This window comes from Sander vitreus, chromosome 23, assembly GCF_031162955.1.
Source record: "Sander vitreus isolate 19-12246 chromosome 23, sanVit1, whole genome shotgun sequence".
NCBI classification, from domain to species: domain Eukaryota; kingdom Metazoa; phylum Chordata; class Actinopteri; order Perciformes; family Percidae; genus Sander; species Sander vitreus.
Genome location: NC_135877.1, coordinates 5,495,357 through 5,567,445, shown reverse-complemented (window position 1 = coordinate 5,567,445; position 72,089 = coordinate 5,495,357). Strand labels below are relative to the sequence as shown.

Here is a 72,089-nt window from a genome sequence, read left to right as displayed (position 1 = left end):
TGGGCCAAACTTCCCCCTGGAGAATACTAACTCCTCCTCTATTAAACTCCGTCCTGCTGAGCCCTTTGTATCTGGACTTAATTACCCTGTCGGAGGAGAATTTCATTTAGAGCCCCGACTCCCCCTTTTCATTACAGATGGGGCCCGGCTTGCACTGTGTCGAGAGGGAAATTCATTCAGTTGCTGAGAATGAAAAAGTAAATATACGTCAACGGTCTGTTGTTGAAACGAGCACAACGTCTTCAATGAAACTTTACGTTCTAAAAGCGATTCAGTCCCCCCCCCCCCCGCGCCTGCACAAGCTTGCTCATCATGGTTTTCCATGGCAAAAGACTATCCCCCCTCTCAAGCAGGATTAAAACTTTTCTTGGCCTCCTTCCTCCTGTCCTTGTTGGAGCGGTCTTTCCTTAGGTGGGACACTGTGAGTAAAGTCCATCTTAAAGGCTTGGCTGAGTGGGAGCCACCTGCCAATCCCATTTTGATTTGTTGATGCTAATCCACAGCTCAATACACGCCACTCGGTGTTCTCCGGGACTTCAAAGCCCCTCACTGCTGACTCAGGATCAGGCTTCCTGCCCTGCCTTCTATAACCTGGACCAGCAGAGGAACCAATAGAAGCCGATTCCAGGTCGGTGAAAAGAGACCATTAGTTTGCAGCACACAAACAGAAAATACAAATTGGCCATGTATTTCAGACTTGCCTTCTTTAAAACTCTCGTTGCTTTCCAACTGTATCTTTACTGTCAGTTCTGTAGCTTTACAAAATATGTCACTCCTTGGTAAACAGAGCCAGTGGGCCTTAGTCTCTAAGTAGAAGAATATGCTCTACTGTTGAAACAAACAAGACTTAAGACTTCAGGGTTTCCCACAGTGCTCTATAAATTACAACAGTAACTGAACACAACACCTAAGATGACTTGACCAAAAGATTCCACACAACATTTCAAAACAGCAACAAGGTAAGCAATACTTGCCCGTTTTGGTGACGAAGAGAATATCTAAAACAGTGATTCCGATGTTTTACAGGAACTACAAGAGGAGACACCAAAACATCTGCTTTACGGCAAGCAAATTAAGCAGTTTTATGAAAACATATGAATGAATGGGCTGTGTGAAGCTGTCAGTGTCAAATCAAATCAATGTGCACTTTGATTTGTTTGAAACATGCAGAGGCCTTAGCTGTAGAGTGTACCATGTCCCAGTAATCCACATTTGGAGATCAGACTGTTGACTTTGCCAAAAAAATAAAAATATATATATTACTACACGGGGCAACAGCCAAACCACCACAAGCCAGTTCTCTAACAGAGTACCATCATGGCACCAACCTCTGCCAACTGCAAACCCTGAACATACACTTTCAAATTTTCCATTTTGAGTCATCTTCCACATTTTTAAATTTCCTCCCCTACATGATGTCAGCGATCAGTTGGCTGAGCCAATCAGCAGTAACCAACATGCAGGCAGGGCATCCTTTAAGCTACAGCAGGCCTGGAATGATGCCCACTCTGAGCCGTTTCCACACACACACACACAACGTCATTGCTTCAGCTGCAGGCCCCCAGTTTGAAAGACCTAAGGGCACTACCACGCCAATCTGACAGTTGATTTTCACTCAGTCAGCTGTTATTAAACGTTTTGTAACCGTTAGTCATCCCCTAATGAAGTGCTCACGAGCGCGTCACATCATGTGTTCATTAAGTGAATGCACTGGGACGTGAAGCTGTTGACAGATAGGCGCACCAGGAGGGAAATTTGCGAAAACCTTTTGATTTCAAACATGACATCTATCATGCAGCCAAAAACTGCCAGGCCATAAGGGATGTCTACTACTATAAACTTACTAGTGTAAATACTTATGTGAAGCATGCCTGCGCTGGGCTCCTCCTTTATTGTCAACATTAGTTAATCATGTGAGCTCTTCCTTTACCGATAACACGTCACATGCGAGATGTTAAATCCAGTCACACCAAATGATGTCACAGATGACAATGTCTGTGTCAGCATTCTGCCAACAATCAAGGATTAATTATCCACAAACTAGGATCTACAAACGCATAGTCTGGATCGACAACGGTTAATTTACCGGATAGTTCCGAAACGCCGGAAGTTCCACCGGATGTCCCTCACTTTCCGCTTTCTTTGGGTTAACTTTAAATTCCGGTAACATCAAGGAACATTAACTAGAATCCCCGAGCAACGCTGGCAACATGCTGAAAATGGCAAGTAAAAAAAAATGTACAAAATGGCGATACACTGGTAAAAGCAAATGTTTAACCATGTATCCAGCTAATTTAAATGGCTCACTTTACTGTATTGTGTCAACGGTTAACTTCATTTATTGTATGTGGCGATTTCTTTTTGCGGGGTGCAAATGTTCACCAAAACAAGTCAACCAAGACAACCCAGAGTGTTGCCATGCAGCAAGCTTTATCAGGGTCAGTTCAGATAAGCCCGAGTAGCTCAAAACGGCCACGTCGCCCGTTCCCAGCTCTTCACAGAAGGTCAGGCCAAGGAGACGCAAAAGGTCGGTGGGGTGGGGGGGGTTGTGGTCGTCGAGCTCAGCCTTATTAGCGATGTTTGTTTGTCACATAATTCCCCTAGTTAGTGTGCGGGGAGAGGAGGAGGGGTCTAAAAACATGGGTTACCTTTCACCTTAAGCCTTTACCAGTGCTAAGACATGGTGGGAGAACCCTGTGCACCCTTAGATCTTCTGTGAACAGAGACACTCTCACACCAGCCATAAAAAAAGAGTGATTAAAAAGGATTGCTTTTAACAAAGTGACGCCACAATGGAAACAAAGAAAATTCAAATAAAAAATGCAGCCCCTCAAACCGACAGCCTCAATGAGGATTTTAGTTCTAAAATGTCAAAAGAATACTGTGTTCACATAATGACTTGTAGCATTCAAAGAGCACACAGATGACTCCATTATCTCATGTCACGTTACTAATCCAAACCACCATCTCCTGAATGAAGAATGCATGATGTCTGCCCTTATCTGCAACTATATACACAGTATCTAAACGCATGCACCTACAGAATAACAAACCCCATTTTACACACACAAACACAAAAACAGCCCCCACCATTACCATTCCCTTCCTGTAAGCTGTACCCTAAATAAATGAGGGGTAATCCAAGATTTCATTATCATCTCCATTGTGGGTCCACACGCAGCATCGCAGCCCATATGTGCACACGTGCATTTTTAACTCATTAAGCCTTCGTGTGTGTGTGTGTGTGTGTGTGTGTGTGTGTGTGTGTGTGTCTTAACTTCCTTCAGGAGCCCTGGCAGGCCCAAACTGCGAGGCCTGATGCCAAAGATCAAGCAGATGGTGGTTATGAAGAGAAGTAGGAATTGGGGTTGCTACTTATGTGTGGGCACATTCATTGAGAGCTGGGCAGTGACAGCTTTGTCTGAAACAGAGTGCTGTACTGTATTGTCAGTGATCTGGTAGCAGATCCTAGTACAGTCTAAGGGACAACAACATAACAATGACACCTTCAGTCAGACACAGTGAGCCCTGCTCCTAAACAAAAGTCTGGGATCTTGGAACAAGCACCACATTTACCAGAGGAAGCCAAGCGGACAAGAAAGGACACAAATCAAATGCTGGTGAGTCCAAGTTTCTCTGGACAGTGTTCACTTAGTGCTTATAATTAAGTTTGACTCATGACTTTCTGTGCTTGGAGAGGGTCCAAACTGACAGCCGGATATACTTGTGCAAATTAGAATAAAAACTCAATTAGTGGGGACTGACACATTCTCTGTTGCAGCGTCAGTGTGTGTGTGTGGCTGATATAGTCTGGATCGACGAAAGTTCATTTCCTGGATAATGGCCGGAACGTCCAGCGCCATCGGATGTCCCACCGGATGTCCCTCGCCTTGCCAAACTCTGTTCGTTTCAGGAAACGAACCACAACCTTCGAGCTAGCGAGCTACACGCTGAAAATTGTTTTAAAGTTTTGAAGAAAATTTGGAACGTGCAACAAGGCAGGCCTGCTTGGTTCTTTAGGGGAATGATTTTAAAGCTTTACAAAAGTACATGTTTAACGTTATGGCATTTGCTATCTAACTGGGATGTTTTGGGACCGATTGTGGCAGGATTGCTGTGGATGAAGTAATGTTACACACGGCGATACACTGGTAAGAGCAAATGACGTTTAACCATGTATCCACCTAATTTAAAATAGCACACGTTACTGTATTGTGTGAACTAGAGATACCATTTTTTGCTTCCCGATACCGATTCTGATACCCGAACTTGCGTATCGGCCGATACCAAGTACCGATCCGATACCAGTGTGTCATATATGTTTATTATGTTTTAACAACTGTATACTACTATCCCTGTATGGATGTGATATTATTTCTGTCTTTGTTGTCGGTCTGGCTCAGGTTAAACTCTTTGTGAAACATGAATGCCACAGAACGTTCTTTTATTCTGCAGTTTGACAGTCAGTTATAACAGAAAAATAACAAATAAACTACTTTAACGTATTTTTTCTTTAGGGCTTTATTACGTGGTATCGGATTGGTGCATAAACTCCAATACTTCCCGATACCAGCGTTTTAGGCAGTATCGGAGCCGATACCGATACTGGTATCGGAACATCTCTAGTGTGAACAGTTAACTTCATTTTATACGTGGCGTTTTCTTTTAATCGGGGTGCAAATGTCCAAAACAAGTTCCTTCACGAGACCATTATGCAGAGCCACCTTCACTGTGGGCCGGAGATTAGCGCTGCCCCAAGACAATTGGGATTGGTTTCAAGAAATGCAAACAACCCAGAGCGGTTTTTCCCTCCTATCCTGGAATGTAGGTGTGAAAGAGACCGCGAGACAACGGCAGATAAGACAGGTGTGTTTTGTTATATAGATCTAGCTTAGTGTAACTTTAAGTAACGCAAGATTTTAAAACACAGGGTGCACATTTAACTGATCACTGACTCTAATCCTAATGCAATCTGATACAAGTCAGTTTCTCAACAGCAAAAGCAGAAAGCTGACCCATCAGATGATTAGTGGGTTCCGGATTAATGGTGATGTAGGAAATGATTGGAGGGTATGCTGATTACATACATACGTGTGGGACAATTACATGTTATGTTTCATGAAATGCATGTGGAGGAATTATGACGCGCCTGCGCCCGTTCACACCCTTCCTTTTGCTTGAGTCATGGGTTATAGTGACATCCAATAAGTGCATATCATTGGATGTGGGAAAATGTAGTCACAGCAATATTCATAAGTAGCCTGGTTCCAGACCTCTGAATCGACACCCACATCTCCTAGTCTTTCAGCGATTCATATTGAATGAATGAATGAATGAATGTAGATTATGCGACAGAAATCTTGTTGTTGTGAAGACAAAAATAGGCTAAACATCTCCATTAACTCATCACCAGTGTGAGTGGCCTTTCCCTGGTGTAACCCTTAGTGCAGGAAGCACCTGCAGAGCATTTACTTCATCCTTTTTCCTCAAACAGGAAACCAGGCTTGTACACAACTTGATATAAGTGTCTCCCTCGTTATTGTCCCGCACACAATAGCTACACCAGCAGGGTCAAAAATGCCTGTGTGTGTGTGTGTGTGTGTGTGTGTGTGTGTGTGTGTGTGTGTGATCTTAAAAACAGCATGAGAGAGAATTGCACCCTGCTCTTCCTAATGAACTCATCACAGACACAACATTCACTTAATCCTATAACCAACCGCTGCAACGTCACATTATTATAATGCAAACTACTGATCCTCTTACCCATTTATGCCCACCTGCCAATCAAGAATATTTAAATGCATGTGCGCATGCTCCACACTGAAAGCTGTTGTTTTATACTCAACACAAGCACGCTCAGACCTGTCAAAGTCAATTAACTGCCATTATGGAACAGTGAGATAGACTGTAAAAGTGCAGGGATGTTAACGCTAAATTAGTTTGAATTGCAGCCTTTCCGTTTGAATTTGATTGTGGCTCGTGTGAGAAGAAAAGTACATCGTTTATTTAACATTTGAGTCATAAACATAACCACAGTCTTTATGTGAAAGTCACGTCAATAAAGATAGACTTTAAGCTAGCTGCGTAGAAGACGTTTTAGGCAAAACCCTAAACTTTTATTATACTTCAATGTTGCGTCAGTTCTGCACTCCTGGCAGTATATGTATTTTACGGGAATTATTACTTGAAAAACACACTGCACTTCAGTTGTGACAAAATAACGGTATTTTCAGTATTTTTGCTAACAGCTTCCACGAGGCTCCCTCATGGATTTTGGGGAGAAACAGGAGGAAACCTCTTTCTCCTCGCAGGAGAAAACTTTCGGATAAACTTACCCCGCTTATTCTCGCTTTAATAAAAAGATGAAGTACACGTTTTAGACTTACCAGGAACACGGTAGGGTATAGAGTCTTCAAACAGAAAGTCCGGGCACTTTGAGTTGATTTTTAAAGCGTTTTTCCTTGTGGAAATCCTGACTTGGCACTCCAGTTATTTGGAGTTACTCATGTTCTCCGCTGCTGTGCTGTGTGTTTGTGGACAGTGCTGTTCGAATCAGCCAATCAGAGCACTCCGGGCGCTGGGGGCGGGGCCATACGTCTCACCTGAGTGTCATTTTACTGAATGATGAAAACCCATTCAATTAAATATAAGTGCCTAAATAAAGCTATATAAACTAGCATCCTAAATCATAGAATACGATTTGTATAGGTACTGTGAGTAAGATAAGCAATACACTTTTACATTTTCTCCCCCCTTTTCATTCAGTTTCTATGCAGTCTTTTACTCTGTCCCTCCTTCAACTACTTTCTACTATCACCCTAACATGCTTTTTCTAGTTTCACTTGTGTCCATTTTACCTGCAGTTCTCAGAGTGATGGATTTTTTTTTTTAATCCATCACAGCCTATTTATGATTCTATAAGATTTGAGTTACCACTTGGAGACGTTTCTATACATTGGTTTTGAAAAAGGTCCGAAGAAAAGACAAGAAATTGTAATTATTTTTTTGTTTTAAAGCCAATATCAACAAAACACAAGGGTTAATTTAGATGCCAGTCCACTTTCACAGGGTTGTTGTTAATGATGTATGTGCAACACATAGGTCAATGGTGACAACTACCATGGACAAGCTGAGAAGAAGGTGGGGAGTCAGAAAACTCACAACTTGCCCTACTGTACATACTGTATAGTTTATTTAAATACACATTCAATAAAAATAATTAAAAAAAATATACAAAAAGTGTTATAAGAAATAGAATACGAGTAATAAAAATAATAATATCAAGATTTAGGCTACACTGTAAACCCCTCTATTATAAACAGACAGGGTAACCAGATGGATAACCGGACCTCTCCCTTTGGCATCAAGTGTAAATTGTCTGTTGGGACACACATTCACTGTTTCTGGGAGTGTCGTTTGATTGCAAGGTTTTGGAGTAATGTAGCCCTGGAACTGAGTAAAATGTTCTCACTTAAAGTTACAAAGGATTCTGGCCTATAAGTGACAAACCTCCAACTGTCACACAGTGGTACCAAGAAACGTATAAAGTTTTACCCTTAGAAAGACTTACTGCACGAATGAAAGGGGATGATCATTTATTTGAGGGAACACGCTCAGCCTTTCTGAGGTACTTACCCCCCCGCCCCTCCGGGACACTGTAAATAAGGGAAGCTATGCTTTAGACTGGAACACTTTCGCTGGATGATTTATGTTATTATATCTGCTATTGCCAGTCTCTGGATCTCCCCTTCTCTGCTTTCGCTTTGATCTTATCTGACTACCTACTTTTATATATACATATATATATATATATATATATATATATATATATATATATATATATATATATATATATAACCTACTTTTATATATATATTATATATATACTTTTGTTGTACTGATGGTTTTATTTGATTTATTTAGGTACTTTCAATTCAATTTGATTGTTTATCTGTTTTTATTTCATTTACTTATTTATTTTTATTAACGTCATCCACCGTGTTATTGTCTTGTGTACTTGTATAATTTATATTTTAATTCCACTATACATGGATGAGAGAAGGCACAGTATGTGTATAGGGTGACTGTTGTGACAGTTGGGGGTGGCGGTAAGACTCTTTCTTTATTTTGATTTTGTTTTTTAATTTATGTGTATATATGTGTGCGTGTATGTATGTATATATGCATGCATGTGTGTATGTGTATGTATATTTATATATATATATATATATATATGTGATAAAGAAAAGAGAAAAAATTTTTTCTCTCTTCTCTTTTATGCTACTCCCCCCCCTTTTTTATTTATTTTTTTAACTTTTTGGGGTAAGGACAGTCGTGAGCTACCTGCAGTCATTTTGTTTTGGATGGTGGTTTATATTCCTTCCTGTTTTGATATTTTTGTGAACACAGAGAGCACTTGTATGTTGGTTATGTTCTATTTCGATAAAAATTAATAAAATCTATTTAAAAAAAAACATTTTTTAAATAAATAAACAGACAGGTAAAAAAAATACATATATACAGATGAGTAAGGAAATGGCATATTGCACAGTAGGAGGTGACAGAGTAATAAATAAATAAATATGCAAAGTGCAGAATATTGTCAAGTGATGGCTCATGTTGCAAAATCAGCTAGCAGTGCTACATTATAATGTGTTAAAGAGTCTGACTGCGGTATATCATCTCGTGAGGGGGGGGGGGTTGTGTTGAGTTTCAGCCGCACCCTTGCCATTGTGCAGTGAAACCATGGCAGCCCACATTTAGACATTTTTTTTGTTATATATACTTCTGGAAACAGCCAGTCTTCCAGCTGCCCAGGCTGCCTTTCTGCCAGCTGACCCTTTTAAGCTACCTGAAACTGGATCCTGTTCTGTTAGCAGTGGTGGAAGAAGTAATCGGATCCTTTACTTAAGTAAAAGTACTAATACCACACTGTTAAAAAAAAAAAAAAAAAAAAAAAAAACTCTGTTACAAGTTAAAGTCCTGCATTGAAAGTGTTACTTAAGTAAAAGTATGTAAGTATAATCAGAAAAAAATGTACTTAAAGTATTAAAACTAAATGTACTCGATGTAGAAAAATCCTCACATTTTAGAAACTGGAAACGATCCAAACAGTTCTGTCTTTAACGGTGTAATAATTTCCACTGGACTTGAAGTTTAATTTATAATAAAACGTCGTGTTTTATAGACTACGTGCGTTTCGTGTGCAAACATCTTAATTAGTAAAGTAACTGAAGCTGTCAGATGAATGTAGTGGAGTAAAAGGTACAATGTTTCCCTCTGAGATGTAGTGGAGTAGAAGTAGAAAGTGGCATGGAAAGAAAAGACTCAAGTAAAGTACAAGCACCTCAAAAATGTACTTAAGTACAGTACTTAAGTAAATGTACTAAGTTACATTACACAACTGTCTGCAAGAGAACACACACAACTATAGATGTCAGTTAACTGAATTTGTGAAGAATGTAAACTCATACTTGTTTTTCATGTAATTGCCTGGGTACTGCAGTGTAGGGTTACTGTGTTGGTGTGCAGATTAAACATTTGCCCTGTGTGCCTGAGCTTACTAAACCGCAGGTTTCTGTTCTACAAACAGTGTTCAGTCTCTAAAACATCGCTGGCCTGATGAAGCTGCTAATCAGTACCAGTATAGCACATAAATGATCCCTTTTTTTAAATACAAGAAGTATGGGTTGGATTAGTGATTAAAAAACAAACAAAAAGATTACTTTGACACACATTTCATAAGTGAATTGAACCCTCATGTTGTCCTCGGGTCAAATTTGACCCGTTTTCAAAGATTGTATGTCATAAGTAGGGGTTTCTTTTAACCCAATTTCCCAAAAATAACATGGATGGTTCCATACGCTAATTGATGATCACTACTTACCCTGGTGAAGATAAGTTAATAAGTAAGTTATGACCATAGGCTGCATAATATTAATGGACAAAGCATCCGGTTCGGCGATTACCTCAGTAAACATCTTCATAATGAGTTTATGGTCTCAATCGCTAGTTTTAAGTCTTCTGCAAGACAGAATGATGTTCATTTTTTGAATTATGGTCTCGTTGATTTTAAAATCTGCGATAAAGCAGGGGGTGTTTTAGGGCGTGGCTATGATGTGATTGCCAGTGAAAGTGTGTAACGTAACGTAGAGTGTAAGCAGCTCCTCCCTCACTCCTCCCTCTCGTCTAAAGTTGTCACTGGCAAACTCAACGGTTCATAGCAGATCTCCACAAACCAATGACGTCTGTCCATTAATATTATACAGTCTATGGATATGACGTTGACTAAGAAGCTGTAATCCAGAATTGGGTGATCGTTTATAGGCTGCTTTTATGCTTTATAAACAGGTAAACCGAACCGGAGGACAACAAGTGTTTGGTCGACGGGAAGATGATACGAGGGTAAACCCTTATGTTGTCCTTTTGTTTTCACAGCTTTTTTTTTTATATTAGAAATATGAGATGTCGAAAAAAAAAGCGCAAAAAATGTCTGAAAAAGCGACAGAAACATCTGAAAAAGCGACAAAAACGTTGAGATAGGGATAACTAAAGTGTTTTTTTCATGGTCGACGGGAAGACAACACAAGGGTTAATGAATAAAGGGTAATATATATATATTCTGTGCAGTGCAGTTTTGGACACACACACAGTGTGTGTCCAGAACTCTGAACACGGCATTACAAACTACAGATCTTTTATAGGCCTTTTCACAGCAGGTGCTGTGGCTTGTCATAGTAGGAAAAGCACAGGTGTTACTAATTACATTAACAATGGCTATGCTCTGTTCATGTGTCCCAGTACGCCGTGACAGGGTCACAGTGAGTCAGCATGCACAATACAGGGAGCCTGAAACTGGTGCAGCTAAATGGAATTCAGCCACCATTCATTTCATTATCGACACCTGTGCTTTTCCTACTACGACAAGTCAAAATGTCCTGAAACAAAGATACTTCCTGTTAAACAAGAAGGAGTTACCAGACACTGAGAACGTTTTATATAGCAGTCTCTTTATGGCTTTCAATTATGACATATAGTCAACATTTTTTAATGGCACATATTTGGACATTTCACAGGCGCATTAATGATGGATGCATTCCAGTTAGGCGCGCCAATTCCAGCTCAATGGTGTTTTAAGCCCCCAACGTCGACTTCAAGGCAGTGCTGCGACCGTCGATTTCAAGGCACCTAACCACTGCCTAATCCTAGTGCCTTCCAGGCAGCGCTGCCTGGAAGACGACATTGGGGGCTTAAAACACTGAACACCCCAATTCCAGACCCCTGCAATAGACCTTTTTCCAATGCAGACATGTTGACACGTCATAGTAGGAAAGGCACAGGTGTATTCCAAACCATTAATGATGGCTGCATTCCACTTAGGAGAGGCCCTGGTATTGTGCTGCTGACTCACTGAAATAGCTTACTGGGAACACTTGATGGAACTGAGCCATCATTAAGGTTATCAATTTCAGCTGTGCTTTTCCTACTATGACAAGTCAAAAAATGTCTGCTGTGAAAAAGGTCCATAGTGCCCTTGATTGGAACAGAGCCATTGTTAATGTCAACAGTTGCACCTGTGTGTTTCCTGTGTAAAACAAGTCAAAAGGGCTGTGGAAAAGATCCTACTGGATTTCAGGCACAGGGGTATGTTGAGTCAATAATCTGCAGTGCATGCTGAACAATACAACAATACAAACGGAAGTATTTGGGCTTTGTGTCATACAGGGGGCTGAACGTAGGCTAAGTATGGAAAACACAGCTGCAGCTGATTGAACATTAGTGATGAGTTCATGTTATTAGCTACAGCTGTGTTTACTCTTGACACTCTGTCCCACTTCCACATCATAAATCTACTAACTGTGTACTTTACACTGGAAAAATTACAAACTGTAGTACCAGGGGTTAAATTGGGATTTGTTATGTGGGGGGGGGGGGCTCTCCCTAAGGGGGTCTGGGGGTATGCCCCCATGGGAAGTTTTTTTTGAAAAATAAACCATTAAATGGCACTTTCTGGAGAGTTTTGTGCAAAGAAATGGAGAAATCGAGTCTTACATGATACATGCAAAACTGCAAGGTTAAGAGCCTATACTTTGCATTGTTGTAGTATCAACAGGTATTAGGGTATTTAGCATTTACATTACTGTTAATCAGTCGTCACTTGTTTACATATTGTATTGTTCCGATTGTTCTCATCTCATCTCTGCCGAGACAAAATAGACATGCCATTTCAAAAATCTTTCATTTATTGTCAGAAATATCATGTTTTCAAAAGCATCACTTTCATCAAATTGTGTGTGACGTATTTCCAGTAGGCAACTGACTGCAAGCAGGCACTTCCGGACACAAACGAGCAGGCTTATGTGCCGGGGCTGAGCCCCGGAGAGCCCCAGCCCAATTTAACCACTGCGTAGTACCATTACAAATGTAAGTAAACGGTATTTTAATATTTGGGTGCAGTGGAATAAAACGTTGCAGCTAATTTGCATTTTTGGTGCATGTCTTGTGTCATTTCCTGTGGCACAAACTCTAAAAGCACAGTACGTTAATTTCGTCAACATAACTTCCGTAACACAAAGATAAGTACATACTTTGTACTTTTGTAGTAGTCAGTGATGGACTGGCCATCTGGAATGTGGGCAAATGCCAGAAAGGGCCGCCCCCCTATGGACCCCTATGGGCCACTACTGATAATATGTCTTTGGTTAATTTTGATAAGTTATTTTATGCATGCAGCCACAAATATTCAAGATTGTACTGCGGCAAAGTGCGTGGAAAGATACACTCGGAAGGCAGAGTTACTAATTTCCAAAGCTAGGTTATTGACAAAAATAGGGATGGTGTGTTGCAAATGCCAGGGCCGTTTTTTGATCCCAGTCCGTCACTGGTAGTAGTGGACAATTAGGACAGCAAGTTGCGAAAAAAGTCTGTTGGAAATGTAGCTACATCGCTTCTTAATTTTTAAAAAGGTACAGTGTACATTAAATAACATTCTTTAAGAAAAGAATAATGTAAATTCACCCGCGTTAGCTAAAAAAAAAAACTAGTTTTCATCTGTAGTCCCTTTGCCTGTTGTTAATAGGCTTCCTAAGGTGAAAACAACATACAAATACATCAGATAAAAGCACATTTCATACAGCTTCCATTTAGTGATCTTTGTAAACAAAGATGGTCTAAGTTTTTAACGGTGCCATCTGGGAATTGTCTAAGCTGAATGTCAAGTGAAAGATTTTTTTTTTTTTAAAACACTGAAATTACACAAATGGCCAAAGTGTCTTGGATATAAGAGCGTTTATGATGGGTTTAAGGGCTGGATCATAGGCCTATATGGGGAAAAAAAATAAATGGAAGAGGATAGTGTAACAGCTAACAGGCCAGTGTGGTTTAGTCAATAATTACATTAAAAGTATGGGCAATCAGTAAAAGAACGACATATTTCATGAGCTGCAACACCTCTGCTCCGATGTGACGATGAGCTGCCCACCTTTAAACACAACTGCCACCTAGTGATGGAAATGGACAAACACACACGGAAGACGGAAGACATTTTGACACATCAAAGTTTAAATGATTGTTTTTAAATAACAAAAATAAATGATGGCTAAAGGGCAGGAGCACTTTATTAAAAAGGGTACATCCATACACTTACATCTTTAAACAATTTGTCATTTGTCCCATTCACCTTTTGGCTTTACCTTACCAACATACTGTTTGCAATCACAACTAACTACCTTTTAAAGATGCTATTTTAGTACTTTTTATTGATCCTGGTTCAATGATTTATTTATTTATTGGAAGCAAGGTTATACTAATATTTTTTAAAGAAAGGTTTAGTTTTAATTTTTATATATTTAGTTTGTTTTTATTTATTTATTTACTTTTGGGGGCATTTCTGCCTTTATTTGATAGGAAAGCTGAGATATGAAAGGGGAGAGACGGGGGGGGGGGAAGACATGCAGGAAAACCGTCACAGGTCGGACTCGAACCCTGGACCTTCTGCGTCAGAGGGAATAAACCTCTGCATATGTGCGCCCGCTCTACCAACTGAGCTAACCGGCCACATTTTAGTGTGTTTTTGTTAGGGGGAGAATGTCTCAAATGTATGTGTGTAAGTACGTAGCCACATGCATGCTTGATGCAATAACGGACTCTGTGCACTAATTATTCTGTGTAATAACGTTTGTCTTGTCTTGACTGTATGACTCCCCTAATAGCAAACATCATCTCACAAGTTCTTAATGGTTTTAAAATTGCCTTGTTGAGTTAATGTATGACTGTTTAGGTCCATTTTAAAATGTGTTATTTTACAAAAGACATCTGTATGTTATGGGAATAGTAGAACAAAATGTGATAATGTGTGTATATATATATTTTTTTTTTGTTTTTACTATAATCTATCAATTTGGGATAAGGAATATAATGTATATTGTCATTATTCGGTGGCATTTATTGTTTACATTTGTCTCATTGCAACAATAGCAACAATAGCAACAATTCAAAACCAACCACTTGAAAAAAGTGGTTGGTTGCCGATGCAATTTTAATTATTCAGCTCCTATAATGTTTATGAAGAGGCAACATAATGTTGCTCTCTGCACTGCTAGAGAGCAAAATACACAGTCATGAGTTGTGATTTTATTGCATCGTTTGTGTAAAGGTGCTTTTTTTTGTATAAAGGACGGGCATTGCAAACTATCTTACAAATGCTGTAATACGCGGCATTGGTCCATTGTTTAATGATCCGTACTTGTCCCTATAAAAATAAACATTAAATAGAGTCGATGTGCAACAAAATGTATTTTATTCAGTGTATTAGTGTCCAATCCACAACAATCTTAGGCAAATATTATACTGACTTAAAAATACTCAAAAAAGTCCCAATCCACAAACAACTTTTAAAATGACATTATCAAGTGAACTTTACTGCATAACTTTCTGTTCTATTATTAGGATCGCTCACTACCACCCACTGCTCCCTCCCCTAATCTCCCAGCATGCATCTTGCTCCAACTGTGACTGTATCCAGTTCAAAATCTCAACTGATCCCTTCCAAGTACAATATGTTCCTAATGCAATGAGGTGAATCCATCCCATCATTTAGACACGGTGGCAAAGGCTGCCAGAAGATGGAGCCATTTTCCACCGAATGACTCCACATCAGCCATTACTTTCAGAGACATAAACCTGAGAGGAGGAAGCTGCAGGGGTGCATGGAGGTGTAAGGATGTTACATGCAAACTGGGATCTTTTGTCTGGGTTTTTGGAGGCGGCTTCAGCTTTACTGGCCCCATTTGCACCATATGCCATGAGAGGCCTGGCTGTCACATCAGATGAAGACCTCTGTGTGATGGCATAACTGACCGTGCAGCTTGCAAGTGCACATTCACCGCACACCACTCATCACTTTTTAAATGCTGTTTAAATGGATCGCTGCAAAGATGTCAAAGTTCAAGCTGCTTTTTGTTTACAGATTTTAAGCTTACATTTGCCTTAACGTGGACCTTTATGGCATTAGTTCATAATGTAGTTTGATGACTGTCAAAATGCTTTGACAGTAAGTGCATTGTGTATATATTTGTTTCTGTATTTGTTTGTTTCATATTAATGTTCAATATGTTTGTTTATGTATGCACCAACCACCAAGGCAAATGACTTGTAAGTGTTACTAACTTGGCAATAAACCCTTTTCTGATTCTGATTGAATAATGTCTGTGAAAACATATCTGATACTTACATAATGGCAATTTGCTTAAAGTCAGTTCATAAGCCTTTTCATTTCCAATTCCCTATTCCCTATCCCCTTGTTTGGATCTATTTAAGCATTTCCACAGTCCATATGACTGGTCAGACTGCCATGAATTAAGGCATTTGAAAACACTTGAAGTCTCATAGGGGAATTGTAGCGCTCACGACATTTTGCAGCGTATGCCCTATGACGTAACTGCAATATCATGCCTGATGTACGGTATCTTCATTGTGTTAGTTGACAAAATCATATTAGTGTTACTTGATTAAGAATTTCTTTATTCGAGGACAGCCCTATTGATATTACAGTTAATCCACGCAGAACATCCTTACAATATGTCAATAATTTTGAATTTACTGGCTGGAATTAAATTAAATGTTTTGTTAGGTAATCTAGGACGCCAAAAGGTAAATAATGCACAACACTACAAATGTAATTAATATACAAATTGCATCACTGCAGATATTTCATTGTTCATTTCTACTTGCTATATATATATATATCTCATTACTACACTGAATACTTGAAATATATACAATACATATCAATCTTTATCAAGACCACCACATATTTGATGCAAAACTGAATAGCTGCTCAAATAATTTGATAATCCCCAAGTGTGTCTCATGCCTGCTATGCATCGGAATCAGTAGGCCATTTTCTAGCAAAGCATTCACGATACAGCAGTGTTTATCTTTGTTACTTACTCAACATTAATTCAATTAATGTATTCTATTTAACCACTAATGCAATAAAGTCCTAGTTAAAATAATGGAACGTTAGTGTAGAGGTATTATTTGTAATTCGTAAGTAGCCAGAGAGGAAATTAAATGAGAAACTACGTCTTTCACTAAATTATGCTAAAAATAACTCGAAATTATTAATTTACGCTCTCTGTTTGACAATATAGTGTTGTAGTAGTTGGGAACTTGTCAGTCTAAACGGTGGTCTCTGGTCCGCAAATACAAAAATGGGTTTCAAATTTACCACGCCATTTTCCAACCCATGCACTGTATACAGTAGCTATACCGATACAGAGGTAGCATAGAGACCAAAAATACAGAGTAATTAATTCGTTTTACTGACTTTCAAGAGGTCCCAGAATTATTAATAGCACGGACTGTTAAAAACTGAAAAGCTATCAAATAACTAGAAATGCAAAGCAAAGCTATGCACATACTGCGGCTAACCACCCAGGTGGCTACAACACCCGCGTGCCTTAAACTATTATAACAACCTAACGTTAAATTAGTTTGGCAGGTAGCTATCATGTGGTGAAAACTGCTCCGCGTTTAAGCTACATGTAGCTAAACGATGACAACGGCAAACTTATGTTTGCTAAGGGAGCTTCTAGCTAGGTGAGCTGCTGGCATCCGGAGGTAACCTACTTAGCAATATTAGCAGTGTTAATAAGGGACTGGAATCTGACACGCTAATGTACAGCTAGCGCTCAAACGATTCACCTAGCTAGCTAGCTAGCACACCTAGAACAAAAACGAACTCAATAGAGTGGTAACGTTATTAATAACGACACAAAGTAGTAGATACATTCTTTTTAAACGTAATATGGTAGTGGATAATTGGATTACTACAAACGGCTCAGGACAGGTTCGTGGTAATTTTGCTAAGTTAGCTAACGCTTGCTAAGCTAACAAGCTAGCGCACGACCGACTCGTTAGCGCAGAATTCGGTTGACGGGAGTCCAAACAGACGTGAGGTGAACTCGGGTGTGCCGCAGTTCGTTTGCAAAAAATATCACTTTTTTGAAAACCACACGCAAGGACACGCACTTTTCCGCTGTCTAGTGTCAATTCCTCAAAATGGGGTCTGCTAACGTACGTCTCCGCCATTTTGTGACAGGTTTTTCATTGAGCAAAGGGGTACGTGTAATGGTTGAATGTAACCCCATCAAGAAGATATTCACTTGGCAGTCACAGGGAGAAGGGATCAGGAGTAATTTCCAACCATCCTGTGAGATAAAAGTCGTTTTGAAGTGGTCAGCAAGGGATAGGGGCAGCTTCCCAGAAACGCTAACAAGTTTCCAGCAACAAATTGCACCATGAAAAAAAAAAATGTAGTGACCATATGTGAAGCACCAAAAAAAATGACAACTAACACCACTATAAATAGATGTTTTGCCAGATAGTGGTCACAATGTGTAATGGAAGTATACATTTTAACATTTTAACATGACATAATAATACACCCTATTTATTGTCCGAAATTCTCAAAATCAACAAGACTGCAACATAAGTGGCACTTTATGTCAAACTAACCCAAATCCAAAAAATATTTTCAGAAAATAGATGTACATGAATGTCAAAACATGTCAGTATAGTGGTAAAAAGTGAGTAAATGAGCCTTCATAAAAAGCACCAGTATACAATAATGATGCATGTAATTCATAGAAATATTTGTTTTTTCTCCTCTTAAATATAGGAAGGAAGTATTTCTTTGCGAAATGGAATTTGTATCCCTACACCTTATTTTGTTGTAGTGGTGAAAAAGCTCATGTTAATATACTACATGCTTCCTGCAGTGTTGGATTTAAGTGGCTGCATGGTATTTTGAAATATTGCTGTGGTACGTGTATGAAATTGTTACAGGTTGACTATAGTTTTTTCTTTCCTAATGAAAATACCACTTCTTCATTTAACTAATATCATTGAGGTAAGATATTCAGTTTGAAGACAGTTATAAATATACGTCAGGTTGGAAAAATAGTATTTTGCCATTAAAATGTAGGGTTGCCCTCTATTACACGCCTGGTTGGGATAACAAGGAAGCTATGTTAATTAGTGCTATCCCCTCCCCCCACGGGACTTTTGCAAGTACCTCCTGACCCGTTTTCCTAACAGAGAACGAGTTGTCAGACGGTCCCTAAAAAAGAAAACAGTCTCTATTGTTCCAGCACCCGCTCTGCCTGGACGGTGCACTGCCGCCTGTGGCCACAGAGGGCGCTGCACGCATGGCAGGCTGGGCTGCGCGGCCTTCACATACATCTTTTTGTCTGAGAACTGATCCTCTGCCGCTCTACAGTGTGTGCGATAGCCTCGGAGCTGCGTCCGTAACACACTGTCAAACCACTCCAAACGAATACAACCGCGACCAAAAGCATTAATTCTACACATTCTGCCATGGCGTTTCTAATCTGCCGGTAAATCGTTTGTATTTCTGACTGTTCGTTGGAACTTAGTCCGGGGTTGAAACGGGCTTGCTTTCTGTGTGCATCAGTCTTTATTAGCGAGCTGCCGCTCTTCTTGCTATCAGCTATTTCTTTAACTTTTTAAACACTCAGCTTCGCGAATGACTGAGCGCCGGCGGAGTATGGGATCCTTGGTGTCTTAAGAAGCGACTGAAGTGGGGTTTAACCGTTTTTGCATGCAAAAACAATGGCAAATTCGACGGGGAAAAATCTACTAGATCAGCGAAGGAAAGGACAGGCTTTCCTGGACGAGCTGCGGCAATTTCACCAAAGCAGAGGGTGAGATTGGGGCGTCTTTATTCACAAGAAATATAACTTTAAATCTTGATTGCATGTGACTGCGAGTTAACCAAAACTGTTATTTAAACATATATGCATTTATTTCTTGTGTTATTCCCTTAGATCGCCTTTCAGGAAGATTCCTATCGTGGGTGGGAAAGAGCTGGACCTGAATGCTCTCTATATCAGAGTCGTCTCTTTAGGTGGATTTGCTAAGGTGAGTGGGAACTAAAAGTGGATTTCTCCACACTCTGCTGTCTGTGGACTCCTCGGTGGACCACTCTACAACTCCGTGTGGGTACCCCGGGAAGTATAACCCTCTACAAAAACGTTAGTTGGTCGGTGTTGGCCTTGTGCTAGTTTGCCATGTATCTCTATGCAATGTGGTGGCTTGTGTTGTTGTGTGGTTTGAATTGAGAGTCTAACAGCTCGGAGTCAGAGTGCAGTTGGAGCGACTCAAAATTAGCGGGCACGTTTAACATCGATTATCGGTACGGAGCCCGGCCTCGGGAAACACCGCTTAGGACACAGCGTTTCGCCCGGGTTTTTACCGGTAGTTTTCACCCAGGGGAAGCTTCATTTCTCTTTCTCGCCATAGCCATCTTTCTTCGGCTTCATGGCTGATCACAAAATGTAGGCCTCACAGGCCCATGTAGTGAATACACTAAACGGTACCAAAACATACTCCACAATCAAACGGGTCGCCGCAAGCTAAATCATTTGCGTTTGGTGGAGACGGTTCGTCGGAGTTTAGCCTCGTTAGCTTTTAACGCCAAAAATTGAAAAGTCAAGTTAGCTTGTTAGCTACAGTGCTAACTAGCCTCAACATTAACGATACTATCCTAAAGGGAGTCAGTCACTTGTACTTACTGCTGTGTCAAATGTAAATATGTTCGGATAACAAACGCGTTAATAGCTAAATACATGCTAAAATACTAAATGCACTGCTGGATAATTTTAATATTTCTCAGTATTTAAAAAATATTTTCAGCAGTTTGAGAAAGTTATTGATTAATGATTGTGATATGGCCTCATTGGTGGGTGGGTGGGGGGGGGAGGCTGTAGCAGACCAGATGGTAGCAGTGTAACCGCTCTTTTTGTTTGTTGCAAGTGCTTTTTTATCTCCTAACGAACTCATTTCCTCCTTTCAGGTCTCTGACAAAAACCAATGGATTGAACTTGGAGACGAGTTTAACTTTCCAAGGAGTTGTTCCAACGCTGCATTTGCTTTAAAACAGTACTACCTTCGGTAAGTAGCATGGCTCTCTCAGGTAGCATGTGGGAAGTGTTTACAAATGTGTAGATGCAGTCAGCAGGATCTAGCCTCTCCACTCCCCTCTACTAGGAAGCAGCGCTAGTACAATATTTTGACATGCAGAGCAAGGTCTGTATTGTGTACATTTGTCACAACATAGTATATATGTACTCAATTGCTTCTTGCACACAAGAAAATAACACTGGTCTTTTATAATATATAAAAAAAAAGAGAGAATATGTTGTCCCAAATGTTTCTTCTGCATTTTGTTATGTCTGGAACATAGTTTTGGAGAACACTCCTAAGGTGCATTGTGTCTGTAATGACCCTAAACCATACACTAATGACGTTATTCCTTTCTGAAAATGGTGTAGCCACAGGGCGTTTGGGTTTGATACAGCACTAATGATTGAGCAGCTCTGGGTGCTGTGTAACGTGTCTAACATTTTAGCCTCCTAGTCTGAACACAGTCAGCTGCCAGTGATGGGAGTCTGGTGGAAATGCAGCTCTTAACAGCTGTACTCCTTTTCTTTTCTTTTCTTCTCCCCCCTTATCTCATGCAACGATTGTTTCCATCACTAGCACCTGCCTGCAGGGGATTACACCTCTGTAGCAGAGAAACGCTTGTAGCCTGTCATGGATATGTTACAGGCAACTGCAGGTCACTGGTTGGCATCAGAAGTAGCAGTCAATTATCTGTGCTTTTTTTATTATTTTTTATTATATATACTAAAGTTGGCTTTTGGATGCAAGCTAATTTGATTACCAACGGTACACATCCAATGAGACTTGTTGCTCCTCAAAAGTTCACAGATAAAAATCAGCGCTGGCTGCTAGGGGCAAAACAACTCAGGCACATTCAGGCGTGCGGTGCTGCTGAACTTGGTCGAGTATGGCCACAAACCACTATTTACCCGCCACATGTTTAAACGACGGAATACTAGACAGCTGACAAGATAGTTGTTTAGGTCTGTTCTTTGAGTGGAAGAAGTAGCTATAGAGCAAAGGCGTTGAGTTCCAGTGATTTTTGTGTGAACTTGTCTTCAGTGGCTCAGTCAAACACTCAACATTTTTTTTTTTTTTTTGAGTGTACCTGAAGTACCTTTCACAGAAAGTCAACTGATGATGTGCTCTGTTGAGCCTCTATACAACTTTATAGTGGGACACAGTTCGGGCCAGCTAACATGTCTATTATCTTATGTCAGAAAGTGGTTTATAAATATCTCTTTCTGCCGATGACAAAGAGAGCAGAAAATGATTTGGAACCATTAACATCATAACATTTTTTTTTTTTTTGTTGTTGAAGAATCCATTATTTCAAACCCCCCCCCAAACAATTTCACCCGTGTTCCTCAGAACAGCTACAAGTCACTGTAATTATTACCTGTACAAATATTTTTGAAGGTTGATGAGCTGGCAGCTGAGTCAACGGACATGCCGAATATCACCCTGGTGTCGCGACAGCCACTGGAGCTACTTGGTGGAGTTAATCTAAGGCAGTTCAGCGTAGTGCATGTCAGAGGCGGCAGGCAGCTGGACTTGTCTTGCCTCAACTTTTAAGTCTGATAAAAAGAGACCTGCCTCGCACCCCTCGTGCTGCTTTTTTTTTTTGGCTGACAAAGCATGGTAGAGAAATTCAGCTTCACGTCCAGTTTGTCTATGCATAAGCAGGCTAATAATGTGATCACTGTGGGGGGGGGAAATCTTTCATTTGGATGTAATCCAGGGAGGTCAGAGTTCATAGCCGGTTACAAGGTGGGCACATTCCCTGTGGAGCTGGTTCAAATTCAGTGTCTCGCTCAAGGAGGCGTAAGCTGGGTGGATGTTTGCTAATATCATGTGTCGGTCTTGATTATCCAGTCGACTGACAATCTATAACTGGGCGTTTTTAAGCTGTGTGTGTGCAATTTTCAAGCCTTTTTTTTTTGTACAATTGAAGTAATCTATAGATGTGTGTTTTGCAGGTGATGATGTTGAAAGCAGTATCGAGTAACATTTAAAAAGATTGTAATGCGGCTCAGTTTTTGGTATCTGGCCTTTTTAACAAGCCCGACTTCAAGTTGACAACTCCAGTGACGATTCCTGATGCGTTTTTAATTGAACCCAAGTGAATGAAATTAGGGCTGCCCGATTTGGAGAAAAGGTCATATTGTGATTTACAATACTGAGATTGCGATAATGGTATCATGAGTCTAGTTGCTTGATTATCAAGGAAAATGCATGAAATACAAAAATGATTAAATGTGTATTTCTTAACTTGAACATACAAAGTTAAATGGCTTCAGGAGAAATACATAAACCGTGCAATACTTTTTTTTTCTTTTCTCTTTTTTTATTAATATTTTACAAAATAGACATTTTTGCATTGTCAACGGTACAAATGACATAAATAGCACACATAAGAAAAATACAAATTCTTATTAAAATTATACATTTTGTATGCCCTTATAAACAATGACATGGGTGTAATATAGTCTCGCATTGCCAGACCTTCCTCCACAGCGCTGCGGAGGAGGGTCTGGCTAGTCCACACAGCATGCCGCGATGGGAGAACAACATGCTCTGATTTCTTGGCATTTCTTTAAACCAATCGCAGTTGTCTTGGGGCGGCCGGGCGGAGCCACGGTGCCTCTGCAAAATAGCCTCAGGAAGGAACTTGTTTTGGTGGAACGTGTGTACGTGTAAAAGTTGTTTTTAGTCGTGCGAGAGAGAACTCCGATTGGACGGATGGTCTAGCTAGCTGTCTGGATTTACCCTGCAGAGAGCTGAGGAGCAGCTAACCGTAGTCCTCAGAAATGCATGACTGCATGCTCTGAAACCCTCTACACTTCTGATACTCGTGTGAATCGCACACTTTGCGTTGTGAGCTGTATGAACGTGTTGGACTGCCTTCTCTATCAACATGGAGACTTCAACACTGGCATAATCTTCATATACAAGGCTATTATAGGTCTACTTCCATCTTACCTTCTGACCTATATCGGTGTAAATGGTGTCAGGACTTACACTCTTCGTTCCCAGGATCTTTTCCTTCTGTCTGTTTCAAAGGTCAGAACTGAGCTGGGGGAAAAAGGAATTTTAGGTTTGCTGCTCCCTCTACCTGCAACAAGTTACAGAAATCCATGAAACTTAATGAGCTGCTCTCATTGGTCGCTTTTAAGAGGATGTTGATTGACTCAGAGGCAGCCACATCTGGCTGTAGATGTTTTGCCTGATGTGTTTAGGATTGTGGTTGACTGAGGGATTTGCTGTTTCAGTTGTTGGTGTTTTTGTGTATTATGTGTGGTTGTACTGCTGCCTGTCTTGGCCAGCTGTGTTTTTTTTTATGGATGGATGGATGGATGGATGGATAGATCAATCAGTCATACCGCCCATATTAAAATGAGTTAGCAGGTAGGACTTAAGGATACTCCATTGCTGCAGGGATCAAACTTGTGACTTTTCTGATACAGGGCAGTCTGTCTGTTGACCAAGTTTCCCTGTCTGAATGAATTGGATGATAATGTGTGTGTGTGTGTGTGTGTGTATCTCTCTAGTCAGCACCTCCCACTCAGAGCAGAGTAATAAGCAGCACTGTAAGATCCGTGCCAGCTCCTGCTGCCGTCTATTTGATATCTGAATGTCACTCGGTAATAAGTGAGAGGCGCGTGCCAGAAACTTTTTTTTTTTTTTTTTCAACTCGTCGAAGCGCTCCTTGGACATCAGTCCTACCAATGGCGCGGGGGAAAAAAAAATGCAGCCGCGTAAAGCTAAGACCGATTCAACTTTTGGAGAGACGCATTCTGACGTCACCCTGCGGTGGCCAGTCACGTAGCCGGCGATAAGACATGTCGGTCCGTTTTCAGGCGGTGTGACGGTCCCGTACAGTAAACATCCCCGTCTCCATCGCTGCCACAGGAAAGTTTTAAAACACTATAAGGTTTAAAAAAAACAAAACAAACAACCTTAGTTTAACAGCTGACTGTTTCCTGAACAACAAAGCACAGTCTGTCCATCTTTTAAATTAAGCTGCCTTCAAGTGCGGTCTGAAATGTGGAGATCTGTAAAAGATGTGACCGAAAACTAATTGTGAAATATAAAGTCTACTTGTGCTACATTTGGGGGGGGGGGCGGGGGGGGTCGACTGCTGCGTTCCCTTGGAAACCGAGTTCACACGGGCCCCGCTAAATAGGACAGCTACAGTAGCTTTGACAACAGCGACATGGGACACGGAATCTGATGAATTTACTGTTTATCAGACTACAAATGAGACCAGAATTGGCTAGCTAGCACAAACCCTGCGGCCCCTCTGCCTCGCTCCCTGCTGCCAGGAGACTATTTTAGCCCGGGAGGAGACTGGGCAGCAGCTGTGGAGAATTTGCAGCGGGCTGGTGGGCCGCGCCGGGTCTAACCTGCGGTAGCGGCAGAAAGTTTGCTGATTCGGTGGGTAAGTCGAGGCGGTCCGGGATCAGCAAACTTTCTGTTAACGCTAACCTTCCTTGACATACATTTTATGTTCTACATCTGTGTACCCTGAGCTCTGGTTTCAGTGGATTGGGTTAGGGTTACCAGCGGCTGCTTCCAGTTTTCCTGTGGCTACGCTGATTTTTGGATGATTCTCAGTCAATGCCATTTCACATCTCCATGGTCTTCCTCTCCCATTAGTAGTGTCATATGATTGTGGTTTGCGCTAAGCGCTCAACCCTCATGGTTTTTTAAAAAAAAAATTTTATTTATATATATTTTTTTTATTCTTCTTCAGTAAAACGCCATCCAGTTCTTCCAGGCACACACTCTAATTTGAGAGTGAATGTAACGGTGTTTTTGCTCCCCCCACCCCAAACTGCAGCACACTGAACACAGAAGCCAAGTCAGGTGACAGATACCCTGGCTCAACCTTTGTTTGCCCTCTCCACTGCATCCCCGCTGGGAGGGAATCGGGCCCAGGAGGCACTGACATGGAGTTTAACCGCTGACTTAATTCTCCGTTTGCTCAAATGTTTAAATCATCTATTGTCTTGATGTGGTTTAAAGAAGGTTTTTAGAAGAAACTTGTTTTTCGGCCCTTGTTCAACCATTTCAATAGGGAGAGTGTTGCTCTGTGATATCGTTTCATGTCGCGTGACGTTCATTGGGAGGAATAACATTCATCCAGATTGAATTTTTGAAAGCCTGCCTTGATTTGAGATGTGATCTATTGACGGTGTTTTGATTCATCAGTGTTGTGTTGCAATGCTAAAGTACAGATCAGGTTTCACCTTTTTAACCCCACGCTGTAATATGAGCAAGTTCGGCCTTTGGCTCTGCTGCCAAACGCCGTGTTTACTGTCCTCGGTGATTATAGAAAAAGAAAGCATCTCTTAACTATATCTTCTTTTTTTTTTCTTTTCTGCTGAATCAACCACTGCCAAGTAATCTCTTTTTCAGAGATGAACACGCTGCTTCCTCTACAGCAAAACTATTATACCACACTGTCATCTGTTGTTAACTGTTTGTGGCGTAGAGCAGCAGGTGCAATCAGATTCACAGGTTTACTCATTTTGAACGTTTTTCACTTTTTGGATCTCAGTCCTCTGCTAACGCCAGACTAGTTGCCCCCATGTGTTTTCTTGACTCCACTTTAAGGTCCCAAAAATTCTCATGACCCACAGCAATTAGACAGCGTTTTAGTTACTACTTTCCCCTCCATTGCAGCCGGCCGCGAGGTGGATTATATTTATTCAAACCCATTAAAATACAATTATATCAATCTTAAAGGTCTCTTGTGACCCTGTCCGCATATCGCACGCAATGCCAAGTGGGTTTCTGAACCGAAGATTGAGAAACTCTTAAAGTTAATTATTGAGACTGTAGAGCAACAGCGGTTCGAATGCACAGAGAACCCACCAGGAGCACGTTTGATACAAAGGCATAGCTTTCATTTAGCCTAGTTAGATTGTATAGAGATACAAAGTTTGGATCGGGCAATCACTGAAAATGTGTTGCAGGCATTGGAAAGGTTTCCAATTTACCCACCGTATCTATTAATGTGTCTGCTCGTCTATTTTCGTACTAAAGAAGTACTTGAAGCTGATGGTGCCAAACTGCGGAGGTAACGTCTTCATTTACCGATCATACTTAAGCCAATTCACACCTGATTTTGTCATTTAATTAATTAGAAGATCACTGTTTTCTACCGAAAAAAAACAAAAACGGCATCGATGTCCTGTTGGCCAGCCTCACACCCCAGACGCATTTCACTGCCTCTTTCAGCTTGGCGGCTGTTGATTTTCGCACCTGCTTATGAGATTATTGTGAATACCGTCATTCTTGTTGGTCTGCTTCCTGTGTATGTCGGCACACTCTCCCGCTCATCTGAAACATCTGGATGAAGTGGCCTTTGATCTGGCTTGCATTAGTCGTGTTTTGTATTCCTCATCCGAGCTGCAGCTCAGCCTTTAGAGATTCTCAGGTGACGGCCTTTCTACGCAGCATAGCAAGAGACTTTTATAACAGTAAGAGCGGCGGCGCAAACTTGCTATCTCCGATATCTGAGGGGCTCTTTGAGTGACTCACTTTGTCTTTTCGGCCTGTCTGTAATTTGACCTGCCCTCCAGCAGTGTTGGCCACCACTGATAGCCTAATCTTCTTCTCTCAGTTTCCTTGCTAACTAGCAGATGGGACAGCTCTGCCTTGTACTTGACGGTGCACCTAGAATCTGGCTTTACCATTTCATTAGATAGCTGATATGGGTAAAATAGTTTGCCCTGGGTGTATTGTAGGCTACAGCTCTCCGGTGGAAGTAGGATTGCTTTATTTGCTAAGTGCATTTTACACACAACTGGAGTTTGTTCTGTGCGATTAGTCCATCCCAAATAATAGGGAAAAGTGTCTGATCCGAGTACGCCTCAGTGTTTCCTTTAGGATTTTCTTTTTTAGCTGTGGGGACAGGTCCGCACACCAAACCCCATGAAACGGAACTGACACTTCGCTGCAACACAAACTAATATATGTATTCACCTCTATTCACACACACAATGAGGCATATTTTCAGTTGTGATTGAACTGTATTTTTTTTTAGTTACTACATAGGCCAACTTTGATCTTGACATATAGGCTAAGCATTCTGTAGCAAATGACAGTAAACCCACTATTAATTACATTATCTTAATGCAGTGTAACTACTTCAGCATGTAAACAATGACCCTAAAATACAAATGTGGGCGTTCAGCAGTCGCTATCGAATCAACGGCCGCGTGCAGTTCAGCTCGCAGGTGAAGAACACAAACAACGAAAATCACCAGTTCACGTCATTTAAACTTGCCAGGCTTAAATGAACTGACAACATAAGTTATCTGTCGCTTAAAAAAACCCAGTGTAGGACTGTGTGATATAGGCCACAAAAATAAATCCCAATTTCATAGTTTTTAAAAAAAGAATACAGGTTATCACACACAGCTGTGAAATGTCAGTGCCAGGTGCCTCAACTAATTAGAGCCCGGTTTAATAATCAGTTATAGCAGATATCTGAAGACTGCTGGCTAGCTAGCGTTAGCAACCTGGTATTGTCGCTTATCTATTCTGGGATGGGGCAAAAAAAGAAAATCTTTGGTGTGTTTTTGTATTTCTATAAACCAGTTACAATCAATCGTGCAGCAACGGTGCCCGAGCAAAAACAGTTGGCGGAAGAAGAGGGACATTCGCCGGATGTCAGCTTTATCCCAGCAACGTACATCCGTGGAGCCAGACGTGCGACCTGGCTACATGGCAGGGACAGCCTGAACAAAAGTGGAATCTGAACGCGGTCCCGTCTTAACAAGAGAGAGAACCCCCTCGTCGACACAACCAGAGCGCAGATCGTGGCGTTTTTTTTTCTCAGTATGTCTTTTACGTAGATGCGATGGCGGCGGGGATCAACCGTTTAACGTCACGTGACCACACAGTCATACGCACGAGGCAAGCGGCGGTCATTTCAAACGGGCACTGAGGAACAGGATTGATATTTTGGAGAAAAGGAGGTGGATTCACTTCCAAAAAAACCCCAAAAAACCCCGGAGCTTTTGCCACAATTGCATGATAATCCAAGCTGGAATATACATTCAAGTATATATTTCCAAGCAGGTGGCTTACTTCAACACTGAAAAGCAATCCCACCAAGTCCAACTTAGTCGAAGGAAAACGTCTTGTCCCTAATGTGTATCGCCTGTGTCGGCGGCGTTCTGGAAGACACGACAAGTGCACCGGTGTGTCTTCCACTGCAAAAGGCCTAGTTTGAACCCAGGAAATGCTGCTCACCGCTGAGCTACAGTGCCATCAAGAATAACACGGCTGATAACTGAAATAGAAGTGCTTGCAGTGTTGTATTTGGTATTGCTTATCTTTTTGTGTGCTGACCTTTACATTAGCGTACATTGTGGTGGAAGTTTTTGATGCAGCAGGTGTTAGATGTTTTGGAAGAAAATGGATTTGTGAAACAAAAATAAAACAGTCGTAGACTAAACCAAGTTAGGTTTTTGTATTTCCTTATAAACTTGCCAGTTTACAAGGAAGCACACAGTTCAAAAAAGGCGCGCAGCACTGGTGTGAAAGGTCTCTTCAACGAATAAGAAAAAGCACACAGTATATATGCATCTCCAGGGAGATAGAAAGACATGCCCCCTTAAATATAATTTTGCCATTACAACATGCGTTGACGTTTTAGAATATTGTTATATAAAGAGTATAACGTGCACAAGATATCGTTTTTTTTTTTTTTTTTAATTGTCATCGCGATATCAACTTGCACAATATACACATCGCAAAAGGCTGCTAGACACAGATTTTTAAGAAATATCAGTAGAACACTGCACTTTAAAATGTAACCGTCAGTGTTTTAGTGGTGCCAGTGTTAAATTTGTTCAAAAAAATGTGTTTTGTTGGAAATTATTTCCTTTTTTATTTGTTTTTAAATTCGGCAAGCAATTTTTCTTGTATTTTAGCAGAATGCTGAAAGCAGCAGAAATGCAGAACTGAGTGCTCTTGAACATCTGTTTATTTGTCGCAAGAAATATCGCTGTCGTGATATTCAAAGTTATCGCATATTCTCCTCACATCGTGCAGCCCTGACTTGTCCACCATGTCCACTTGCTTGCTTCCTACTATGCTCTAGTGTGGCTTTAAGTCTGCTTTTAGGAAACATGTAGTCTGTTCTGTAACTGATCCAACTTTTACAGTAGTTTCTCAATTGGCTCCGCCTTCAGTAAATGGCCCTGCGATTGACTTTAAGCATACCCGCCTGAGTCTGTATCGGACAGCCGGCTCCATTAAATCCCAGCAAACATTTCTGTCCTGAAATTGGCACTGGGTGTGTGTGTGTTTGCATGTCTGCGTCCACGTCCAGCAGGGGGCAATGGACTCCCACACACCGACACACTGAGGGCATCTGGGCAGCTGAGGGTGATTGCAGCCAGGAGGATCTGCACTGGTGTGATCCAGATGACCGTAAATAACAACACTAATAGACAGCGGCTGTTTGCACATGTATGTCTATTCATCACTTCTCGACGTTCCTCATTTCCCCACCCTTCACCCTTGTTGTATTATTTTGGAGGGAAAACATGCCTCAGTATTGGCAGTGATAGTGCACATTTCCCTAAAACAAGGCTGCCCAATTTGGGACCCGCATGCCAAGTTTGGCCCATGCTCCCTTTTTGTTTTGGCCCGCTTAGTCCCCTTATTTTGAAAGTGCTGTAAAATCCTAACCGTAATGACTAGGAAATGTACATTTTGTGCAGCTAAAAATTATTTGATGCGGGTTTTACGGCAATGTCAAGCACAGGACTGTGCTGGTAAACTTCCCTATTAAATTAAATGCGCAAGTTTTATCTACGGCGAATTACAAGAATTGCGGTGTTCTTCAACATCCACATTTATTTCTTGGCCTGTGGCCTTCCACATCCAGATACATTTTGGCCCTTCAAATGAAATTATTTGGGCACATCTGCCCTAAACGGTTGCTGTAGTAAAATGACGAAAGCCCAGTGGTTTCTGTTGGAAGTTGCGTGCCACTCAAGTTGGGGAGGGATTGATGTTTTTCTCATCATGCATGTATTAATAAAAAAAAAAAAAAAAGGAAGTGCAGACATTAGCAGCTGCAGTTAAACCCCTCCTCCCTCCCCATGCCCCCACCCGTCTTTCCCCGCAGCCTTTTTCTTGCTTGTGCCCAGACAGACAGCGGTTGATGACGCTGCAGTCGGGACTGGGGCCTATCTCTCCCGCTCTCGCTCTCACTCTCACTCTCACACTCTGTACAAATGAAGGCTGAGTGTATTTATAGTCCAGCGTGTCGCTCGGCAGCCAGCGGACGGGGGATTACCTTGGCCACGATGAACAAGCGGGGCCTCATTGAGTAACAGGCGCTCGGTCGGTGACTCACGGCCGCACAGGCAGGGTTCACCACAATATCACTGCCGAGGTATTTTGCTGGCACGCGTGTGTTTTTTGTTTGTCTGGGAGATTGCTCCGCATTATAACGGGGTGTTTATCAAATCCAAGAGCCCCTGATGTGGTAGTTGGCATGCTCAATGAGAATATGTTCTCCCAAGTTAAGTGCAAACTCCTCAAGAATGCGAGAGTGATTTACAGTTTAAGAGGAATTGTATGCTTGGTGTTGGCTCCCAGCTGTTGGTGTTGCAGACAGTTCACTCGGTTCTACCACAGGCTGTAGCGCTGTTTAGATGAGAAGTGGTGTTATTCAGATCACCCCAATTTACACATTTCTATTCAAAGTAGTTTGAACTGAAGTTTAAGGTCAACTCATCCTCTAAAATATGTTGCTGTATAGAATAATCCTCACTTATACAGGGATACAAACTTAGATTTTCAGCAAGGTTTTTTTTTTTTTTTTTTACAATTGAAATGCATGACAATCTACACTGTTTTTGGGTGACGGCAGATGCATTTTCTCACGCGTCACACCTCGCACAGTCATCCCACCGACTGACTAATTTTGCTGTATGCTGCGGTGACACTCGTCAGCCCTTTGTCATTAAAAAGACCTGCATATGTTGTGCGGTGCTCATTTTTAGCTTCACTTGTCTGTGTGGATCATGCTTCACTCGACGCCGGTTGAAAAGCGCCGTGGGCTTGGTAGAAGTGATTACGCTCCTCAACTAGTAAAGCGAGGTGAAAGCTCACCGTGGAAGCTATCAAATAGCATTTTTCAAATTACACTTTTGATCGGTTTAATTTACACTGAATGTGCAGAGTAATAAAAGGATTTGTTTCACCATTGGGTACACTGAGTTCTTCTCTAGATCCAAGTAGGGCTGATTCGCGGTTTTTGATTTTGGCGCCTAACGATCACAAAAACAACATAATCAAGAAAAACGATTATTTTGCGCATTACGTTTAGCAAGAAAACTCTTATTTTGTTTTGTTCTGAATTTAAAAAAAATAAATAAATAAATAAAATAAAAAATTCAAACGTGAAAAATATTCAGGGAAATTTCACAGTTTAAGGTGTTTTCACTGTTGATTTGTTTCACTGTTTTTTAAGCTCAATAAATGCAACACCTTTCCAAAAGTCAATAAGTAATCGTTTTTAAATAATTGTGATTATTTTTTTCTATTTTTTTTTTTCTATAATCGAGCAGCCCCAGATTCATGTCTTATCTTGACTTAAAGGTGTCTGTTTCTGAGATGTACAGGAACACCACAGCAACAAGCATTTAGACGCAAAGTAGAGAGATTTAAAAAATAAAATAAATAAAATAAAATCAAGAGAGCGTCTTGCCGACTGTACGGGAGCTACTGTGAAGTCTTTTCCCTCCAAATCTCTGTTGAGGATGTTTGAGGTGTCTATAGGTGGTGCTCTTTGTCTCTCATGTTACACACACTCATTCATCGGTTTGTAGATTCTAGTTTGACTGGGTCAACGGGTGGAATCCGTCGCATTCCTTCAGCTGATAAGCCAAGAAACGCTTCCTTGACAACATGTAGCTACACATCGGGTGTAGAGCCTTTGTGATAGAACTTTTTGTATAGAAAAGGTGATTCACTTCACCCGTTATTGAAAACATCTGAAAGCTGTGCCACTGTCTGGCATCAACAGCAGGTCGTTTTCCCCCTCTAAACCCAGCTGAAACATTTCATGTTTTACATGTTAGTTGTATGGCACAACTGGTGTACTGTTGTCATAGATGTTGCCATACTGTAAGATGTTGCCATACTGTAGCTTCTCAATTGGAGTAAGAAGGATGAAGTTAGTTAGAAAACACGTTGAATTATATAACTGCCCTAAATAATTATACAACAGCTCTAAATAAATAAACCTATTTGTCTAACGTTATGCTCTCTGATTCTTTTAACATTGTAGCTACTTTTTTTGTACTGTGAAGATGTTTTATTCTTAATAAGTTATTTGAAAGTTCAAATGAAAGAGTTTTGCGTATCGATGCTGAATTTTCCAGAAAGAATAATTATTATTATAACATTCTTTGTAATTGAGACAGTTGTTTTCTGCAGAGATTTCCCAAGCACAGCACAATATTCAAGTACATATTTCTATTTAAAGCTTTAGTGCGTAACTTTCTGATGTTAATGAACGTCCGTTACATTCAAGCCATTGCCAAATGAGTTGCTACAAAGCTGATTAAGCTCCACACAACACACTCTGTATTTCTCAGTATGACTATGTTCAGAAACCAGTGTCGTCCGGTGACTTTCCCGCGCAGAAACTCAAGTGAAGATAATGAATTTTACCCTCCGTGTCCTCCTTGGCTACTAGCAACTGCGTGGAGGAGGGGTGGGGGGTGGTGCGCGGTCACGGAAGGCTTGTATCATGTGGACGTGCCGACAGTGTTGTTGTCAATGCTTAGTTATGAAAGTGAAGCAAATGCCGGTCTGACCTGTATTTATATCGTCCGTTATCAAGATTTAGGATACACTGCAATCCTTCCAGGTATGAGTGATACTACGTTTATCAGCATTTGTTTATTTCTCTTTAGCCAGCAGTACTGATATTGTTTTCAGGTTGTCGTGCTGACCTAGAGAAAGATTCCATCTCTGAGTAAACTGACTACATTTTTTTTAGTGCAGATTTTTACTGTTTAGTTGAAAGAAGCCGTTACCCGTTATTCTCTATATGGACTAGGCTGGGCATAACAACTTTTAGAGACCTGTATGTTGGTTCTATTTTTGCTTCTTTTCAGCAACTGGAAAAATAAATGTTTGCTTCCTAAAGGACATTTTTTTTAAGATGCCTTCAGGTTCGACGTTTTATCTGTAACTCGTTGCCAGAATTCCCTGCTCTTCCTAAGTCCTCAGATTTCGAAACGTTTCTGAAGCCTCTCTCTTCATTAAAGGGGGCAATTTCTTCTTTTCATTTAAATATTCATAACCTCGGTCAAGGCTCTTCTACTGTACTTAAACCAGTTTGGGAGACAGACCTTGGAGAGGTGATTCTGGATGATGTTTGGGAGGAGATTTTACGGAGAGTGCATAGGTCTTCAATCTGTGCTGGACACAGCTTTATGCAATGTCGAATTCTCCGTCGAGCTCACTACACTAAAGCTCGGCTTGCAAAAATATTTGATACCCTGTCTCCCCTATGCGAACGATGCCAACAAGCCGCAGCAAATTATTCACACGTGTTTTGGAGCTGTTCTTCTCTGACTGGATTTTGGTCTGAGATCTTTAGTACTTTTATCCAAGGTAATTGGAAGGGATGTGACTCCTAATGCCTTGTTTGGTGTATGGCCTTTCCCACTTACTCTTTCCCCAGCTAACAAGGACTTAATAGCATTCACAACTCTGCTGGCGAGGACGTTGATACTGCTGAAATGGAAATCCCCAGCCCCACCTACCTTTACAAACTGGGTTGGGGGGGGGGGTGCTTTATTTTTCTTAAATTAGAAAAAATAAGACTGACTTTGATTGGCAAGGTTGTCTCATTTGAGAAGTCCTGGAATCCCTTCCTGTCTTATGTCAATAGCACAAGATGTTTGATCTCTGTGCACTAAGTCGGATTTATTTTTAATTGGTGCGTGTGTATGTATACACGTGTGTGTGTGTGTGTATGTGTGTGTGTGTGTGTGTGTGTATATATATATATATATATATATATATATATATATATATATATATATATATATATATATATATATATATATATTTATATTTATGATCTGCCAACTTAGATGGTGTTTTTTATTTATTTTCAGTATTTTATCTATTCTTTTCTATTTTATTTACCTGTTTATTTATCCTTGTGCTCTCTTCCTCTATTAACCCATCTTTTTTTTAATGTTGGGGCTAGGGGCCTGTGGGAGAGGGGTGGGGGGTTGGTATCTGTCCTGTGATATGTTGAATTTACATCTGCAATTACTATTGTATGGAACAGTATTGTTTGCCTGTTTGTGTATGTAAAATCCAATAAACAGATTGTTTGTTTGTTTGTTTGTTTGTTGGGGGGGGGGGGAGTCAAAAGCACAAATTCACAGCAAAATGTACACTAAGCAAGTCTTGTAACTAACCATCGTATTTATTTATTTTTCCTCCCTCCACAGATACTTGGAGAAGTATGAGAAAGTGCACCACTTCGGTGAGGATGATGAAGAAGCGCAGCCGGGGAATCCCAAAGCCTCTCTTCCAATCGGTGCAATTCCCAGCTCCTATAACTACCAGCAGCACATTGTATCAGGTAAGGCAGTGACTCCTCTTCTTGTGTGCACCATACTTGGTATTCAGAAGCGTTCTTTATCTTTTCTGGGTTCACAAGTTCACTCTTTTGTTTCTGTCTGAGTCACGTCCGTATCAGGTACGTGGATTCAGCTTCTATTTGCATACTTTTCTCGTTTTCTGTCTGCGGCTCATCCTCTCCACCTCGGTCTGCTTCTCTCGGCCCCTCGGCCAACTCAAACACTCAATCCTCACACAGACACGATTACAGCAGAGCATCACTTCATCAGAGGTGTGTATGTGTGTTTCATGGGAAAACTGGTCAGCCCACAGGTCAAGCATATGCGTAGAAATGTGCCTCAACAATGGCTGTTTGTTTCAAGGATTTTTCTAGTGGGTTGAATTTATTTCACAAGAATATGAGGAGGAAGGAAATTGTGTTGATTGCAAGTTTTGATAGAAGGTTCAAGTAGCTTTAATATCTCTAATAGTGTTATAAGACGTAGAGATTGGCATGACAAATGATTCCGTTCATGAAATGTTTTTCATTTCAGCTGTTCGGGAAACCCAACGTGCTGCTGTGTTAATGAAAACAGGTTTTTAATGTGCTGAAGTCGAGCAGGCAACGTTTCTGTTGCTCTGACGTGGGCGCGGGCCGGTATATGATTCTGACGGTGTGATAACCTCATAATATCACAGGTTCACGTTATTGCGGTATTGCAATTACAGCTTTAAGATGTATTATTTTTGAAAAAACACGCACATTTTATTTTGAAGCACACAGCACGCTGGCAGGGAGAGGGATTTCTAAAGGCGGTGACACACAGAGCCGATTATCGGCCGTCGGACCGTCTGGCGAGGTCGGGGACTCGAGTTTGTTCGGCGTGTCCCGTGCCGTCGTCAGGTGAGAAAGGGCTCCGACCCAAATACGGGAAGTGAACCAAAAACGGAGCTATTTACAAGCGTGCAGTTTCAACCTTGCACACGGTTACCGGACTTATGTATGATTTAAGGGATGATAACTTTCAGATCCGTAAGCTGTTCTGAGCACACATCGCTGCTCGTGTGACAACACATCATCTTCTCTCTCCATCACTCGCTGTCTTGTCAGCTGCTCATTGTTGGCCGCCTTCTAAATTATTAGAAACACTAAAGCCGAGCCAGAAAACCCCAAGACGTTATAAATGTGGTGTTTCTCCATTTTTTTTTAATTTTTTTTTCTCTGAGACCAGAAGTGTCTAGTTTCGGATATTCTGTCCAATAGACCAGCGACCGCTTTGTTCACGTGACGTGTGTTTACAGTGTTTGGGGCGCTTGACAAAGTGCAGCGTGAAAGCAAACCGACCCAAATGTCAAATGCAACAATGTTGCAACAATTCACCCCCGAATCGCACAGAGTCTACCGAACTATAAAGCGCCCTTTAGGAGGACTTTGGTACCTTTGGACAGAGCTACGCTAACAGGCTGCTGGCTGCAGCTTCAAGTTTACTGCATAGACAGTGAGAGTGGTCAAACTATTCCTTTAAAGCTAGACCAGTGGATCCCAAAGTGGGGTCCAGGGACCCGCAGGGGTCCTTTTTTTTTTTTTTTTTTTTAAGGGTGTTCCAGGGGGTCCCAGCAAAAAGGTAAAAGTTCCGTCCATAAGTAACACAATGACTGAATGTATGGCTATTTTGGTCGTGGGGTTCATACACTTTCTGTAATAAGCAAGTCTAAAAGCAGAAATCCTATTAGATGGGGCGAAGTCTTATCCGTTGTGTAATTTGTGTCAGTTTAAGGGTCCTTCACGTGAAAAAGTTTGGGAACCACTGAGATTAGACTACCCTCAGATTGATCCCATTCATACAGTTCAAACTAGTACAAATATCTGCGTCAACTCTACACTGAGAAGTTCAGTCAGAAGTAAATGGTCTCTTATTTGGCGTTATGTCCTTGGCTATTTGAAGCTGAGCTTCCTGCCATTTGAGCAGTTCATGGGCATGCCTGCTGTACTTCACATTTATCACTTTTATTACACAGTGACTCATTTAATTCCGTTTTTTCCCTTCCTAAGCGCTGCTGTGTTTGAATCAAGGCTATGAAGCGTGCAAAACGCATTGTTGATACTTCTCCCCCCCGTTTCTTTTTGCTCTTGGAGGTTGCCTACGCGCACCTAAGCATTGACTGCTGCCCGCTAATCATTTTTTAAACCAAGCATGCTGCTGCATTCATGATGAAAGAACAGCCTTTGAGTAACCACATTTTATTTCAAACCAAATGTTTTTGTGCAACCTGCCAAGGTCTTGTGTGTATTGTCCAACCCCGCTCGCACCCACGGTGAATGGGAGCTGTCCATTAGCCTCAGCGTTGTAGTGTTGACCGCGGAACTGCTCCCTGAGGTACTTGACTGTCCTGACAGCAGTTGATAAAGGGAAGGGAGGGGGCAGCAGTTGTTGGCTTTTCCTCCACCTCAGTTTAGAGCCTCCAGCCTTTTAAGGCCCTGGCACATTTAGGCAGGCAGCGAAGAACTAGTGGCGACAAAGGCTCACTGTGGCATCTCCTCGCGTTGCCTGTGTCTTGAATAAGAAAAGTTCCACTTGAACACACCGCAAAGACTACAGGCCGCGGCCAACTACCACATGCGTTCTGTGCATTTGTGAGAGGAAATAACTTCCCATGCCAGCAGGCGGCGGTAATCTCTTCATACAGAAAACGGATAAACAAAACTGTTGCTGCTATGATGCATACAACAAAACAGCGTTTGCCCGAATCAACCAGCGGCAGCACAGAGCCTAAGGTTCCTCTGCTTCACTCCCAGATGGGACGATGGTGGACGCCGGGAGAATGGCTAGCCAGATTGTCCATCTCCCCGGGCTGTCATCCGTTCTCGGCAATGAAGTCTCACTGTGGCAGGAAAGAGAAGGGACCGAGTGGCCCACTGCGGCCCGCCACGGGCCGGTGGTCCTGCAACAAGCTCCAGCACCGTCTCTTTTCTTTCCTCTGTGAAATGAAGCCGCTTTTTAAGTGCGGTCTGAAAATGTCGATCTATGAACGATCTGACAGAAAATGCTAATTGTGAAATCTAAAGTCTACTTGGGCTACATCGGGGGCTAAATGGCACAACACCCAATTGAAGTGACCCTGATCGCCGCACGACCCTGCCATGGAGCGCCGGGTCACTTTATTTGGTCTGAATGAGCCCTTAAGTCTCACGCTCTTTCCCCTAACAATCAGCTCTCCGCCTGCTGAGCTAAGTGACTCCACAACATGACCTGGGTGAGGAAAGGCACACAAACAGTGTTGTGGCTTGTACGTGTTCATTCACTGCACAGATGAGTCAGACATCGAAGAACACAGTGGTTCCCCCCCCCTGCAGTTGACGGTGCAACTCTTTTCGATTGTTATTGTAGGTTTGAGGCTGGTTTTGAGTGATGATGCTTCACTGTAATGCTTTGCTTGTAGGGGTTGCTGGAGTGGACACAGTTGAACACACACATTGTCATACTGGGGCTGAAACCATTACTTCAGGAATTTGAGTTTAATTAAAAAAAAAAAAAAAAAAGTATGTTGCCAATGGATCACATGCCTGACTAAATGATTAAAAGTAGTAGAAAGTGATGATGATGATGATGATAATAACAATAATGTTCCAAAATGATGCGATTGATACATCTGCAGTAGGCTAATATTGGCTAAGATATCTGCCTGGCTGATTGGTCTAGCTCTGTTACGGACTTTTCATAACTGAACTCTGTCTGTACTCCAGGCTCTGCGTTTAAATGCAACTGTAATGTAGTAGGACAGCCAGGCTGAAATCGTGCGACGTTGGCTTGGCAGGCTCAGCGATGCTTAATTATTTGACAGTTGGTCTGTAAATCTCTCCCGCTGAGCTTTGGTCTTCGCTGCTTCGTATCATGTTTTGGTCGTAGGCCTGCGACAACGTGTTCTCCACTCTGCTCATGAAGCCCTCTCTGTCAAATGCGATGTTGTACATCAGCACTCTGCACCTCTGTACAGAGCCGGCTCGCCGCAGGTGTCGGGGCAACAGCAGACACAGGCAGGTTCTCGAACGGAGCCGTTACTGCTATAATAGCAACTCGGCTGAATCCCATTCGCCTGCGCAAACCTTTTCAGCATGGAAATGAAATTCGCTCAGCAGGATTCCTCTCTGCTTTGTGATTGGTTTCCAGAGGCAGCCGTCTACAAAGCTCCTGCACCAAATTGAAGTGTCCACTTTATGGAACAATGACACCTATGCACACAAATGATTGATGGCAGAAAATCAACCCATAGGGAAGGGAGGACACTTGGGTCTTTTGTTGACAACATGATTGCCCTTTGACAGACTGGATCACCTGTCATTTAGAGCTGTTCACTAACAGTCGAGTCAGGACTCCCCACACGGGGATACCCGCTGTTTAGGATTGGAAGCCTTTTTAATAATAAAAAGCCCATCATGGAGTTTGACTGAGTCAAAGACGAACGCGATTAAAAGTTAGGAAACATTCGTGTTCCTCAGTCACACCAGGCACAGCTCATCAAACTAACTTGAAGACAGCTTTCACTGAACCGCTGAATGCCCCATTTGGTTTGCTTAAACTCAGTTAAAGGATAAAAAAATAAATCTGGGTTCAACTGGCTGAAGGTGTGCAGAGGCAATGGCAGTGAGGGAACAGAGTAGGGCAACCAAAGGCTTTTACTCTGCAGCTCTAATGCAATACTCACATGATGCAATGAATTTAAAAAAAATGCTCTACAGTGTGAGTGTTGTTTGTCTTGTCTTGCTCTGTTTCTTGTCCGTATCTCCTCCAGAAGCAAGCGTGTTACGGTCGAATGCCATGACGGTGGTTTATATTTAACATCATTACTGTATGCTTTAAAGGCATTTGTGTTTACCTTTTGCTTTGGTAGGCAGTATTGTAATGCTTTTTGGAGCTTTAAATACAATGTTTTCAGACATTTATTGAGCCAGTTCAACAACAGTTTTTTTTTTTTTTAACTCTTGGCATCACTAAGGACATTTTTGGCTTTTTTTAATGCATTGGCATACATTCTGGCAAGGGTTTGAGCATTTTTTTTTGTGGAAGTTACATTGCCAGCTCTATCTCCACAGCGCTGTGGAGTAAGGTCTGGCCACACCACAGAAACACACACAAAAACGCGTTTGCATTTCTTTAAACCAATCACAATCGTCTTGGGGCGGTGCTAAGCTCCGGACGCAGCGATGGTGGCTCTGCAAAACAGTCTCTGGAAGGAACTTGTTTTGGTGGGACATTTGCACCCCGCGAATGAACATGCCACATACAATATTAAATGAAGTTACCTGTTGACACAATACAGTAACGTGAGCTATTTAAATTAGCTGGATACATTTATACATGGTTAAACGGTGACGCCATTTGCTCTTACCAGTGTATCGCTGTGGGTAATACGTCCACAGCAATCAAACCAATCGGTCCCAAAACGTCCCAGTTAGAGAGTAAATGCAATAAACATTTTCTTTGTAGATCTTTACAATCATTCCCCAAAAGAACCAAGCAGGCCTGCCTTGTTGCACGATCCAAATCTCTTTAAAAGTTGCCATTTTCAGGGTGTAGATTGCTAGCTCGTAGGTTGTTGTTGTTGTTGTTGTTGTTTCCTGAAGGTCCCGAAGGAAACGCAGTTAGACAGCGGCAACACACATCCTGGGAATGAATTGTCGTTGATCCAGACTATTGGAAGTTCAACCTCAGCTCCTATAATCATACAGTCTATAATAAACAGCCTCGTCAAAATACAGACACTCTCGGACCCTTAAGGACAAAATGCCCCTATTTAAACTCATTAAAACCCCATTTGTTGGTTCCACGCCCATTACAGCATAAATCATGCATTCTATAATATCAGGCTTTCAATGTAGAGCCCTGGCTTCAAAGTTGTAGTTTTCACTATTTTCCACCAGGTTTGCCTCATGGGGCAAATACATGCTATTTTTCTGGTGAGTGTCTGTTCATCACACATCATCTCTCACACGGCTGACGGGAGTTTGGTGAAATCCGTGCCCCTCGATTGGAAAATTGTGGCAAATGTTTCTGATTTAACCACCAAAGGTCAATGTATTGTATGTAATGTAATGTAAGTACGTGGATTTTGTCATATAAAGTACAAAATGATATTCAGCAATGTTTTGGCAACCATTTATGAGCTGCTGGAACATGTCCAGCAAATGTTTAAGTGTGTGTGCGTGTCTTTTTATATAGAGACCTGTAGTAAGGAACAAGTTAACCACATGTCTCTCACCTCCCTGACATTTAAATGCCAGATTTGATCATGGAATATGTAAAGTAACCCTGAGATATGCTGCGTTCTCTCTTTCAGACTATCTCCGCCAAAGCTATGGACTGTCTCTGGATTTCGTCCCGCCGTGTGACTACAACAAACTGGTGCTGTCTCTCCTTTCGGGGCTACCCAACGAAGTGGACTTTGCTGTTAACGTTTGCACACTGCTCTCCAACGAGAGCAAGCACGCCATGCAGCTGGACAAGGACCCCAAACTGGTCACGTTGCTGCTGGCGCACGCCGGCGTCTTCGACGACTGTACGTTGCGAAACCTCACTCATCGCCTCACTTAGAAGTAGTCTGTCACTTCATCCGTTGCACACATTGGAGCACATTAGACAAACCTTGTAATATACATACCTTTTTGGAAAGTCGATTCTCGACATGTAATTAAAGTAGAATATCTGTTGAAAGTGGTAGTTTCGTTTAAGATGTCCAAAGGGAATTGACTGGAACTAGGGATGTCCCGATCGGATCGATGCCACCCACATCACCTTCCTCCGATCATTTACGTCAGAAAAGAGTTTTACAAAAATGCTAGCTGCACTAAAAATAAATGTATTAAGGCATCTTTTAGTTACTTTGTTTTCTTTTGTAAACAAAAGACACTGTGCAGCTTTATTATCTAGGTAAATACTAAAAAAGTAATCGGATCAGGACTCGGTATTGGCGGATATTCAATTTTTATTTTATTTTTATTAAATCGCATTGGGATCGGGGGCCAAAAAAGCTGATCGGGACGTCCCCACTCCAATCCCTTGTAATACAAAGAACCCTATAAACTTTATTTCAGAAAAAAGTTTTCATTTGAATTGTGCAGCCCTACAAAAGTGCGTTATCATTCAGTCAGTTGTATTTGTCACATGGAATCGTACGAGGTACAATCCCAGTGAAATGTTACGGATACATTAATAATGTAACGTATTACAATATATTAGTAGGACTCTGCAAATGCGTTCCCGAATTGCTGCTTCCTTTCTAACCTCTCTTTTGCTCTTGGATCAGAGATCCTCTGTTCTTAGCACCTCCTAAATATAACTGATCGAGGGGGAATTGAAGAACGGGGGATAGAGACAAATAACACTGAACTGAACTCTGATGCTGTGCTCTGACCCTCCCTCTGTGTTCCTTCGCAGCGCTAGGCAGCTTCTCGGGGGTATTCGGGACGGACTGGAAGGAACACACCTCCCGGGACTTTATCAGGGTAAAGTAGTAAACGATTTTTACGTGCGTGACCCTTATGCCTTGTGCAAGTAGTCGGCTAAACATTACTACAAATATGTCTGTTGATTTGGCCATTATATATAGAAATAATATAGATCTAGTAAATATGCTTACAGAAGCCACCGAGCATCTGTTTCACCCTTTACTGTGTGACGATTGGCAGAAAACCAAGCAGTTACTCCCCAACAGAGCAATTTTTAAAGAGCAGTTTTCTCTGAATTTGAGAGGCGTGCGTACGAGTTCAGTCACGACTCAGACATGATGCAATGAAGCGTTTTAATTTATCGCCAGTCACAAGTGCATTTTCCGGTCCGAGTTCACAGTCGGAAGCCAATAGAAGTCCGGTGTCTTTCTCAACGACATTTCAATTCAAAAGATTTGATCCGTGTTCGGGGGAAGGCTGGTCTCCTACTCACGTTGTCTCGACAGCATGGTGCAGGTTTTCATGATTGTGGGTAAAAATGTGTTGAAGTTCCCAACGAATTGTTAACAATAGGTGATTTCCGACCGGATAGCGCTCACACTTTTTAGAGGAAAAGTACACTTCTAAGCAGTTCTAAGGAACTACTCTTCCCCCAAAAAATCTTTTTTTTTCCGTTTGCATTCCCACTGGCCAAGTGGCCATAGGGACTGGTAGGAGGGGTAAGGGAGTGACGCAAGCACGGCAACGGTCACTAGATGCCACATACAACCACAACAAAGCAGCATTCCGTCCATTCTCGTAGTAATTCACGTAATGTTTTTCTCAACACAGACGGGGCTTTATTATACTCGGAACAGACTGTGTGTGTGTGTGTGTGAGACGGCCGGCGAGCCGCAGGACACGCTTGTGGAGTTTAACTCCGAAAAGACAGTTAACCACAGGTTCCCGTTAATCTTAAGATGGACATGTGTTGTGATATTTAAACAAACGAACCGTCAACGGCGAAATAAAAGCCTCTTATTTACGAGAGCGGTCTGAGAGACCTCCAGCTCACCGCGAGGTGTCTGAGCATGACTGGCCGAGCGACGAGCTAGAGGCCGGGGCAGGCGCTTGCTGGCTGTCGCCTCACTTGATGGAGCTTCTGAACTCCGAAAAACTTTGAAGCAAATTGTCAATTGGGCATCAATTTCCGCAAGACTGCCTATATTCGAAATCTAAACAGTTAGTTTCTCGCCTAAAACATTGTCAGAAGTGAATTTAATGATGAATAAGATGGTGAAAATTGTTAAAAATGTCCCGTTGTTGCTCTGTCTGCAAGTTTCCGAGTTGGCAGTGGGCGTGACTTATAAGTTGGACCAATCAAGTACACCTAGGAAAAGGGAAAAGACCCTGTTCTGAAGTAGGAGCTAAAAAAGTACGCTACAGCGGCCAGAGGAACTTAAAAATCCCCAAATTTTTCCTGTCAGAACACGACGAAAAAAGTGTTCTAGGAACGTTTAGTTCTAAGAACTGCAAAAAAATCCCTCCGGTCGGAAAGCCCCTCATGTAGTGGCGCTAGTGCCAGATTAAAGGAGAACATTAAATTCAGTTTACAGGTGTTTGGGAGTACTACTGCATATGTGGGGGAAAAAAAAAAAAGTTGTGTAAAGCCTTTGGTGGCTCCAGAGGGAGCTGTGTGAAGTCTGATAAATGTCGCCAAGTGATGTCACTTGAGTCAGCTATGGTCGGAGCGGAGTTTTCAAGAAATCTGGAGATGTGGCGTTAGAAAGAAGTGAGCTTACCAGACCCCTGTAGCCCGCTCCTCATCTCTGTTTGAGCTACATTAGCCGCGACTAGCGTAGCACACCTGAATCTTGGACCAGACTGTTGGTGCTTGAGTTGCATTGTGGGTAGTCTTCCACTGCTAGGCCTAGACCTATCTCCTCAGCGCTGGGGTAAGTGCTGTGTACACCGCGTGTCTATTCTGCGATGGGGGAGAAGAAAAAAACGCTCTGGCTTTTTGTACGCGTTTCTTTAAGCCAAATCAGAATCGTCCGGGGCGGTGCTATGCTCGGGATGCAGCAACGCTGCCCTCGCAAAATGGACAGCGAAAAGGGAGGGAAGTGCTTTATCCCAGGGGAGCCAGGCTACATCGTGGGTAATGTAGGTTTTGACAAGGAAGAAGAATACCCTGAATAAAGAACACGATTTCTCTGGTTCTGCTGCATCGATTTTGATGACGTTTTTAACTGGCGATTTGGTTTTTAGTTCAGGTCTGTTATGGTCTGGTAGATCGTTGCCACAACAGTTGCAATTAACTTGCTATTGCTGAATTTGAATCATTATTATCTGGTCAACTGCACTGCTAACAAGCTGCCGTTCTTCTGCAGTTCTGGAAGGAGGTGGTGGAGGACGTGGAAGTCAGGGAGCTGATCTGGGACAAGAACAGCCCGGCACAAGGTAAACCCTACTCGCTGCTAGAAGCCACAGAAAGCAATGAAAGGGACTACACTCCTTTACGCTCCCACTCTGTATTTATTCATTGACACTTAACAAGCTGTGACGTGCACACGTGTGCTTTGCTTTGTTTACTGCGACTTCCTTTTTAGGGTTTCTTGTGTAATATCTGAGTGGGAAGTGTTGTTCTGTTGTGTTTTTAACCCCTCTTTCTCCCAACCTTCACACTCCCTTTTACCAAAGACTTTTATTTATTTATTTATTTTTTTTTATCTAAGTGAAAGCGAAGAGCACATGGAATGAAACGGTGACACCACAAAATTGATGTACCAGTTGGAGAAATGTTACACCTGCCCTTGCAGTAGAGCTCAACAGTGTGGTTCCGGAAGTAAAAATCCCATTCACCTTTCAATAAACAAAAATGGCTAAAAGCTGGTTCCGGCTCTGTTCTCGTTGCAGATGGTATGTCGTGCGAGGGCCGCTGGCAGAGCCTCTTCCACCCGCCGCGGAACCTGGGCATCAGCGACATGGAGGCCCAGCGGGTGCTGCAGATTGCCGTTATCCTGCGGAACCTCTCCTTCGAGGAGGCCAACGTCAAGCTGCTGGCGGCCAACCGAACGTGCCTGCGCTTCCTTTTGCTCTGTGCCCACTGTAACCTCATCTCACTCCGACAGCTCGGACTCGACACGTTGGGCAACGTGGCTGCCGAGGTTGGTTGGGTTGTTACTGTTTTGGGGCACGTTAGCCTACAGCTAGCTGGTAGCTGGATTAAACACGGTTAAAATGCTGACAGCTAACGCTAAACGGTGTAAAGTGTGACTGTGTTTTACTGTAGAGGATTCAACACCGGTATGTAACAATCTGCAGCTGCCGTTGGAAAAACAACACAGACGGTGCGTTCAATGAAACTGGTCAACTACAACCTCGTGGTGCATTTGAAGTTATTGTAAATGTCCTTTTCCCATCTGATGGTTCAACAGCAATTTACTACTGAAATTAGTTATTGTTATACATTATTATTAAATCATTTAATTTTGACCATATGGCCTTAGCAATAAACAAGCCGTTCTTTAATGTCACCGACTGTTGTTTAGTACCCTTTTTTTTTAGGCAGGCTGAGGGAACGCATATTAATGTTAAAACACCTCCATAAAGTGAAATTTTCATGCCGTGGTACCTTTTTTTTTTTTATAAAAACAACAAAAAAAAACTGATTTGGGTTAGTTCAGTAATGTAGGAAAAAGGTGCCAGATGAGCAGGGCCACACGGAATCTGCGGACGCAGAATGCCGCAAAATGTTTCGTGGATTTCCGCTGATTTTGAAACAAATTTAAAATAGAACTCCTAATGTGTACACATCTCCACCCCAAGCAGAAAACCAGTCAGATTTTTTTCAAAAAAATCAGCAGATTCCATTTGGGCCTGCTGATGAGGGAGCTTTGTTTCCAAAATGTAGGTTACTGTACAGTAAACCCTCTCGTCTTTGGCCAACTTTTCTGCTCCAAAACGGTCTGAATTGGAGCTTGAGAAGGGCCAGTCCAGTTCATGTATGATAGGAGTTTCATTTGAAGGACTTTCATTCATTTGTTTATCACACTATCCAGTGGTCTGGACAGATTTAATTGACCGTTCGTTAAACCCCTCCTCCGTACCGCGATTGTCCAATCCTAACATAGCAACAGTTACTAAACACTGCAGGTCTGTCGAGCTTTGGATTCCTCCACATGTTGAAGTGGTGTGCATCGGGCTGTAGCAAAAGCGATGCTCGGTATTTGAAGAGTTTGGAGGGTCTTTTCTTTTTTTTTTTCTTCAGGCTTTCCAAAACCAAAAACATAGCAGCAAAAGTCTAAAGAATGGATTTAACTGTGGGCATCTGCCCTTAGCTTCTGCTTGTGCAGATCAGATGTCTTGATGGATTTTCTAAACATGCACAGTGGTTAGTTAGCTAACAAGCTTGTATTATCCTCTTCCAAAATCAGATGAAGTAATAATCAAATGATTAGTTCCTGCTCAAAAACAAACGCGTCTGCAAGGATCATTAGGGATGGACCAGTGCTCTGTTTTTGAATCCAATCAGCTGTAATTGTAGTTACAGTTTCCTAAGAAAGGAGCTCTGCCAGATGGTGTTTTTCAGAATACGTTTTACATATTCATTTGACCAAGGTGAATTATCACATTTTCTAGCTATTATATATCAGCCCTATATATATATATATATATATATATATATATATATATATATATATATATATATATATATATATATATATATACACACACACCACATTAACGTATAAAACATAGTCCAACGTAGAATAAAAGTCTTAAATGTAGATTGTATGGCGAACGTTGAGAATACATTGCAAGGGCTCGCTTCAATTTCAACATCCCATTAATTGGTATGAGATGCATGTAGATGAGCCCACATCTATTTTTAGACAGCGAATGTATGGGCTCCCTGATACAATCAGTTAAGCCTTTGATGCCATTAATTGGATGGTTGGGTTTCGTGCAGTTAACACATTCTTCAGATATGATACGGCAAAGCCTTGTAATATCTGTCAATGTAAATCGTATAAATACTACCAGAGCACTCTTTTTGGTTGCTTATACGTTGCGACCAGTACACAAATCATTGACGTCACGATGCAATGCCGTGTTGCCCACAGGTTGAGAATTTACTTGTGGTGGTGGGTGGCGCGTGATGGCTGGGTTCAGTCATAAGCTAGTCCAACGGAATGTGAAAACAATGACCACATAACATACTTTAGAAATAAAAAAAATAAAAAAGTATTTACATATTAAACAAATTAGACTAAAACATGCAAATGAAAATATTGCGACACTATGCAGCATCTGACACAATTTCAGGGTAGTTATTAGGGCTGCACGATGTGAGGAAAATATGCGATATGCCCCCAACGTTGTTAAATAATCCCGACAATGATATTACTTGCGATAAATAAACACATTAAAATGTACTCTGTTCTGCCTTTCTGCTGCATAGTATTACAACAAATTGCTCGTTGAGTTTAAAAGAAATGAAAGGAACGTGTAGCCATGATGTGATTTTTTTTTTTTTTGGCCAAATGTTAACGGTTCAGCAGATGAAATACCTGTAGTACTATATGATCCATACAGAAAGTTCCATGTTATTATAAATCTCAACACTGTTTCCTCCTAACTCCAGTTAAATCACATAAGTCTAGGGCTATTTATCTAAAATTCAATACTACTTTAATACTGGGCGGGTCTCAGTCTACTTAGGCGGTGGGCCCAAGTAGAACCAGTGTATGGGAAACACTGCAATGACTGTGGTGTGCAATGTGGTTTGACTTGTTACTGTATTTCAGAACTTGCTGTTTTGAAATATAGTAACAAGTCACGCTTTTGGTTTGCCTTTGCCTCAGTGTAGTTATTATTAGTAAGTTAAGTCACGCCTTATTCTCATAGGTGCTTTTAAGGGCGTTTTCACACATGTAGCTTGTTTGCTTTTGTTCCGATTTAGGGGCTGAATTGTGATACAATGGTTGCGTTTGTCCCTTGGTTCGCTTCCGTTCACATGGCGACATTCAACATCGGTCCAAAGCGGTCTCAAAAGTTGTAAACATTTGCCACGCGAAAGCAAACTGTTCTCTCATTGGTCATATATCTTACTGGAAGATTTCCCCTCGGGCCAGATTTGCCTCTTCTTTTTTCGCCTGACGAAAAAAACAAACAAACGTGGAGCAGGTCAGCTGTTTGGGTTGCTGGATTGATTGCGTTCGCGCCGCAAACAAACCTCTCCAAGGACGGATTGGACGCGATCTGAGAGGGCGGTTCTGACGTGTATAAGAAATGTTGCCGTTCTTGCAAGCTGACGTGCTGGATGGTGGGATCATAGAACTAATCTTGTGTGTGACTTCTTGCAGCTCCAGCTGGATCCCGTTGACTTTCGGACAACTCATCTGATCTTTCACACCATCACCAAATGTTTAATGTCCAGGGACAGGTTTCTCAAAATGAGAGGTGAGTTTTCTGGTGGGCCATTATGTTAAACCTCTTAAAGATTACTTATGCTTCTGCGTGAAATTGTGGGTATGTATGTGGAGCTGTAACTACGCTCCGAAGCTAATCACCGTCACTCTCTCACTCGCTCTACCACACACTACACACACATGTGGCGGCCCCGCTAGTCCCTTAAAGAGATCGAAGCACACACCAACGCACAAGTACCAACTTTAGGCTACGGCGAGAGCTGTGTGTAGCGCCTCCGCAGAACCATAAATCATCCTTTAGTGTCAGTATGTGCTGTATGTTAAGCATCGTAAGTGAAATGCGTGTTCTTGTGTCCCCTTTTTTTTCATTTATTTTCAGCCATGGAAATCCTGGGCAACCTCAGCAAGGCGGAGGACAACGGCGTGCTGATCTGCGAGTACGTGGACCAGGACTCGTACAGGGAGGTAATAATGCTGCTCACCCTGCCGGACCTCATGCTCCTCATGGCCTCTCTGGAGGTGCTGTACCTGCTGGCCCAGCTCGGAGACATCCCCTGCAGCAAGATCGCCTCCGTCGACCATAGCATAGGTATGCACCCGCAACTGTCACGCGTTCTAGTTTGGTTAGAAACGTACCTCATTTTGAGGTCCAGTGGTTCTAGAGAAAGCTCCAAGCAGCAGTACCACAGGCCAAGCATTCAGCCGGTCCAAACAGGCACATTTTGAACGGGCACTGCACTAGTTCTACTTAATAGGTGAATCCAGGGCTTGAAATCTAGCGTCACATGGGCTTGGTAGCGTTTATAAAAATAAAAAAAATAAAAAAGTGTCTGCCTGCCAAGTTTTGTCACCCTAGTCTTCCATTCCATTCATAAATAACTGGCTCAAATGACTGTTTCCTTCCTTCTACTGTTACAATCTTAAAGGATCTGGTTTGTGTTCTCTCCATGGCGGGAATGTGACTCCTTGTTCCGCTGTCTTCTTTCTCTCTCTCCCCCCCCCCCTTCCTTGGGTCAGACCTGTTAGTGCGGTTAGTATCGGTGGACCTCCATACGTTTGGACCCGACGCCCTGACAGCGGTGCGATTGATCGAGCATCAGGCCAACGCCGAGCAGGCGGCCGAGGTCCGGCCACAGCTGGTGGAGCAGGTGCCTGCAGCCGCGCAGGGAGCAGCAGCGCCTGGTGAGTGTCTGCTCGCCGCGCATCATCTCTCACACCGCTGATGGGAGCTGGGCGCAGTGGTGTGTCTAGATCCTTTTACTTAAGCAAAAGTACTAATACCACACTGTAAAAAAAAGTCCTGCATTGGAAATGTTACTTGAGTAAAAGTATGTAAGCATTGTCAGAAAATGTACTAATGGGCTAAGTTGCCCCTCACCAGGCCTAAGCCACTGGGCGTTATTTTTTTTAATGCATTTTAAGATGTTTTTTTAAACTACAGTTTTTTTACGGCTCAATTGGAAACTTAGACGTAGTTATATTTTAGCTTTTAGCACTGACTTAATGTAGGACCCTATGAAGTCTTGTAGCTTTTTAAATTCTTTATTTTGCGATTCCATCCATGATTCTGTTATCACAGAAACTTTTGGGGAAACCCTGTTGTTGTGTAAATTAATTTATAATATAACATCATCATTTTATACGCGTTTTCTGTGCAAAAATCTTAATTTGTCAAGTAACTAGTAACTAAAGCTGTCAGATGAATGTAGTGGAGTAATAAGTACAATATTTCTCTCTGAAATGTAGCGGAGTAGAAGTAGAAAGTGGCATGAAAAGAACATTTCCCTTAAATTTGTACTTAAGTACAGTAGTCAAGTAAATGTACTTGGTTACATTCCACCACTGGTTGGGTGAAACCCCTTCATAAGAAAATTGTGACTGTTTTTTCTGCCTTTTTTGTTTTAAGATTATTTTTTGGGCATTTGTAGGCCTTTTATTTGACAGGACAGCTGAAGACATGAAAGGGGAGAGAGAGGGGGGGATGACATGCAGCAAAGGGCCGCAGGGAGGAGTCGAGGTTGCTGTGGTTTGATCTGTGAAGGTGTGTCATGAACTGCATGTCTGAGCCAGATGAGGTTTTAAAAGATCTGAACTAAAAAATACTTGATAGTAAATTAACTGCATTAATTTAGCATTTTTCATGTCTTGGCGACCGCTCAAAGCACCTTCCACTACAGCCAGCGTGCACACGTACTTTGATCCACCTCTGGCAGAGCCATTGGAGCCCTGCGCTGCATCCTTGACTACAATCAGTTTGTTTTGTACCCAGTCCTGGCCCAAATACCTGCTGATCATTAATCACATTTTTCCCTGTCACTAGGAATAAGTCGCTTTGGTTTTATTTATGGTTCAAAACTAATAGTACATGGACGTTGGCAATTTTCCGAGCTCTTCATTTCCTATTTGCTAATTAATAAGGACGGCTGGAGTCGTGCAGTATTCCATATTTAAAGCCGCTCTTGTCTGTGATGAAATGAGTTGCAACTGTCACAAATACAATGTTTGAAATAGCAAATCTAGATGATAGGATTAAAGTTAAGCTTACGTTTAATTTTTGAACAGTTATTGATGACATTTTAAAACCACCAAGAAAATTAGACGGAGACTTTATTGTCATTGTAAAAAAGAAACGACGACAAAAAAAACAACTGTTTACACCTATTGATATTAAACCTATTTATGGCGTTTTTCCACTACGTGGTACCGGCTCGGCTCCGCTCCGCTCCTTTTTCCATTGCAGATTTAGTACCGCCTCATGCATGTGGCGAGCGTGGCTGGTCGTCATAGCAACACCGCAGGAAGCTGAACGTCGAAGGTGTGTCGTTTTCGATTCTCGGCGTGTGGCTGTTGCCACAGCCAGAAGACGCATTTAGTTTTAAAAGAAGCTGGAGGCAGTTAAAAAAAAAAAAAAAAAACTAAACTATTTAAAAATGGCGGGTTTGTTCAGGACACCCCCGTCTGTCGCTAGCAGTGATGACGCAGTGATTGGTGACGATTCTCTCTGACCAATCGGTAGTCTGCAGGTTTTCACGTCGCCCTTTGGTATCGCCTCAGCTCGCTTGGAACCTCGACGGAGGTGATACTAAATAAAGTACCTGTTGGCAGGTTTTCATAATGGAAAACCAAAAAAGGCGAGTAGAGTCGAGCAGGTATCATGTAGTTTTAGATCTCTGTACCTTTTTTAATTATTTACCTGCTTCATGGTTGGCAGAAACAAAGGAATTCAAATGCAGATGTAAAAGCAGCGTTCCACATTTCTCACTGCACCGTGTGTGTGTGTGTGTGTGTGTGTGTGTGTGTGTGTGTGTGTGTGTGTGTGAGAGTGAGAGAGTGAGAAAAAGAAAGAACAGGTGACCCTTTGGTGGGAACTAAACCCACCTAACCTTGGAAGTGTCATTCCTTGGCTGTCAGTGGGCTGATATTACTTTGCTGACATCTAGTGGACAGCCTGGAGAGCACCACAACCCTGAAGTGGATTGGATCAGTGGACCAACTCACCGACAACCAATTTCGCAGAAACCTTTATCGTTTTAAGCCTTAAATGTTTTTCCTTTTTTTTTGTCTTTTCAGTAACGAGGGTCCCAGTTCAATCCACTCCACCGCCACCTGGTATCGTTGAGCTCGATGGGGAGAAATTTACACTGCAGTGGTAAGATTAATTCATCTGTAGGTGTGAGTTCTGATATTTGAACTGAATAATAAATAAAAAAAACAGTTATGGATGCCTTTTTGTAAGAAAACAAATGTAGGATTTTCCTGTACTAGGGCTGCACAATATCTTTTTAATCATCATCATCGCAATATCAACTGGTGCAATAAACATGTCGCCAAAAGCTGCTACATATCGTGAAAGACAGACTTTTTGTGTCAGTTGAAAAACAATATTAGTAGAAAACTGCACTTTAAAATGTATCTGTCATTTTTTAACACACACACACGTCTGCGGCTTTGTTGCTCTCATAGTCTGTTTATTTTATTTTATTTTTTTTCTCCAACAGGCTAAACGCACACTTTGAGACAAACCCCGAGGGCTCGGTGTCGCGATCAGAAATTTACTCCGAGTACTTGGCCACTTGCAGTAAAATGGGACGAAGCAACATCTTGAACTCCACCGGCTTCCTCAAGTGTCTGCGGTCAGTAGTCCCGTTTCCTTCCCCGTCTGAAGCGTCTCTGTTCCCCCAGCGCAGAGCACTGGTGTCTTTGCCCTGCCTGAGAGACTTTTCTCCGTTTGTTACACAGCAGTTACTGCCCTTTGTCTTTGTAGAGCAGCTCTAATAAAACATAGCTGTTTTGAGGTTGTTTTTTTTTCGGGGTGGGGGGGGGATGAAACGGGGATATAAACTTTATTTTAGTCAATGACGTTCTGACTTGACGTCTGCAGACGTTCAACTGAAAACCAGAGTAAGTGATAATGTACATGCAGTAGAGCTGGGCAATATGGAGAAAATCAAATATCACAATATCTTTGACCAAATGCGTCGATATTGTGATGACATTGTAGGTTTGACTATTGGTGCATTCACAAAATATTTACAAAAATAGATTTTTGATGAATAATCATCAGTAATGTAGAGATGACTAAGTGGGTGGAGGAAAATAGAACAGTCTGGTAAATTCAGAAAACGACATCACTTTACTGTAATGTAAAACCAGGAAAACACAGTACTTGTGTCACATTACGATATCCACAATTTAAGACAATATCTAGTCTCATATCAATGTCAATATAATATTGATTTATTGCTCTGCCATAACATGCAGTAACCCCTTCTTCCTTTCTATTTAAAAAAAAAAAAAATATATATATATTTTATTTGGAGAAGGATTCCTTTCACAGTGTAGGTTGTACTGCAAGTAGATACATACTGTATATCATTGTCCACATGTATGGTAAGCAAGGGATTGGCAGTACATTGAATTTTCATTTCGCTGTCTAGCTCTTCCACGGAATTTGTGTTTAACAGCTTAGCTGTTTTGAGTTTTGATAGTGATAATGATCCTCCAGAAAGATACCAGCAATCGTTCCCCCTTTTGTGATGAACCTGTGTCTCCTCCTTCCACCACAGGACTGTCTTTCCCAACCACACAATGCGGCGGCAAGAGGAGACCAAGGCCACCGGTCAGCTTCAGATTCTCCTGGTAGGGCTGAGGCGCAGGTCGATCCCCCTGCCCATCCAGCTGTACTACCAGCAGCCTCAGCAGCAGAATCCGGCAGCAGCTCCAACGCCTCCAGCAGCCCCCGGAGACCCCCAGGCCCTGCCTCCAGGTAGAACTAATAGAATTAAAATGTCAACTTTCTTCCATTCACTTCTTCTTCTTTGGGAGTGATGATTGGAAGGGTTGAAAGAGTCTTCGTAAACTAGGAAAAGTAGTTAAGCTGACTCTAACATCTTGGATCTGAACAGTTCTGTGTTTGTGTGTTAATGTTTTGACCAGGCTTACCTCTTGGGCCTCCCAGCCTTGGAGCCCAGTTTGTCAGGGCCCTGGGCCCCAGCCTCAGCACCCCCGGCGCCGCCCCATCCATGGCCTTGACCGCACAGGAGCCTCTTCATCAAAGCCACCCGACTGTTTCCCGACACCTGGTGCCCCCGCAGGCGTCTCCGCAGTTACCGCCGAACCCTCTGGCGGCCGTGCAGCAGCAGGTCCGACCTGGTCCAGTGGTCCAGATTCCGACGTTGGCACCGGCCGCCCAGAAGCACAGCCCCCAGAGCCCCGGCGCCGCTCCTGCAGCTCAGCAACACTCCCCCATGCTCCCCACGGGGACCCCCGTCACGCTATTTCAGCAGGTACCGCAGGGCCACATTCTTACCGCCAGGGTGCAAGGCGTGTGCCCTCCGATCACCCAGCACCCGGCCTTGCCTCAAACCCCTCTCCTGTCGGGGCCTCAGGGTGACGCTCCCCAGGTGGAGCCCCGGTGTGTTGCTGGGACATCGACACCCTCTTCTTCCATCCAGGTGGGGGCCGGTCAGGCGTTTAGTATCGCTGGCGTGCCCAATTCCCAGGGCTCACGCGTCACATTTCAGAATATCGCCCCCAAACCAGCGCCAAGCCAGTCAGGTGGACCAGCAGCCACGATAGCCACTCCCAACCAGCAGCCTCCGCCTCAACAGCAGGCGCAGAGTGTCGTAATAGTTGGCCCCGACCCCCAGCAGAGCCCAGCCTACACCCCCTGCCATACACCAGATCGTTCTCACCAACCCCTCCGCCCTTCCCGGTGCCCAGACTATCCAGATAGCAGGGCAGCCCGGAGCTGCTTCCAGCCCCTGGCCGCCCCCTGCTTCTCACTCCAACACCCAGCCCAACCAAACTGTCAGCCACGCACTGTCCATGAAACCCCATCAGCAGCAGCCGCATCAACAACAGCAGCAGCCGCAGCTCCAATTTATTTCCCCAAATCCCCCCTCTCAGCCTACCTCCACCGAGTCCAGCTTGATCAAACAGCTACTGCTTCCAAAGCGAGGGCCTTCTACTCCGGGAGGGAAGCTCATCCTACCCGCTCCACAGGTGCCCCCTCCCAACAGCACGATAGCCCCAGGTCCACAAGTCATCTACCAGACGAGCTACAGCACCCAGAATCCCTCTCCTCAGCCTCAGCAGCTCAATGTCCAGCTGGTTCCTGGTCAGCTTCCTGCTGCGGGAGCCCCAGCCCTCCAGACGGTCCAGCTCTTGCCAGGCCAGCTCATTTCCACGAGTAGCCCTGGGGCAGCTACCATCATCCAGGGCCCCACGGCGGCTGGACAGGTCACGTTCACCGTGGTCCCCAACACTGGCTTCACCTCTACCGCTGCTGTCGCCGCCGTCAGCCAGGGTGCCGTGGCTACTGGAGTCCCCCCACCGCCGTTCTCTGCTGCGACGGTGGCCCACCACGCCCCAGCAACTCCACCGCCAGCTCCCCTCAGAGGAGACAAGATCATTTGTCAAAAGGAGGAGGAGGCCAAGGACGCCACGGGGCTGCACATCCACGAGCGAAAGATCGAGGTAATGGAGAACTCGTCTTTGGCGGAAGGCGACTCCAATGGCAAAACCAGCAACGGCGACGTCGCGGCAGGTGCCAAGCTGCTAAACGGTCGGAAGTGCATGGAGTCGAATCTACCTCCATACCACTCAGGGAACAGCCAGGGGGCGCTCAACGGCCCGGCCACGGAGGGTCACCCTGCTAATGGGAAGCAGGCCCTCTCCCCCAGCCCGAACGCCCCTCTGGAGGGCAACCCCGACCCCAAAAAGACTCTGGTCAACGGGGTGTGTGACTTTGATCGGGGTGACGGTGGTGGCAACATAAACAAAAACATTCCAAATCACATTGCTTCCAAACAGTACTTGGGGAATGGGGAGGTGGGCCCCTCTGAGAAGAGTCACGGGTCAGACCCCCCTCTTCCTAGTCCTCCTCCCCCCCAGCAGGACACTGCCAAAGCCCAGCAGGCTGAGCGCCTGGCTAACGGACCCCAGGCAGCCGGCAACAGGCCTCCCTCGGAATTAACCAATGGACCTTTGGGGCAGGGCCACGCCGCGCATGTGCTTAGACAGCAACTGCTCCCCAAATCTACCCTCCCCTCCACTGTTACCGTTACCTCCCCGAGTCCCGCCGCCCCTCCTGCGAACGGAGTGGCCTCCGAGGCTCGAGGTCTCAAGAGACCAGCCGATAGCGAGGACCGCAGCTCGGCTTCCTCGGGGATCCCCAATAAAGTGGGCGTGCGCATCATCACCATCAGTGACCCCAACAACGCCGGCAGCAGTGCCACCATGGTGGCGGTGCCCGCAGGAACAGACCCAAGCACAGTAGCCAAAGTAGCAATAGAGAACGCCACTCAGCAGAGGAACTGCTCACCCGCACTGGCAGCTGGCTTAACGGTGAGTCATTTTGTAAAGCTAGTTTTGCAGCAAGCCACGTTTGATCAGTGTCTTTTAGTAGCGTGACTCAATGTCAGGTCTATTACAAAATGCGTCTTGCATATCTGTCACAGACGCACCAAGGTGAGTATTGGCATTACCAAGTCACGTATGTTGTCTGTGCCTACTGTGTTTGTCTAATGTACCGCCTACGTATTTGGTTTAGGGTATCATTTGGTATTTTACAACAAACGGATTTCTTTACAATCACCAGAACACATTAGATGTTCCCTTCACAGTCTAGCAGACAGGATGGAGTGTAAAGCATATGTATCTGTTTGTTTTTAAACCCACATTTTATGATGGCTAATGTTGGCAGCTGTTATCTGTTCATTTGTGACTGTTAATCAGCGTTTCAACAACTCAACTTTTACGATGTTAGATACTTCACACACAGTTCTAAAACAAAACGTAGCTGTAGTCTGTGGTGGTGTTCTATGGTCTTGAGTTGAGATGCAGTTATTTGACGCCCAGTTTTTTGTGGAAGGCAAAATATAACTTAAGTCCAGATACTATGACCTCAGATTTCTTTCACCAAGACTGAGCAGAAACGGCTCTTTGCGTCCTCCATTCAGTGCCTCCCTCTCTCATAATGAGTTGCTGATGTTTTTGCCTGTGGAACAACATGAAGTTAAACCTGCAGAGAGGCTGCTCAGAATAATTTTGCAGATGCCAAAACGGGGTCAGACGTGTTTTCTAATTTCTCCGTGTATACGTAGCAAAATATATTTGTTTTTAAACCAAAAGGTAGCAATGTAAATGTAGCCTTAGACACTTACTTTTTTGTAAGTCTGCCAATCCTTGAGTTTTTTATGTCATGTCTGTGAGATGCCAAAAAAGACACTAAAGTGAGCATTATGGGTAAAACATTACACTTTAAAAGGTATGACTCACATCCCACCATGCTTACGGCTCACTGTATATTCTGTTATAGCTGTTAGAACACAGGCAACTCATAACAAACATTGTTCTGCACTTTCACTGTTGGTCAGAAACATTACAGGGTGTGTTTTTAGTACGATTGCAGCAGTCTATTCTGAAATACACTGTTATGTAACGGAATTGAGTGGTACATTATGTTCTAGATGTGAAATATGTTAGTGTCAGACTGAAATCAGTGTGTGTGTGTTTTGTGGGCTGATTAAGACACTGCCGTGTGTGTGTGTGTTTACTGCAGAGTCTGCAGGTTGAGTAGAATCATGTTTTTCATTATATTTTGCCACGGGTTTCTGTCTGGTGTATGCTACACTAGTCTGTACTGCATGAATGTTGTGATGCAGGCTGTGTGTAAATCATCAGACTGATAACCGGTGTGTCCGATAACAGACTTTTGTCACCTTGGTGGTGTGGCACTGGAGATGGTTACCTTTTTGTGAAAAACAAACTGAAGAGAGAGAGAGAGCCATTTGAAAATATGTCTGTGATTCTGCAGGGGGCGTTAACTTCCACTGAGAAATTAGTTTTAAAATCAGTCATTTGTCTGTGAAGAAGCGCGATTCCAAGAGCAAACCATTCTGAGTGAAAACATTTTTTAAAAACTCAAACACCAACATATCACTTGTGTTTAATGTCTGGAGGTTAAGAAGGTGAGGCCAGTTAAGACCATGTGGCTCTCACCGATACCCACCTCCTATAGCAAAGCAGCTGAGAGAACAACTTCTGCCAGTAGACAGGCCTGGGTTACATCTCAGCCAACAGTTCTTGTTTGGGGAAAATTACAAATTGCAGCCGGTGAATATTCTATTGTCTTTTCAAAAGTCCTTTTTATTGTCGGCAAAAGTCTTGACTCAGGACTTCCGCGTTAACCCGATCTGTCACTGGGATACACAGGGATGTAATGATGTGCTCAACTCCCATTTCGATACGATTCACGATTTTTAAGTTCACAATACAATTTTCTCACGGTATTTTAACAGAATAAGCTGCAGACTAATGGCAGAAAAATATTCCTTTTTATTCATATAAACGGTCAAAGTGCAACTGAAATTGGGTTTTTCTCTCTCTGTTGAAGTTTGAAACTATTGGATCTGCCCAGAGCCACTCTGGTAGCCTGGCTCTGCCCCCCTACGTACTGTCTGGTAGGACCAGGCTAACAAGAGGGGAGACGACAACTACTATCGGCTTAGCATCGCTAACATTAGCCTTAGCCAAATGGAGAAGAAAAAAAGCTCTTCAAATAAATGAACCAAGATGTACAGTCCCTCCAGAAAAACGTGATTATGCGTTTCGCATAATTCAATGCATAATCAGCCAAAGTCCGCATATTTATGCGGGGACCGAATTTTTTTTCAAATACGCCGCATAACTTGCCGATTTCCGCGCAAAATACGCGGGGCTTGCATGATTTCATAATCCCCGCATTTTCGTTGCAAAAAAGTCACATATATCTTAGAGAGTTGAAGAATGTTGCCTTTACTTCACACGAGCAGCCATTTTCCCCTGTTGCCATGGGAACGTTATGAAGTGACGTAATTGCGCGACGTGAACATCATCGAAAAACTGCAAACCCCGCGATGAAGCCACGATGAGACCGCAGTTCTTGCAAGTTCCCGCAATTTCATCGCATAAATATCCCGCATATTCCATCGCATTTTTTAAGAAAACGTGCCGCAGAATCAAGGATTTTTGCCCGCAACAATCACAAAAAAAACTCATTTTTCTGGAAGGACTGGATGTAGTAACGTCTGAAGTCAAACCAGTGAAATCAAAAGAAGGTCACGCCTTAGGCCGTTTTTTTGTTTTTTTTAAATTGCATCGTGATTGGTTGTAATCTTTACACATTGATATAGATTTTGAACCGATTCACAATGCACTGTTACATCCCTAATAGAATGAGGGTCTTTACTCGATGGCGTCTAATTTTTCATTCCATTTTGTTTTATTCTAATTTATGTTCCCCGACTCTTTCCGCAGCCTACGTTTACCCCGCCCCCTGTATCCCAGCCTGCTCCGGGGGGTAACCATAGCCCCCACCTCTCAGCACAGCAAACCCCCGCAGCACCGCCGGAGCAGAGCAGGAAAGCAGGGCAGAACTTCAAGTGTCTGTGGCAGTCCTGTAAACGGTACGTGTCGGACACCGGACGCCCCTGGTTCTCCTTCGCTGAGGCCTTTTTGTCGAGCTTCGGCTGACCGGTTCTCGTTTCTTCTCCAGGTGGTTCGAAACGCCGTCTCGGGTGTTTTACCACGCGGCGACGCAACACGGCGGGAAAGGTGTATATGGAGGCCACTGTCAATGGGAGGGATGTGAACCCTTCCCCCGGCAGAGACTGTCATTCATCACGCACCTACAGGTAAGACTCCCTGCACTTCCTCTGTGGCTGGCAGTCGTACAGGGACATCTCTTCTCGGTGTTTGTGTTATTGCACCTTTTCATAGTACCATTTAACACATCAACATAAACATTTATAACAAACGAAAAACTGTCCAAGATTGATCTAAATAGTTTCCACTCTTTCTTTTCCAGGATAAGCACTGTTCTCGAGAGGCTTTGCTGGCTGGACTCAAACTAGAGGAGCAGCAGGCGCAAAGTCCCAATCAGACTTCTTCCCAGTACATACACCTTTCTTTATTCATCTTAATGATTGATGCATGAAACTACACCCTTTTTTTTCTTGTTTGTGCTTGTAGTCATTTTCTGAAGCATTGACTGGTTGATTTCATTCTCGTCCGGTAGATGGGACATTGAAATAAATGTAGTTAAAATGGTAGATGGAAAGGGAACTTACTTTGTAAGGGACTATGCCGAATCGGCACGGAACAAATCAGAAATACTGCATTGCAATTTTCTGGGGGGGGGGAAGAAAAACGAGTTGACAGATGACATTGATGTATTGTGTGTATGCTTGGTGTGTTCTAAAGGACTCCGCCAGCGGCAGGCAGTTCTCAGACACCGCGAGCACCCAAAGCAATCGTGAATCATCCGAGCGCAGCTCTCATGGCCCTCCGCAGAGGCTCTCGAAACCTGGTCTTCAGGGACTTCACTGTGAGTAGAACACGGCAATTACCTCATTCCTCCCCGATTTTCCTTGAAACACACACACACACACACACACACACACACCCCAGCTAAAATAGAATGAGACCGGTATAAAATACAAGAATAAAAGTTAAAATGCAGAGTAAGAAATGAACAACTACTTCAAAAACGCAGCATCAAAAAGAAAAGTCTTCAGCCCTTAATTTGAAAGAGCTTTTCTGGGAGTTTGTTTCAGACGTGTGGAACAAACTGACATGAAGAAACATGGTCATGTCTGGGTCTTTGTTAGGCTGAATACTCCATTAGACTGTACACTAGGCGTGGGCGATCTCTAATATTTTCAAATCATCCAATCGTGGTTACTAGAGATTGCCGATAGGCAGGGTTAAAAAAAAAAAAGAGCACCGTCCACCAGCCAAACGCTGGTAAAATATGCACGTGGCTGGTAGATCTATTGAGTGGCTGGTATCATTTGAACATTCACTAGCCATTTGGCTGATGGGCGAAAAACAGTTGAGTTTGAACCCTGCCGATACGTGATCTGACCGCCGGTCTGGGTATAATGAACACGTAATATGAAGTAACATATTACGCATATGCGGAGAAGCTTTCACTTTCATCAATGAAACTGGCAACAGCGGCTCGGCTGTCCTGTCCTGCCTCCTGATTGGCTGACGTGGTGATGACATGCTTCTGTGTTGATAGTCTTGCTTCGGTAGCTCGATGCAGTTACGTCGTATTCTTCATTACAGCGGCTAATTATCCACTATACATTTAAAGTAAACGTTCCACTAGTTCACTCATAGAGATCTCCTTATTTTTTTTATTTTTATTTATTTATTTTTTTGGGCTTTTCCGCCTTTAATTTGACAGGACAGCTAGGTGAGAAAGGGGGGAGAGAGGGGGAAGACATGCAGGAAACCGTCACAGGTCGGACCCGAACCTCGGACCTCTGGTCAAGGCACAAGCCTCCCAGTACATGTGCGCCTGCTCTACCCACCGAGCCAACCCGGCCACATAGCGATCTCCTTTTAGTGACTTTCTCGCTAATCCCACAGCTGTTTACACGCCATATAGCTCCGTTAGCTACTTGAGTTTAGCAGTTAGCGGTGGCTTCTCTCACTCACTGGCTCTCTGTTGATCAGCGTGTCAAATGGTTAGCTGTTCCTCTGCCTCCCTAATGTGATAATTATGTAACTACTGTAGCTTATTTGTCGCGTTGGAGGCGAAGCTCCGCACCAGGGAAACTCGATTGTTGACGTTAGCTGATGCATCTTAGCCCCCAGTAACGTTAATGGGTGCGGGCGGACCTAATGCAACGTTGGCTCCCGTCCCCTGGCAGCAGCCGGGAAGCCAGGCAGGCTGGGTGACGGTCCAAAAGAAGCACGGCCCATCAGATGCATGGAAAAGGGACGGCAAACTCCTTTTTTTATAATTAACGTTTGGGATTTAAAATGTACTTAATTAACGCTAATTAACGTGGCTCAGCGGGTGGACTTGGACGCTCCACTAGAAAATAAACAGTAGCGCAAAGATTATAGATACTATAGTTCTCATAGTAAGTTAGTTAAAATCGCTTTAATATATGCGTAGGAAAACCCAATCGCCAATCATTCCTTCAATCGTCGATATATGATCTGATCGCCAATCGGCCCAAGCCTACTTACTGTACATAAACTTTCTGCAGGTTTAGAACAGAACACTTTGTAAATGATATACCATTTTTGGGACAGCTGTGTGTAAGAACACTCATCTTGTTGCCGTGTTACTATCACAACTAGGATAAATGGATGTTCCGCCGTCGTCTTACCCATCCACATTAGAGTGCTGATCGGGATTTTTCTGTCCGAGCCCGGCCCGAGCCCGACAGGCATTAAGATATTTGTGTCCGAGCCCGACACAGTTAAAATCTCATTTTTTTCCCTCATACTAATGACACATGTACGTTTGTTTGTGTGGAAAGCCCGCTTTTATTAAGCAACTGTAGGAAGGCATTCGGAAATGTCAACAGCATCAGCGCAACAATCACACGTTAATAAGCTGTTTAATTTAAAATGTTCAATGCCTTATCGCGCTGATGTGACCGAGCCCGACCCGAACATCATTTCTAAATATCTGTCCGAACCCGGCCCGGCCCATCGGGTACCGTCGGGTCCCGACGGGCACTAATCCACATCCTAGTCCAAATAAGTGCCTTTCTTCAACTGCCTCTCCTTCTCAACCTCTATCATCTCTCAAAGTGGAGTCTCTGAATTTGTTTGTCGTTTGTTCCCTCTCTTAGGACGAGAAAGAGGGACCAGTGACCAAACACATACGACTAACTGCTGCCTTAACGTTAAAGAACATCGCCAAGCACTCTGACTGTGGTCGCATGTAAGTGTCCTTCTGCCTTTGGGGAGTGTTGAGTGAAACTTTTCTGGCGTTTGTTCCTCTGCCTTGTAACCAGAAAGATGTCGAGTACAATTACGAGTATCTTGGTGTTAGTGACTAAAGATTTAATTCCCGACTGTTTGCTGTCCGGGCTCCTAAACGGTGGAACGATTCCAAAACGCATCTCTTCCGATTGCACCTTGGCTAAGAAGATGATGGTTATAAAATAAAAAAATAAAAAATACTAATAATCAGACAAATTGCACTTGCGCTGACATGTAGCACTTTGTAGTTTGGCTTATTTGAAGCAAATACACTTCTAGGTGATTCTTGCGGTTTGTCGGAGTCTGTACCGTTATGGTTAAATGCACTTACTTGGAAGTCGCTTTGGATAAAAGCGTCGGCTAAATGAATTGTGATGTAATTTATTGTTTCTTTGTGAAATGCAGGACAACACTTTAAACTTCAGTTTTGTGTTTCTTTCTCCCTTGCCTCTAGGTTGGTAAAGAGGCATGAGACACACCTATCTGTGCTCGCGCTAAGTAACATGGAGGTTTCCACCACGCTCGCCAAATGCCTTTATGAACTGACGCGCTCGCTCCAGGCTTAACGCCAAAAGGACAAGCTCTACAACCCCCCCTACCCCCATCCTTCTCCTGAGACGAGATGGGGAAGCCACCGGTGAGCCGTTGCGGGTCTGCAGGGGGGAGCGGAGGGTGGGAACCAGACCGAAGACCCCTCCTTCTGCCGCGCCTGGCACCCTCCAACCCCCTCTCATCCCTCACCACCTTCCTCGCCAACGTGTGTTCAAACCCCCGCCCTCCCCCATCCACACACACACACACTCTCAAAAAAAACTGCCACGGGGTCTTCCACCAGCTGCCCACCAGGGGAAGCTCTTTAAGACTGCTTCCCTGAGGGACTCCACCGACAAAACCCCAAACAGAGCACATTTTGTTTAAGTTTTTTTGTTATTTTAATTTTTCCTCTCTTCGTCCCATGAACCAATGTGTGCGTTGGAGTGAGTGGCGGTCGACTGAAGAGTACAGAAGGGCAGGGAGGGGGTGCGGGCTATTGTAGGTGTCCCACAGGGTCGGGTGGAGGAGGACTCAGCTGGCAACTGGCGCAGATACTTTTTTTTTTTTTTTTTTTTTTTTTTTTTAAGAAACTTGGTAGCTTGGTTTTCTTACTTGAGTCAATATATTTTCACTTATTTATTATTGAAATGAATACCATTACAATTAATGAAAAAGAATCTTGTAAATATGTTGTGAATATATATAAAGAAGATCCTTTCATGCCGATGCAGCCACTGGAGAACTTGCTCTGTGGAGTAATAGAAGCATTACTTTGGTAGAATTGAATAAAGTAGTATGTTTTTTCTGTTTTGTTGCTTTTTTTTTATGATCCCTGGTCACTTGTATCTAATGTGATTCTATACTCAGCAGTGGATGAATGTACTTAAAAACCTGTAAATAATTCTGCAAAGGTACTGATGCTGTAAAGCTTAGGGAGGGGGTAAAAACAGTTTTTTGTGGAACTGTGACATTTTTTGTATTATAATACCTTGTAGAACTCATTTTGCTGGCTGAAAGAGTATGGAATAATATATCTCATGTCATTTTGTAGAAGAAAAAAAAAAAATATTGAAGGTATTCTCTTCCCTTCCCCGTTCCCTCACACGCCCTCCCCTCAACACGCGCACACACACAAGTAACATATATCCACTGTAAGCGTTTTGTCATTGTACGGGCACAGTGCGCGTACCAAAATTTTTTTGTATTTGTAAATTGGTTTAAATACATGGAGTTTTTATACAGGTTTTCTCCTGTGTTCTTTGCTTTACGTGCAGGTATGATATTTTCTTCACTACTTTTTTCTATCTTAATATAGTGTGGAGTTTTATTGTACTATTTTTTCATTCTTAATACCATGCCACATTCCGGCTCACGTCCTCAGACTGTCCTCTCTACCGTGTGTTGTGTAACATTTATGATTGCCTGTCGTATTAGCATCTGACCGGGGCGACCCAACCATCCTCATTTCTGCGGTGTCAGTAGGATGTGTGACTATACATAGACCTAACAGTCTGTTAGAGATTGGCTTTATTTACTTTGGTGACTGTTTATAGTTTTTAAATAAAACACTGAACATTTTGCTTTTGTTTTACGCTTGCTTCTTTATTTCACCCCCCCAATTTCTCCTACTTTCCTTTCTATCGAAGTGCATGCAGCACTCAATGTAGAGCAGTATTTACCAACCAGGGGTACTTGTATCTCACGCCAGGGGTTATTTGGAAAGATTGTGGTGTAGCTCAACTAATTTGATAAAGAAATGTACATATTGAGTGAGTTGTAACACCTGTTGCGATTGAGAGTGCTATAAATTAACAAGTGAGCAGAGAAGTCTGAACAGCTAGCTTAGAGTACTGGGTAAACATTTGAAATAGTTAGCTAAGTTAAATGGTTAAAATAGATTGCCCAAAGTAAGTTAACAGTTAGCTCAGTTAATAGTTAGCTAAAAGTAATTGATAAGCAGTTGAAACAGCTAGAAGTAATGGATAAACATTTGAAATCGCTAAAAGAAATGGGTAAACTGTTTAAATAGCTAGCTAAAAGAAAATGTTAATGGTTGAAATAGCTAGCTAGCTAAAAGAAATTAACGGTTGAAATAGTTAGCCAAAAGAAATGGATAAACGGTTGAAATAGTCAAAAGAAATGGATAAACGATTGAAATAGCTGAAAGTAATGGATAACTGTTTGAAATAGTGCAAGGAAATGTATAAACGGTTGAAGAAAGGTCGGTGTATCTTTTGGTCATTTGATTTTCATTTCATAAACGGGTATTAAAACAAAACTAATGGTTATTTGATTTTCGTTTTATGTAATTTAAATACGAGGCGTGTTTTCCTTTTCCTGGTCAAAAGGGGATAGTTAAAAATATGTTTTGATATTAATTTTCTATCTATTTCATATAACAAAAAATAAAATCACTCAAATAGAAACGAAAAAAGGCCTGTTTTTTTCATATTCGGAGACCAGATGTCATTTCCAGTGTAACAGCCAGTGTACCAGTGTTTCTTTCAGCACAGGCTAAAATGACTTTAATTTAGGCTTAGATATATACATATATATATATAGGGTTCAGCCGAGCCGAACCCTATATATATATATGTATATATATATATATATATATATATATATATATCTACGGAACCTATCAACCGATATAGACCTATATAGCCTAAATTTCTTTATTTTTTGTTATATGAAATAGAAAATGAATATCAAAGCATATTTTTAAATATCTCTCATCCCCTTTTGACCAGGAAAAGGAAAAACATCTTGTATTTCAATTTCAAATTTTGGATTTTAAAAACGAAAATCAAATAACCATTAGTTTTTTGTTTTTCAATAACGGTTTATGAAATGAAAATTGAATGACCAAAAGATACACTGACCGAAAAAGTTCACCAGTTTACTTTAGTAGAGACATTTTAAAATCAAATCAACACGTTTGGAACATGTCGGTACTTGAGTTCAGCTGTCGGGGCTGTCTGACAAAAAAAGACTGGGGAACCACTGGTGTAGAGAACACCAACTGAGCATGAGTCGTTTCCTGGATTCATCATGGCAACCTCTGTGTTGTGGGCTTAATAAGAGACATCTGAACAGATGCCAGTGTTTTTGAATATTCAGCACTCGGTTTTCATGGTTGGTAGCTGCGACTTCAAAACAGCCCTCTTGTCTGATACAGCCAACCTAACAAGCTCCATTTGCTGGCAACCTCATCCTTTTGTTCTGCTTAACCACTGGACATATTCTGTTGGCTCTTTTCCTTTCAACATAATTGAATTGTTAATGACTTTGCTGAGCGCTCCACTGCTCCCAAAACATGCTTGTGTTTAATCTCACATTACAGAGAACTTTCTGTATTTAGCAAAAGACACTTTGTACACTGTCATATTTTGTTAGCGCTTAAAGCATAAGAGATAATTTTGTTGGTTTAGTTTCACTTCCATCTTTGTTGCTCACTGGTCATTGCTTTGGTGATTCTGCATTCAATCAAAAGGCACAGGGAGTCTTGTGTAATTGCCACTGAGGTTTGGGTTAAATACCTGGTGGTCTCTTTTCAGTCATGGTAGCTATCACTGCTCATTTAAACAACCCTTACATGGATTTTGTGTCTGCTGAAAATCCTTGCTTTTATAGAATTGATTAAATTCAGACTTGTTGCAATTGCCTTTTTCCACATTTTGGCTTACCATGTGAGAGAAGGCACAGGTGTTTCTAATAACTAACAATTGCTTGGTTCTGTTCGATTGTGCCAGTAATGCTGCATTCCAGGCAACCCATAACTTGTGTTTTCACAACCTTTACCTGTGAAAGTGCCCTGGAACGGCAGTCAAACCCGTAACTTACTACTCGTGAACTCGTACCAGATCGTTGTACTCCCAGTTACAGTTTTTTGACGTCTCACACACATACAATGTCGACCCCTTTTTGATGCTGTACAGATGCCGGTGATTAACTGTGAGAAATAGAAATAAATAGGCAACGTAAAGTAATTCCACACATTGTAATCAAAACAATACACATACGATTGTGTTCTACTACAGGTTATGTTTATTAAATTAAGCCCAAAATATGTTGCAGACTAGAAATCGCTAGTATCAGCTAGCGCGAGCTAACGCCAACGGTAGGTAGCTGCTAGCTAACTCTAGCTAGAAGAGTTTGTCGTGACTTTACCTGGAACGCTACCAAGTCGTGAGTCATGACTTGAAGTCGTAACTTACGGGCTAAAAATTGTGTGTGGAACGCAGCATAAGTCATGACAGTGTCACAGTGAGCCAGCATGAACAATACCAGGACCCTGACACTGAACTGAAGCAGCTAAATGGAATTCAGCCATCATTAACTTTTATTATTTTCACCTGTGCTTCTGCAGCACTAGCTACATTTAAACTATCACAATGTTGATGTGGGGAGCCACAAAGCATTTTAAGGAGTAGCTTCAATTGTAGTGTTATGACCTTTTTTTTTTTTATAAGGTAAGTAAAAGAAAGTAACCTTTTACTTAGCGTAACTTCTCCCAACCAGCTTCCATCCCACGCAATGGCTTGTATTTGTATTTCTGAAATATTTACGAGAAGTGTTATGTTATGTCTGACATGACACGTCCTGCCTTGATTCAGTTTCGCTGTACGGTACTTACCAATATTGATATTGCTTTGTTGTTTTTAATAATCACACTATACAATAGTTACATTTAACACCGTGTGTTAGCCATAAATGTAGCTATGTAGTGTTTCAGTACTTTGTGACCACGGGATGGCAGTGAACACTCATGTTTCTAAATACACTAATGTCAACTGTCAGTTCAGCACTGCAGACACAATGCCACACTTATACTTCAAAACTTTAAAAATAAAAGGATCAAAAGAATTTTTTTCCAAATATGTTACCATGTCTGACTTGAGGTGTCTTATCTTGATGTAGTTCTCAATGTGACCACTGGAATGCAGTGGACACGCTCACTGACATATTGCATGTTTTCAAATCAGAAATATGTCATTAAAACAACTCCTAATAGGCCTTTTACACAGCAGACATTTTGACTTGTCAAAGTAGGAAAAGCACAGGTGTTACTAATGACGCTAATGATGGCTCTGTTCTTTTTAAGTGTCCTAGTGAGAGTGACAGTGAGCCAGCATGGACAAAACCAGGACCATGATATCAAAAGAAGCTAACTGGAATTCAGCCTTTTCCTACTGTGACAACTGCACTCACCAATGCTCAGTACTGTGTCTGTTTACTTAAACCCTTATAGATATTAAACATTTACGACTTGATTTGTCTGGTGTGCTAAATTATATCTGGGGTTATCTAAAAGTATAAAACACATGTTGACTTTATTTGTTTTTATAAAATATAGTTACATGATTCATATATTTGATATTCGGCAAATAAATATGCAAGTCAAGTGATGTCCACATGGAAGTTGGAAGTTAAATACAGTTTTGGCATCTAGCACCTGTTACTGTAACGTTATTTTTTTGCACCGTAATACCACCAGAGGAATAAATCCACTCTGATTTGTAATGCTCGGCGGTTCCGGTAGGGGGAGACAGCTGCACCAACTCTCAGCCAGACCGCGAGACATGTGGCTGAGACTTTCTGAAAGCTACGCTCCGGTTTTTAGCCCAAAACAGTTCCTGGATAGTGCGATTTGTCAGCATTTCATAGCAGCAGTTTGGACGCTAAAACCAGTTTACTAGGTGCAAACCAGCTGCAGTAGCACTTAAAGGTGAGTAACGACACTTGCCGCTAGCTAACTGCTAGCAAGCTAAAAGCGACGTAAGCAGGTGCTGTTGTTCAGAGCAGCTAGATAGCTTTCAGCTACATTCGCTTGCTGCTAGCTAGCTAGCTAGCTAGCTAACTTATGACCTTCATTACAATCACCGTGGCTTATATTAGAAACTATTTAGCCATGTTTGCAGACGTGCTAACAACAGCCAGCTAGCCCCTTTTGCTAGTTGTGTTTTTAGCTAGCATTAGCTGTCTGGCTAACCAACAACAATCATGTTGTCATCGTCGTCGTGTTGGCACTGGTTGATCTTGTTGGTGCTAATTTTGTGTCTCTAGGAGCCAGGCCGTGCTGGCACAAAACGGCAGCAAGCTTCCTCAAGTATCTGCTCGCCAACTCAACTGATGGTTATTTAAACCAATCACTCTATTTAGGGACTTAACGTAATCTGACGTGAGGCTAACTCTTGGTTGAGGCTTTCAGTCTTTCAAGTTATTCGGTAACGTTAGTGTTAGCTGGAAGTTAAAATGACAGTTTTGGCACAAGGATAGCGACTAACGGCCTGTGTTGACTTGGTTTATATTAAGTGTTTATAAATGAAACCGTGGTTTTCCCTACATCACCGATGCTCTTGCTTAGGCCCGTTACACAGGTTTCACTTTAGACACATTTTAAGATCGTCATAATGAAATCGGTGAAACCCAAGACTGGTTCCAGATCAGATATCATTCTCAGCTTTAGATCTCAGGCTTCCTGCTCACTGTCAGCCAGCTTAGAAGTATTCTGGTCTGCTGGATCTAGGTTTGTTCACCATCATTACTAAGGTACATAACAATTTAAGTTTGGATTCTGGTTGGTTTCATTTTAGAAACTGTCACCGTGAGGCCTACATAGTTTGTCCACTAAGTAGTTTATTTTTTATTATACGTTTCGGTCACAATTCTACAAAAAAAAGAAAAAATCTTTAAAGGGGCTGTACCCGGCATTAATGTAGTACACAATGATTTGCTATGTAAAGATATAGTGGAGAAATGGCGTCCTGAACAGAGAATAAAGTCACGCTCCCTCTCCGTGTTGTCATCTAAGCTTTGCTTTGTTTCAAAAGCCGGCCTGGCCATGTGTGAATGTAAGGGCCTTGTGCGTCGGTATCAAGACGCAGAGGGCTGTGACGGTGTTTGGAGAAGGGGATATCTGCGCGTTGGAAGAGAGGGGTGTAACTTAAAGTTGTCCAAACCACACGAGAAGTCAAAACGAGATCAGCGAAGCTGGACCAGGCGAGACTGGTACAAGTCTGTGAGCAGACCTCTGAACGGAAACATCTCCACCATACTTGTAGATTAACTTCCCCTGCTTTTAGCATATTTTCTCCAAACAGGTCTGTCTTAAGAAGGTCCCTTTTTCGGGACTGTAATGTCAAGGTTTAACAGCTTATCTAACGACTGGTATCTCCGTGTATTTTTATGAGCTGTTCCAACTAAGGCTGAGTTAGCGTAGCTCCAGACTGGGACACGGGGAGGACTGAACTGTGGTTAGCTACACACCAAAACCACCGTGGCTACCAGATGGTACCGCCCCTCTCTGCTGGCCGTGCTGCCGGTGTTGTGATTGTTTCACTGTTGAGATGTGTCCTTAACCTCAACCAAACCGTATGCCCTTACCTTAACAACAGGGGGCGCTATCCTTTTAACAGGAGAGAAACTCACCTCGGCGTGCCTTGGTCTCTGTGACCAGAGCCGGACGTGGAACAAAAGGGGGGAGGGGGGGAACTCCTCCCAGTGTTGCCACAATTTGACAGCCAAACAACGTTAGAAAAAAAAAAAAAAAACACCATGAAAACCACACTTAAACACAAGAACACACAAAAAGGCACAGAGCGGAGGACCTATTGCAATAAATTGGTAAATGTCAATAAATGTCTGCACTGTGAGACTCCTAAGACAGCGCTACAGGGAGACAGGAACGACAGCTGTTGTCCTCGCAGTGGCAGACCACGTGTAACAACACCTGCACAGGATCGGTACATCCGAATGTCACACCTGCAGGACAGGATGGTAACAGCAACTGCAAGCACTGGCAAATCTGGTGCAGCCCATGAGGAGGAGATGCACTGCAGTACTTAATGCAGCTGGTGGCCACATCAGATACTGAGTGCAACTTTTGATTTTGACTCCCCACCACACACACACACACTTTGTTCTGGGACACATTATTCCATTTCTGTAAGTCACATGTCTGTGAAAATTGTTTAGTTTATGTCTTAGTTGTTACGTCTTTCAATGTTCATACAATATATATACATATGTTTAAGTTTGCTTAAAATATAAAAGCAGTCAAAAGTGAGAGGACATTTATTTTATTTGCTGAGTATATATGCGTTTCCAATTTTGGAAAAACGAATAGATTACCGCTGCCTGCTGACATGGAGTTATTTCCCCTCACACAGGCACAGTAAGGAGGTGCTAGTTGGCTGTTGACTGTAGTCTCTGCGGTGTGTTCAAGTGCAACTTTTTGGCCAAGACACAGGCGACGCGAGAAGATGAGGCCACACCCCAGTCAGCCTTCGTCGCCACTGGTTCTTTGCGTCGGCACCTTTTTC

The 72,089-nt window shown here is 42.5% G+C and overlaps 3 protein-coding genes across 4 annotated transcripts in view; 2 read left to right on the top strand and 1 right to left on the bottom strand.

Annotated features, from left to right (window-relative positions):
* gas2l3 (growth arrest-specific 2 like 3) overlaps positions 1–6,528 on the bottom strand; it is a 29,119-nt gene extending 22,591 nt beyond the window's left edge. The window contains 1 exon segment of the mRNA XM_078242826.1: positions 6,387–6,528. The gene's annotated coding sequence lies outside the window, so the exon portion shown is untranslated.
* A 12,174-nt stretch (positions 6,529–18,702) lies between these two features.
* arid2 (AT-rich interactive domain 2) lies at positions 18,703–65,345 on the top strand. The gene is given in 22 exon segments (XM_078281454.1): positions 18,703–19,226; positions 19,350–19,443; positions 20,378–20,475; positions 34,986–35,119; positions 41,434–41,652; positions 42,531–42,598; positions 44,911–44,980; positions 45,437–45,687; positions 48,889–48,985; positions 49,334–49,543; positions 49,972–50,136; positions 52,525–52,603; positions 52,953–53,087; positions 54,021–54,220; positions 54,391–55,121; positions 55,123–56,802; positions 59,755–59,903; positions 59,993–60,131; positions 60,305–60,390; positions 60,700–60,823; positions 63,099–63,190; positions 63,686–65,345. Coding segments are annotated over 22 exon segments (5,025 nt in total). The 5' UTR covers positions 18,703–19,134; the 3' UTR covers positions 63,798–65,345.
* Positions 65,346–69,312: 3,967 nt separating this feature from the next.
* Positions 69,313–72,089, top strand: part of scaf11 (SR-related CTD-associated factor 11) — a 17,058-nt gene continuing 14,281 nt past the window's right edge. For both annotated transcript variants that reach the window (XM_078281557.1, XM_078281556.1), the window contains exon 1: positions 69,313–69,493. The gene's annotated coding sequence lies outside the window, so the exon portion shown is untranslated. The remainder of the gene's footprint in view (positions 69,494–72,089) is intronic.